Below are 60948 nucleotides of genomic sequence, written 5' to 3' on the forward strand. Positions count from 1 at the left end.
GGCACAACATGGTAAGTGCAGAAAAAATGTTTTCACTTGCTGGAGGTTCAAGAACCAGTGGACACAGTCTCAAAATAAGAAATCAGCCATTTAGGACAGAGATGAATATGAATTTCGTCATTCAGAGAATGACAAATATTTGAAAATTCCTGCCTCAGAAGACTCACTTATTAAGTATGTTCAATCCAGAAATTAATAGATTTTTGCAGATTAAGAACATCTAGGGCTATGGGGATAGAGAGGAAAATGATATTGAATTGAACAGCTATGATCTTATTGTATGAGGAATGATTCTGTAAACTAGGAGAAGGTGAGGACTGCAGATGCTGGTGATCAGAGCTGAAAAATGTGTTGCAGGTCAGGCAGCATCCAAGGAGCAGGAGATTCGACGTCTCGGGCATAAGCCCTTCTTCAGGAATCTGTAAACCAGCTTATGTTGCTAGTGGAGTTTTACATTGATTTCTTCAGAGATTTTACTCCTCAGCTTACTCACATCATCTACACTTTTGATCATCTGCAAAGACTTGTTATTTATCCTATCGACATATCACTCACACCATTTGTAATATCCTTTCATCTCTCTGCCTATAAATTCTGTGCCTATGTGCTTCCCTCCACTTTATCTGACAAAGGAACAGCACTCTGAGAGCATGTGATTTCAAATAAACCTATTAGCCTCTAACCTGATGTCATGTGACTTCTGACTTTGTCCTCAAGCTTAGAGATGAATCAATCATTGTTCAAGAATTTTCAGTGTTAATTCTGATCTTGCAAGACGCAGGCTCCCTTTTATGTGTAATGAGCCCAGGCTAGCATGAATTGAATTTGCATTGGTGTTGTTTTTAGTAGAGTTTCAATCAGGTAGTTCCATTTTTCTACAGTTAGCACTTTAATCTTGAAAAGCAAAGGTGATATTCTGAAGAATGTGAATTATGAAATTGACATTTTCAACACACTGAAGGCAGCTTTAAGAAAAACACCAACTTTAAACTCACATGCTCTTAATCTGTGGTTCAAAAACTTTTTCCAAATGTGACTACATTTCCAGAAATGGAAATTGATATGGCCTTCAGTGAAACCTGGGGAAACGAGATGGGATAAAGGACTTGTGAAGGTGAAGGTCTGTGTATTCGATTGGGAGAACAGCTGTTTTCCAACTGAGTCTAAACTCCATGGTTGTCATTGATGCCACAGAGCTCACAAACCCAAAATGTCAGCATGTGACCACCCCCTTGAGGTCTTGACTTCCCCGTCTGTGAAATCTTAATCTTGATGACAGGATGCTCATGTGAAGCTGTAGTGTTTGATCAGCGAGGACACTGAAATGGATTCAACATCAGCTTGGGAATTTAATCAGAAATGTATTTAATTCAAAATGTATTCAAATAATGGCATATTCCCAGTGGAAGGACAAGAACATTTCTTGTGAATTTGTGCACTGAGCCCATTATAATGACAAGAAGAAATTACAAACTCATGCAATGAAAAATGATGAGCTTTCATAATTATAAAACCCTTGCATCCTTTTCACCTTGAATGGTAAAATAATGCCTACATTTAGAAGGCATATTCTTTAACTATTGATCCAGTAGCTCATCTTTCATATGCTAAATTGGATGAACTGTACACTGATGTATTGTCAATCAGAATGGTAATGGAATGCTATATTTTAAATTTCACTCAAATTATGGGAGTGAGAAGGAGGCGATGGTCTGGCAGACTGTTAATCAAGAGACCCAGATAATACTCAGTGGACTATGAGATTCAAATCCCACTGCAGCAGATGGTGGAATTTGAATTAAATATTAAATTGTAATTAAGAGTCTAAGGATGGTCATGAATACATTGCTGATTATTGGGGAAAACCCACCTGGTTCACCAATGTCCTTTAAGGAAGGAAACTGCCATCCTTACCTGGCTAGTCTACATGTGACTCCAGACCCATAGCCATGTGGTTAACCCCTAACTGCTGGCCCAGCCAGTGATGCCCACAGGCCATGAATGAATAAAAAAAGGAAGAAGTTGACACCAAACAGATAAATTTAGGAAGTTCTTATTTGTAGAAAGTGTGATTCTTGAATGTATTTTAAGGCAGTGTCATAGTAGAAATAAAGACCCTGGCATCATTAGGAAATAATTAACAAAGAAGGTCTTTCCAGTGAATGGCGATGGATGAAGGCTGTGGTGTGGGTGTAGGAAGGCTGTGGTGTGGGTGTAGGAAGGCTGTGGTGTGGGTGTAGGAAGGCTGTGGTGGATGAAGGCTGCGGTGTGGGTGTAGGAAGGCTGTGGTGTGGGTGTAGGAAGGCTGTGGTGTGGGTGTAGGAAGGCTGTGGTGGATGAAGGCTGTGGTGTGGGTGTAGGAAGGCTGTGGTGTGGGTGTAGGAAGGCTGTGGTGTGGGTGTAGGACTTTCAGACAGTATTGACACAGTGCCACGTGGCAGGTTGATTAAGAAATTAGAAATGTTTGGGATTGCTGGGACCTTGGCAGCGTGTATTAGAATTTGGCTAAAAGATAGGAAACAGCTGGTGGGAATAGATGGGCATTTCTCAGATTGGAGACAAGTAGAAAGTGGTGTTCCCCAGGGATCAATGTTGGGACCCTTGTTTTTTCTGATTTATACAAACATTTGGAGATGGGTGTTGAGGACAAAATCTCTAAACTTGCAGATGATACTAAGCTAGGGGGACCTGTGAATTGTGTGGATGGTGCTGAACAACTTCAGAGGGACATTGACAAGTTGGTGTAATGGGCAGAGACCTGGCAGATGAATCTCAATGCAAAGAAATATGAGGGAATGCATTTTGGTCAAAGGAACATGGAGAGACAATACAGGCCTCAATGACACAACCTTGAGAGGAGTACAGGAACAGAGGGTCCTCAGGGTTCATAGGATTTCCTGAAGGTGGCCACGCAAGTTGAAACAATTGGGTTTATAAATAGAGGTATACAATATAAAAGCAAGCAAGTGATGCTCCCCCTCTACGAATCATCGGTCAGACCACAGCTGGAGTATTGTATCTGGGCATTTCACTTGTGGAAGGATGTGAAAACTCTAGAAAAAGTGCAAAGGAAATTTACTAGAATGATCTCAGGAATGAGGGATTTTAGATACAAAGCATGATTAGAGAGATTGGGTTTACTCTCCTTGAAGCAGAGAAGATGAAGAGGTGATCTTATTGAGGTGTTCAAAATTATGAACAATTCTGACAGGGTAAAGAGGGATATTCTATTTCTATCGATTGGTAAGTCTGTCCCTCGGGGTCACAATTTCAACATTGTCAACAAGAGAGCTTGGAGCCAAATGAGGAGAAAATTGTTTCCTCAGAGAGTAGTTAGGATTTGGAAAGCGCTGCCTGGGAGAGCAGTGGAGGCAGTTTCTGTCGGTGGTTTTAAATCAGAGCTGCATATGTATTTAAAGGGTTTGGGAGATAGGGCTGGAGAATGGGACTATCTGGGTTTCTCTATTAGGAGCAGGTACAGACAGGTGGCCTCCTCCTGTACTGTAACATTGATTCCATGATTCTAAATTGATTTCCTGCCTAAAAACTTCGAGTAAAAAGTGAGGTCTGCAGATGCTGGCGATCAGAGCTGGAAATGTGTTACTGGTTAAAGCACACCATCCAAGGAATGCTGCTGGACCTGCTGCGCTTTAACCAGCAACACATTTTCAGCTCTGATTTCCTGCCTAACCAAACCTCATGTAAATCAACATTGCTTTTCTATATTAATCTATATTTATAGAAAGTTAAGAAAATGTAAAAGTATTTGAAGTGCAAGTTTTTAATATAATTTTATTTGGGTCCATCTGCTGGAGGGAGCATACCACAGTTACAAACCAAATACCCTCTGAATCTGCAGAAAGTCGGCAAGTCTGGTGGAACTTGTGGAGAGAGAAATCAGAGTTAACTTTCCCGGTTCAATGCCCCTTTCTCAGAACTGACGCCTCACTGGACCCGAGACATGAACTCTGCTTTCTCTCCACAGAGAGACTGGCAGACGTGCTGGGTTTCTCCGGCACTTGGTGATTTTATTGCGGATTTTCAGCACCCACAGTTCTTTTATGTTTCTCCTCCTTCCCAGCCCACCCCCCCCCCCCCGTTCAGATTGAAAAGGGATTGAGCTTCGAGAGCTGTCTCTGTGGCGCTGTGAGCGGCTAAAGTTCACAGCATTGGCTGAGTCCGAGCCACGACCTCCTTTGTCCCCTCTGAAAGGACTTTATCCCTTTCACAGCTGCTCTCTCTCTCTCTCTCTGCCTGACCGGCTGGAGCCGTCCATAAAGTGAATCTACAAACTTTGGCAGTGGATCCGGGCAGATCGAAGGGAAGCTGTACCGACGCCCAGTTGCTGCTGAGCCCTCCTGCTGTTCCGGACAAATTGCCCCCAATGGCAGCGCTGAATGTGTGGATCGTGGGCACATTGGTAGCTCTCTCTCTCGGCTTGTTCTTGCTGCTAAAAATCAGGAGAAGGCAAGTGCACATTTCCCTTACTGTCTCTGCGATCTTCACAATCTTGTACCGTCAGAAACACAACTCCCTTTGTAAATCCTGGAATAATAGAATTTCACCTTTCAATCAGTACTAAAGAGACAGGCGATCCTTTCTGAAAATACTATTCATCTATTCTCATTCCCATACCCTTTGCTCAGTATTTTCTTCTGCACATCTTCATCCACATTACTTTTATAAGATAGAATGCATTCTGTTTTTTTTAACAGTGTTACAGGATAATTATCTTGTCCAGAATGCCCTGTTTATGCCAGTCTAGAGGATGGTGAAGACATAGAATAAAAGCTGGCAATGTGGGCTTTTAGGGGCCAGGTTCATTAGCAGGAGGCAGCTCTTGGGCCAGTTGCTATGGCCGGAAGCCCAGCAGTTTGTGTGTAACCTTATCCAGTTAATGTTGGGAAAACCTTTCTGTACAAGCTGTGAGCACACTTACTGCTGGATGGAGTTCTTTCACAAGGGAAGAAAGAAACTTTTTCATAAAACAGTAAAGTTTTACTTTTTCCCTGATCTTTTCTTATTAGATGAGATTACTTACAGTGTGGAAACAGGCCCTTCGGCCCAACAAGTCCACACCGACCCTCCGAAGCGCACCCACCCAGACCCATTCCCCTACACCTAACACTGCACGCAATTTAGCACGATCAATTCACCTAACCTGCTCCTTTTTGGACTGTGGGAGGAACCCGGAGCACCTGGAGGAAACCCGCACAGATACGGGGAGAATGTGTAAACTCCACACAGTCAGTCACCTGAGGCAGGTATTGAACCCGGGTCTCTGGCGCTGTGAGGCAGCAGTGCTAACCACTGTGCCACCGTGCCGCCCACTAATGGGATTTGTCATTTTGAAATAAAGTTAGGAGAGGTGAGCAGTTCTGTTTGTTAAATCTGAGAGTTCAGTAATTCAGTGAGAAATGATTGTGATACACCGATCAAAATGCAGAATCAGTTTGGATGAAAATAAGAAGGCACAAGGGAAAGAAGGCCTTGCTGAGAAAGGTCGGTGGGCTTCCTAACCTGGCCACCATACAGGACTGAGTGTAAATCAAGAAATAGCATGATGCTTACAGGAAAGGTACTGCAGTAAATGTGGGAGATTTTAATCTTCATGTGAAACAGGAGCAGATGTGGGGCCGTTAGTCTTCTCGCCTGCACAATCAGTATAGATTAGATGACTCAAAGTAGCAAAAGTGAACCTGAAAGATGCATTTATAGAGAATATTCAGGACAGTTTCTCAGAATAGTACATTTTAGAACCAGTCAGAGAGAGGGTATTTTTAATCTGATAATGTGTACTGAAACAGGATTGGTTAATCCTGGAAAGGATCTTCTTGGTATAAGCGAATACAAAATGTAGAATTTCACATTCAGTCTCAGAGTGTACCTGAAACTACAGTTTTAAACTTAAGCAAAGGCAGTCACTGGGACATGAACACAGCGTTGCCTGGCTGAACAGATTCAAAAATATGGTAGAGAAATAGTGATAAACATTTAAGGAGATATTTCAGAATTCTGAACAATATTGACAGAGAATGCATCATCCATAACTAGCTAAAGAAGTGAAGGAAAGTATCCAATTGAAATAAAAGATGTCATTTGCTGCAAAGATTAGTGGTAGTCAGTGATAAGATAATGATCAGATGATCTGTTTTCTAATGTCAGTTAAGGGCTTAATATTGACCAGGATATCAGAGGGAACTCAGCCATTCTTATCTGAAACATTGCTGTAGGCTCCATTACTTTTGAAAGTGTACAGGGTTTCAGTTTAATGTCTGAGCTAAAAGGAAGCACTTTCTCAATATTGATCGAGATTTCACTGGGACTTGGAGACATAGCTGTCATAGTCAGACTCAAGGCTGCCAACAACTCAACCCAGCTAACGGCCCATTGGGATAAAATGCACTAACTATGAGATCCAGAGAAATCTGGACAAAGTAACAGAATAGATAAAGAGAGAAAGAGCAAAGGATGGCTATTGATATCCAAAGATAAATCTATCAGCTTCAAGATAAACAGTTGAAGGGTTTCCAAGAAAGCTGCCAACCCAAGAGCAACGTTTTCATCTACTTTTATTAAAAGGGGACAATTTGTCTGAAAGTGTCTTTAAGAATTACCCATGTGTTGCAGTATATTCACAGACTCATGGGAATTTACAGCACAGAAAGTGGCTGTTCAGTTTGTCATATATTGGTCTTTGGAAAGAACAAGAATGCTCAATCCCGCATCAATTTTGTTTTAATCCATAACTCCGTATGTTCCTTATAACCTGCCCAAATTCAAAAATTATTTATGGAATAAGCTTCTGCCATCTTCTCAGGCACATTGTTCCAAAAGTGGAATAAAATATCCTCTCACTCCTACCCCACCATCATTCCCAATGATATTAAATCTGTTCCTGACTCACTTACCAGAGGGGCTAACCTTTTTCCACCTACTCATAAAATGCTTCAACATCTTGAAAAAATCTACATTTGGTCACTTTTTAATTTTCTTTCACAGAACATCATGGAATCCCTACAGTGTGGAAAAAGGCCATTTGGCCCAACAAGTCCACACTGACCCTCTGAAGAGTAACCTGCCCAGACCCATTACTCAACTTTAAACTCCTGACTAATGCATTAACCTACACACCCCTGAACATTATGAGTAATTTAGCATCTCCAATTCACCTAACCTGCACACTTTTGGACTGTGGGAGGAAACTGGAACACCCAGAAACCCATGCAGACACAGGGAGAACATGCAAACTCCACACAAGCAGTCACCTGAGGCTGGAATTGAACCCAGGTCCTGGTGCTGTCAGGCAGCAGTGTTAACCACTGAGCCACTGTGCTGCCCCATTGTTCCAAATTAAGTAGTCCTCCATTTTAAAAAAAATCTTCTCTCTTCCTTTTTAAACTATTTACATCTCTCCTGAAACATGTTGCTGAGAATTCACAGCAACACTCCAGCTGAAGGTCTGCCAGTGACTTGCAGAATTGTAGCATAATTTTTTTCCTGTTATCTTGACCTATGGATAGAGGCACACATTTAACCAATATGTTTATTTTTGTAACCACCTTATCAATGTGCCATGTCACCTTTCAGGCTTTGAGCACTAAGGTGGACACTCACCTACACATTCCGAAATAGTATCACTTTCCATGTCAATTCTCCCAAAGTCAATTCAAAATTGATTTTATTTTATTCATTCATGGGATGAGGGCATCATTGGCTGGGCCAGCATTTATTGCCTATCCCTAATTACCCAGGGGCAGTTAAGAGTGAATCACATTGCTATCGGTCTGAAGTCTCACGTCGGCCAGACCAGGTAAGGATGGCAGTTTCCTTTCCTAAAGGACATTAGTGACCCAGATGGATTGTTCCAACAATCAACAAAATGGTCACCATTAGGCTCTTAGAACAAATTTGCTGTGGCAGGATTTGAACCAGAACCCCTTATGTCTCTGCATTAATCCCACAAAGAGAAAGTGAGGACTGCAAATGCTGGAAATCTGAGTCAAAATTTGTGGTGCTGGAAAAGCACAGTGGGTCAGGTAGCAACTGAGGAGTAGAGACTTGACGCTTTGGGCATAAGCCTTCATCAGAAATGTGGGTGGGTGGGTGGGTTGGGGAATGGGTGATGAGAGATAAATAGGGGAGGGGATGGGGCTAGGAGGAAGGTAGCTTGGAAGATGATAGTTGGGTGCAGGTGGGGAGTGATAGTGATCGGTCAGAACAAAGGCTGAAGTGGATAGATGAGAAGGAAGATGGACAGGTAGGACAATTCAAGAGGGCAGTGCCGAGTTGAATCTGTGATGAGGTGGGGGTGGAGAGATGAGGAAGCTGGTGAAATCAATGTTGAGGCCATGTGGTTGGAGGGTCTCTAGATGGGAGTGTAAGTCATTTAATCTGGAATAGAGAACTGAAATATTTTGCAATAATGTTTACAAATTCAAGGGAACTGAAGTAGCAAAAGGAAGATAACTAGAAACCAATAAAATCACTAGGGAAGGTATAAAAGGGCAAGTAGGGGTGTACTGATAATATCACTGCACTAGCAGTCCAGACCCTTAGACCAATTATCCAGGGGACCTGGGGTTTGAATCCCACTATGGGAAGGGGTAAATGGTAACATTTAAATTAAAAGAAAAGAATCTGAAATAAAAAGCCCACCTAAAGGTGACCATGTCACCACTGTCAATTGTAAAAACCCACCTGGTTCACTCATGCTGTGCCTACCTGGTATCTGGCCTACACATGACTCCAGACCCAGAGCAGTGTGGGTGACTCTGAACTGTCATTTGGGAAAGTAGGAGCAGGTAATAAATGTGGCCCTAGACTTTGACATTCACTTCCCATGATCAAATACAAAGAAGCTCCATGTAACAAAAACTCAAAACTCTCATACTTTATCAGTGTATAAAAAAATTCAAAGATGTTTAAATGTTTAAGGAGAGAAACAGAAATAATCCAGGTAATTACAGGTTAGTGAGGCTGACATCAGTGCTGGAGAAGATACTGAGAGACAGGATTTGTTCACATTTGGAAATGAATGGGCTTGTTAGTGATAGGCAACATGGGTGTTTTTGGGCAAGGTCATGTCTAACCAACTTGATTGAGGTTTTTGGGTAGGTGACAAGAATGATTGATGAGGGAAGAGCGTTTGATCTTGTCTACTTGGGGTAAGGCATTTGATAAGGTATTTTATTGCAGGCTGGTACAAAAGGTAGAGTTTCAAGGGGTTTGAGGTGTACTGGACAAATGGATACAAAACTGGCTAGGTCATAGAAGACAGAGAGTAGTGGTGGAAGGGTGCTTTTCAGAATGGAGATTAGTAACTTGTGGTATCCCGCAAGGTTCAGTGCTGGGATCTTCATTGTTTGTAATATATATAAATAAGGTGGAGGAAAATGTAGGTGGGTCTGGTTAGTAAGTCTGTAGGTGACACCAAAATTGATGGAATTGCAGATACTGAGGAGTATTGTCAAAAGGTATTGTAGGAGATTGATTGCAGATTTGGACAGAGAAATAGCAAATAGAGTTTAATCTGGACAGATGCAAAATGATGCATTTTGGAAGATCAAGTTCACGTGAGAGTTATACAATAAATGGCAGAACGCTTAGCAGCATTGACGTATAGAGGGATCTGGGTGTACAGGTTCACAGATCCCTGAAAGTTGCATCACAGGGTGGTCAAGAAAGCACACATGTCTTAATCACCTGGGGCACTGAATATAAAAGTTGGCAAGTTATGTTATAGCTGTATAAAACATTAGTTAGGCCAATTTGGAATATTGCATACATTTCTGAAGGATGTGGATGCTTTAGAGATGGTGCAGAAAAGGTTCACCAGGATGTTGCCTGGTCTGGAGGGTTTTAGTTATGAGGAGAGATTGGATAAACTTGAATTGTGTTCACTTGAAAGACGGAGGCTGAAGGGTGACAACAGAGGCCTACAAAATAATGAGAAGCATAGATAGACTGGATAGTCAGAGGGTATTTTCTGGAGTGGAACGGTTAACTACAAAAGAGCACAGGTTCAAAGTGAGAGGGAGAAAGTTTAGTGGAGAAGATCAGGGAAATTTTTCACACAGAGGTTAGTGGGTGTCTAGAACGCACTGCCAGTGGAGGTGGTGGAAGCAGGTAAGTTAGCAACTTTTAAGATGTAACTTGATAGACACATGAACGGGAGGCAAACAGAGACATAGAAACTGCATGGGCAATAAGAAACAGGTCTACGTAAGGGTTAGAATCAACATGAAACTGGATGGATTGCATTTTTCTCTAGTATCTTTCCTCAATACTATTGGGGTGAATTTTGTTGGAGGGATGTGATTCTTGCTCATCTACTATATTTAAATGACGTGCAGGGAATATTCATTTCCATTGATTTATTTCAATACTTTTCTTTCCACAGAAGAGAGGGGGAGCCTCCCATAGAAAATGGTTGGATTCCATACATTGGTTGTGCTCTAGAATTTGGTGCTAATCCTCTGAAGTTTCTGCAAATTCGCCAGAAGAAATATGGAGATGCTTTTACATGTAAAATAGCTGGGAACTTCATCACTTTCATCACTGACCCCTTCTCATACAGCTCTGTAATTCGACATGGAAAAAATCTGGATTTTCAGACCATTGCATTAAAAATTTCAAGACGGGTGAGAATCCTACTTGTTTTCTGAAGTATTGGTTCTTTAGTAACAGTGCAAAATCGTGAACGGAATAAGTTACTAATTTTATTCATCATATTGTATTACTTTCTGTGATTTAACTGATCTATCATATTTCTCAAGAAGTCTAACTAATGGCAAATTGTCTTGCAATTACAGTGTAATGAAAATTATACAACTGTCATGTAAATGATAATGTGTAACAATCAGTCACTCATTAGGGATTGATGAACTCTGTGAGCTAGTTTATTTTAATAAGTACAACATAATACAGTACATCACAGGAACAGCCTTCAGCTCACTAAGCCTGCGCCAATTCTAGTCCCAATTTAGAACAACTACTTATTGCCCATGCGTGGTTTCTATCCCACTGTTCATGCGACTATCTAGACACAACTTAAACACTGCCAACATACCTACTTCCGCAACCTCCAGTAGCAGTGAGGTCCAGGCACCCACCACCCTCTGAGTGAAACATTTTCCCTGCACATCTCCCTTAAATATTCCCCCTCTCACCTTGAACATTTGCATTCTTGTAGTTGACCTTTTCTGGGAAAAAGGCTCTGACTAACCACCCTATCTATGCTTCTCATAGTTTAGTAGACCTCAATCAGGTCGCCCCTTGGCCTCTGTCTTTCCAAGGAAAGCAATCAGAGTTTATCCAACCTCTCCTCAGAACTAAAACCCTCCAGACCAGGCAACATCCTGGTGAACCTTCTCTGCACCATCTCTAAAGCATCCACGTCCTTCGGGTAGCGTGGTGACCAGAACGGCATGCAATATTCTCAATGTGGCCTAACTAAAGTTTTATACAGTTGTGATGTAACTTGCCAACTTTTATATTCAATACCCTGGCCGATGCCCACCTTATCCACCTGTGTTGTCACATTCAGGGATCTGTGGATCTGTATGCCCAGATCCCTCTATGCATCAATTCTGCTAAGGGTTCGGCCATTTATTGTATAACTCCTCCAAAATTCATCACCTCAAATCTGTCCAGATTAAACTCTATTTGCCATTTCTCTGCTCAAACCTGCAATCTATCATTATCTCCTGTTGTATCCTTTAACAATACTCCTCACTATCTGCAATTCCATCAATTTTGACTTACATGTCAGACCACCTACATTATCTTCCAGATTATTTATATACATTACAAACAGCAAAGATCCCAGCACTGATCCTTGCAGGACACCATGAGTTACTGATCTCCATTCTGAAAAATGCCCTTTCACCACTATTGACTGTCTTCTATGACCAAGCCAGTTTTGCATCATCCAGCCAGTGCACCTCAAATCCCTGGAGACTCTACCTTTTGTACCAGCCTGCAATGAAGTACCTTATTAAATATCCTACTAAAGTCCATTGTAGACAAAACCTACTGCCCTTCTGTCATCAATCGTTCTTGTCACCTACTCAAAAAACTCAATCAAATTGGTTAGATATGACCTTCCCCTACAGACACCCATGGTGCCTATCACTAACAAGTCCATTTACTTCCAAATGTGAATAAATTCCATCTCTCAGTATCTTCTCCAACAGCTTCCCCACCACTGATATCAGGCTCACTGGCCTTTAATTATCTGGATTATCTCTGTTTCTCTTCTTAAACAAAGGAGCACCACTGGCCATTCTCCGGTCCCCTGGAACCTCACCTGAAGTCAAAAAGGATGCAAAGTATCTGTTAAGGCCCCAGCTATTTCCTCCCATAGTATCCTTGGGTAGATCCCACTGGCCTTGGGGATTTGTCTAACTTAATGTATTTCAAGATACCTAACACTTCCTCCTTTGTTATGTTGACCTGCCCGCAAATATTCACACACCTTTCCCTGACCTCAGCATCCTTCACGTTCCTCCCTTTGGTGAATACTGATGTAAAGTGCTCATTAAAGATCTCACCCATCACCTGTGGCTCCACACATAACCTCCCTCCTTTATTGTTGAGTGGACATTATCTTTTCCTAGCAACCTTCTTGTTCCTAATATATGTATAAAATGCCTTGGGATTCTCCATAACCCTGCTGACCATGGAGTTTTCATAGCCTCTTTAATCCTCCTAGTTTCCCATTTGAGTTCCTTCCGACTTTCCCTATGTTCTTCGAGGACTTTGTCTGTTTTTAGTTGCCTAGAACTTAGATTTGCTTTATTTTCTTTTGACAAAGCTGATAATTTCCCTTGTCAATCATAGTTCCCGAATCCTGCCATTCCTGCCCTTCATTTTTACAGGCTAGTCTTTAAAACCCTCCCACATACCAGATATGGATTTAACCTCACGCAGCCGCCTCAAATTTACATTCTCCAATTCTTGCTGAAGGCGGTTATAGTTAGCCTTGCCCCAATTTCACACCTTCATCCAAGATCCACTCTTGTCCTTAACCGTAAGCATCTAAGAACGTAAGGAATTATGGTCACTAATTCCAAAATGCTCCCCTACTAAAACATTGATCACCTGGTCAGGTTCAGTTTCCCAACACAAAGTCCAATTTGGGCCCCTCCCTTGTTGGACTATCCACATACTGTTTCAAAAAACCCTCCTGGACACAACTAACAAATTTCTCCACATCCACACCCCTGGCACTAAAGGAGTCCCGGTCAATAAGGAGGAATAAAATCACTCACCACAATAACTCTGTTATTTTCCCATCTTTCCGGAATCTGATTACAAATTCTGCAGGTGCTGTTGATTACCACATTCCTCAGTGATATTCTCCATCTTTCCTGTATGTGTTTCCAAGTTTTCATTTCACAGATTGCCTCTGTTGTTCTAGAATTTACAGATTCTGAAGCATCACATCCATCGTTTGTTCTAGTTTAACTGCTGAGAGGTTTCATTCCTCAAATTATTTCAAAGGGTTCAAAACCTCTTAGCACTTACTGGTTTGTTACTGAAGAGCTTCCTGCTCATTTAGTAGGTTTTATATCCTGGTATAGTGCTAGTAATAAGTTCAGCCAGGTGCACCTCACAGAATAAGAGTTCCCTGACTGGGACTGTTAGGCTGGTCCAAACAGGGAGCCCTGGCTGACAGATATAAACATGCGTGTTAGAGGCTCTGTTCACTCCAGCAGCTGGATCAGTGTCAAGGATTCTCCATGTGTAAATAAAGGTGATGGTGATCCCATGGTGATGGGATACCAGTCTCTGTGGAGTTATTTCACCTGGATCTTTCTAATAATATCAAAGCTTAAGCCTTCTGTTCATCCAGTATGTTTTCTTTTTCTATGCTGTCCCAACAACTGTCCTGACTCTGAAATTCCTTTTGTTTTGTCTTATTGGAGGCCTGAATCTATTTCATATGCTGCTTCCTTTATGTCCTGCTTCAGTCCTTTCACTAGCTAAATGCCTGAGGATGATTAATTCACAATGTCCTTTCTCCAGGAAAGCGATGCAGGGCTCCCACTAGTTCTCCATTGGTCAGGGAATCCCGATCACAGAGCCAAATTTCCACCTATTTTAGATCCCTCTTCACAGCTCCAACCTCATTTTACTCTCTGTACTCTGTAGCCTTCTGGATTCAATATTGAGCAACTTTAGGTAATAACCTCTGTCATCTTGGCCTATATGTTTTTGGGGTATTATATTTTGCTGGCTTCTATTTTTTGTTATCCCTCCCTATTGCGCTGAGACAGCTGTTATATAGCTAATCTTACCTTCTCTGTCACAATACTACTCTCATTGGCTTTTGCATAGTTGATTTTTTCATGAGTTAATCTCTTTGCCCTCCACCTTAGTACAATCTTTCCTTTTTTGTTCTTTCTGCTGCACCCCTCTTCTGTTTGCCTCCCCTCTTCCATGGTTCTGATGAAAGGTCATTGGCCTGAAAAAGGAACTCCATTGCTGTCTTCACAGATGCTCTTGACCTGCTGAGTAGTCTCTGTAGTCTTTGTTTTTCTTATAAATCAGGGTGATAATGATTTAAATCCTTCTTACCAAAATCATGGAAGTGAAGCTAAACATAGATGCAGGAGAAACCATTTTGTTTTGAGTATCCAATTTGACATAATTAATACCATCAAAGAATAACTATTAATGTTATAGAACACTACAGGCCCTTCAGCTCTTGATGTTCTGCTGACCTTTTATCCTCTTCTAAGATCAATTAACCTTCATACCCTTCATTATACTATCACCCATGGGCCTATCCAAGAGTTGTTTAAATATCCTGAATGTATCTGACTCTACTTAGGACCTACCTCTGACATCTTCCCTAAACCTTCCTCCAAACACCTTAAAATTATGGTCCCTCATGGTAGACATTTTCATAATGGGAAAAAATTCTCTGGCTATTCACTCTATCTATGCCACTCAACATGGTGTACACCTCTATCAAGTCGCCTCTCACCTTCTTCACTCCAGTGAGAAAAGCCCCAGCTTCCTCAACCTTTATTCATACGACATGCCCTCTAGTCTAGGCAGCATCCTGGTAAATGTCCTCTGAACCCTCTCTAAAGCTTCCTCATCCTTCCTATAATGAGGCAACCCGAACTGAACACAGTATTCCAAGTGTGGTCTAACCAGGGGAGAAAGTGAGGTCTGCAGATGCTGGAGATTAGAGCTGACAATGTGTTGCTGGAAAAGCGCAGCAGGTCAGGCAGCATCCAAGGAGCAGGAGAATCGAAGTTTCGGGCATAAGCCTTCCTGAAGAAGGGCTTATGCCCGAAACGTCGAATCTCCTGTTCCTTGGATGCTGGTCTAACCAGGGCTCTATAGAACTGCAGCATAACCTCACAGCTTTTAAACTCAAATCTCCGCTAATGAAACCAAACACATCATGTTCCTTCTTAAGAACACCATCAACTTAGGTGGCAATATTAGGGGATCGATGGATATGGACCCCAAGATCTCTCTGTTCCTCTACAATGTTAAGAATCCTACCCTTAACCCTGTATTCTGCATTCAAGTTAGACTTTCCAAAATTAATTTCCAGGTTGAACTCCATCTGCCATTTATCAGCCCAGTTCTGCACCTTGTGAGTGCCCTGTTGCAAACTATAACAGCCCTCCACACTATCCACTACTCCACCAACCTTCCTGTCATCCACAAACTTACTAACCCACCCTTCCGCTTCCTCATCCAAGTCATTTATAAAAACCACAAAGAGCAGAGGTCCCAGAACAGATCCTTGTGGAACACCACCGGTCACTCACTGAGCTCCAGGCTGAATGCTTTCCATCTATTACCACCCTCTGTCTTCTATGGGCCAGCCAATTCTGTGTCCAGACAACCAAATTTCCCTGTATCCCATGCCTCCTTACTTTCTGAATGAGCCTACCATGGAGAACCTTATCAAACAGCTTGCTAAATCCATGTACACCACATCCACTGCTCCACCTTCATCAATGTGTTTTATCACATCCTCAAAGAATTCAATAAAGTTTGTGAGGCATGACTCTCCCTTCACAAGTCCATGCTGACTATCGCTCATCAAACAACGATTTTCCAAGAAATCATTAATTGTGTCTCTCAGAATCCTCTCTGATAATTTGCCCACCACCAATGTAAGACTGACTGGTCTGTAATTCCCAGGGTTATCCCTATTCCCTTTATTGAACTAGAGAATAAAATTGCCACCCTCCAATCATCTGGCAGTACTTCAGTGGACTGTGAGAATGCAAAGATCATCGCCCAAAGGTGCAGCAATCTCTTCCCTCGCGTCCTGCAGTAACTTTGGGTATATCCTGTTTAGCGCAAGGGACTTGTCTATTCTGCATAGTTTCCATCTTAACATCAACCTGTTGGAGTGAATCAGCCTGTCTCACGCTGTCCTCACAAACAATAGACAATAGACAATAGGTGCAGGAGTAGGCCATTCTGCCCTTTGAGCTTGCACCACCATTCAATATGATCATGGCTGATCATCCTTAATCACTATCCTGTTCCTGCCTTATCTCCATAACCTTTGATTCCACTATCCTTGAGAGCTCTATCCAACTCTTTCTTAAATGAATCCAGAGACTGGGCCTCCACTGCCCTCTGGGGCAGAGCATTCCACACAGCCACCACTCTCTGGGTGAAGAAGTTTCTCCTCATCTCTGTCCTAAATGGTCTACCCTGTATTTTTAAGCTATGTCAATGTCGCTTTTTAGTGAATACTAAAGCATTCATTAAGAACCTCCCCTACCCCCTCCAACACTAGTCACAAGTTCCCTCCACTATCCCTGATCAGCCCTACCCTCACTCTGACCATCCACTTGTTCCTCACATAAGTGCAGAATGCCTCAGTGTTTTCCTTAATCCTACTCGCTAAAACTTTTAAATGCCCCCTTCTAGCTCTCCTAATGGGCATCTAATTTAGAAATGAACACATTGAGGACATTTTAATGGAAGTTGTTGAGCAACAGTATATGAATTGGTGGATTCAGAAATATAATTTAATTGTATTGCAATGACTTAGTCATAACTCTTTTCTGTCTTCATTACAATAGTCTGAGCTTGTCACATGGCTTAGCAAGGTTAATATTACTGATCATAATCAAGTCAGTGACATGTGAACAACTTTGGACATGTAGGATATTCTTATTTTGCGGGGTAAGCAATACCTGATCCGTCAGCTAAATCAAGAGGGCGGCATGGTGTCTCAGTGGCAAGCACTGCTGCCTCACAGCACCAGGGACCCAGGTTCAGTTCCCACCTCGGGCAACTGCCTGTGTGGAGTTTGCATGTTCTCTCCGTGTATGCATGGGTTTCTGCCCACAGTGCAAAGATGTGCAGGTTAGGTGAATTGACCATGTTAAATTGCCCATAGTGTTAGGTGCATTAGTTGGAGTAAAAAAAGGCGTAGGGTAAGGGAATGGGTCTGGGTGGGTTGCTCTTCGGAGGGTTGGTGAGGACTTGTTGGGCCGAAGGGCCTGTTTCCACACTGTAGGGAATCTAATCTAAGCAACTTCACGTTCTTGTTTGTTCAAGTTGCTTTTGGAAGCACATAATCAATCACTGTTTGTAGTTGTTTTCTTTGTTCTTCAGTTATTTTAACCTCATCCCAGCCTAGCTAACTTTGCATAAACATGTTTTTTCTGTACTGATGTACCACACATAAGCACTCACACTGTGCTCAGCATCACAAGTAATTAAATTGTGACATTACAATTTACATGTTTACTCATTTCAGTTAAGCACTTGGAGGTGAATTTCTACATTGCTAATTATTGATTATAACTTGGGGGAAGAAGGACAAAAGCACTGAGGAAAATATCTCAAAGCCCTAGGAATGTTCCCTCTTACCCTACTCCACATGACTTTTCATAACCGTATAGCATGCATTATTAACTCCTGAGTGTGTTTCAGTTTTGTGAATATTGTAAAATCTACTGTGCTTCTTTTTCTCAGTCTCCTCATCTCAAGTCTCTGCCTCCTTGACTGTTTGGTTTTTTGCCTTCTACTGGTCATCTACAAACTTAGAAAGACATGCACAACTGTTGATTTTAAACTTAATTAAATGATACACATTTTTAGGATTAAATTTCAATTTTTAAAAAAAAAGCTTAATTACACAACGAGACACTTCTAAAGTGTTAGCCAATTGTGATAGTCAAAAGCTGATCCATTTTGCACCTCTAAGCCTGTTTGATAAACAAAAACAAAAATGCTGCAAATATTTGCTTTCATGGATGTGGCCTTCCCCAGCAAGGACGATATTTGTTACCCACCCCGAGTTACCCTTGAAGTGAATGGCTTGTTTGGCCAGTTCAGACTGTAACTAAGACTCAACTACATTGCTGTGGGTCTAGGCCAGGAAAGGCTGGCAGATTTCCTTGTCAAAAAGAGTCTGTCGAAGAAATGTAATGTTTTACAACAATCAATGATAGTTGTCATTGTAACCATTATAGTCCAGATATATGAGAACAAAACAAACAACAAAGAACAATATAGGACAGGAACAGGCTCTCTGACCTTTCAAGTCTGCGCCGACACATTTTGCCCTTCCAGACTAAAGCTATCTTCACTTACAGGATCCGTATCCCTCTATTCCCTTTGTGTTCATATTCGTACAGGTGCTTCTAGGATACTGTGATTGTGTTTGTTTCCACTAACGTTTCTCACAACACATTCCAGGCACTCACCATCCATTGTGTGAAAAACTTGTCTCACACATCTCTTTTAAACATCCCCGCTGCCCTGGCACCTTGAACCTGTGTCCCCAAGCAATTGACCGCTCCACCCTAGGAAAAAGCCTCACACTTCCCATTCTATCCAGGCCATTCACAATCTTATAAACTTTTATCAGGCTGCCCCTCAAACTCCTGTTAACCAGTCTATCCAATCTTTCTTCATGGCTAAAATCCCCCAGACCAGGCAACATGCTGATAAACCTTTTCTGTACCCTCGCCAAGGCATCCACATCCTTCTGGTAGTGCGGTGACCAGAACGGTACGCAATACTCCAAGTGGGGCTGAATGAAAGTTCTAGAAAGCTGCAGCATAACTTGTCTATCCTGATACTCAATGCCCTTTCCAATAAAGGCAAGCATGTCATTACCGTATCTACCTGCATTGCCACCTTCAGTGACCTGTGGACCTGCACACCCAGATCCCTCTGTATATCAATACTCCTAAGGGTTACAAAACATAAACCTTGGACAATACAAGGCAGAACAGGCCCTTCGGCCCTCAATGTTGCACCGACTGTAAACTATTCACAGCTCGTCCCCCTACATTATCCCGTCATCATCCATGTGCTTATCCAAGGATTGTTTAAATCTCCCTAATGTGGCTGAGTTAACTACATTGGCAGGTAGGGCATTCCATGCCCTTACCACTCTCTGAGTAAAGAACTTGCTTCTGACATCTGTCTTAAATCAATCACCCCTCAATTTGTAGTTATGCCCCCTTGTTCACGCTGACGTCATCATCTTAGGGAAGACTTTCACTGTCTACCCTATCTAATTCTCTGGTCATCTTGAATGTCTCTATCAAATCCCCTCTTATCTTCTTCTTTCCAATGAGAACAGACCCAAGTCTCTCAGCTTTTCCGCATAAGATCTTCCCTCCAGACCAGGCAACACCCTGGTAAATCTCCTCTGCATCTTTTCCAATACTTCCACATCCTTCCCGAAATATGGGGACCAGAACTGTACACAATATTCCGAGTGTGGCCGCACTAACATTTTGTATAGTTGCAGCATGATATTGTGGCTCCGGAACTCAATCCCTCTACCAATGAAACCTAACACACCGTATGTCTTCTTAACAGCACTATCCACCTGGGTGGCAACTTTCAGGGATCTATGAATATGGACTCCAAGATCCCTCTGCACATCCACACTACCAAGAATCTTTCCATTGACCCAGTACTCTGCCTTCCTGTTATTGTTCCCACCTCACATTTAACTGTATTGAACTCCATATGCCACCTGTCAGCCCAATTCTGCAGTTTATCCAAGTCCCCCTGCAACCTGTAACATTCTTCCACACTGTCCACTACTCCACCGACTTTAGTGTCATCTGCAAATTTACTAATCCATCCACCTATGCCTGCGTCTAAGTCATTTATAAAAATGACAAACAGCAGTGGTCCCAAAACAGATTCTTGTAGCACACGACTAGTAACCAGACTCCAGGCTGAATATTTTCCAACAACACTCACTTGCTGCCTTCTTTCAGAAAGCTAGTTTCTAATCCAAACTGCTAAATCACCCTCAATCCCATGCCTCTGCACTTTCTCCAACAGCCTACCATGTGGAACCTTATCAAAGGATTTACTGAAGTCCATGTATACCACATCAACTGCCCTACCCTCATCTATATAAACGATGAACAGCGCAGGTCCCAGGGTCCTGTGGAACATCACTAGTCACAGCTCTCCATTCTGAAAAGCATCCTTCCAGCGCTACTCTCTGTCTCCTATGACTAAGCCAGTTCTGCAACCATCTTGCAGTTCACCCCTGATACCATGTGACTTCACCTTTTGTACCAGTCTGCCAGGAGGGACCTTGTCAAAGGCTTTACTGAGTCCATTTGGATAGCATCAACCATCTTCGTCACCTCCTCAGAAAACTTGATCAAGTTAGTGAGGCACCATCTCCCCCACACAAAACCATGCTGTTCATTGCTATTCAGTCCATTTGCTTTTAAATTTGTATAAAATTTGTTCTTGAGAATCTTTTCCCAATAATTTCCTTACTACCAATATGAGACTCACATGCCTGTAATTTCCAGGATTAGCCCTGCTACTCTTCTTATACAATGGGACAACATTGACTATTCTCCAGCCCTCTGGGATCTCACCTGTGGCCAAAGAGGATACAAAGATGTCTGTCAATGCTCCAGCAATTTGTTCTCTTGCCTCCCTCAACATTCTGAGATAGATTCCCTCAGGACCTGAGGACTTATCTACCTTAATACTTTTTAAGCTGCACAACACCTCTTCCTTTTTAATAGCAACTTGGCTTAGAAACTCGACACTCCCTTCCCTGAGATCATCCTTCACCACTTCCTTCTCTTTGGTGAATATCGACACAAAGTATTCATTAGGACCTCACCTCCCTCTTCTGGCTCCACACGGAGATTCCCTCCTTTGTGTGTGAGTAAGCTGACCCTCTCCCAGGCTACCCTCTTGCTTTTTATATATGTATAAAAAGTCTTAGGATTCTCCTTAATCCTGTTTGCTTTTTGTGATTCCTTTTAACCGTTCTAATTCCTTGTTTAAGTTCTTTCCTACTGTCCTTATATACCTCAAGGGCTTCATCAGTCCAATGTAGATTTATCCTCAAACAGTCGTCTTCAATCAACCTTCCAGCTCAGCACCGTCCCCATGACTTGTATTACCTGCATATCTTCCTTTCCACCTCTCCACTCCACCCTCCTCTCTGATCTATCACCTTCATTCCCACCCCCATTCATCCATTGTACTCTTTGCTATCTTCCCCCACCCTCCTCTATCACCAACATCCCCTCCCCCACTCACCTATTGTACTCTATGCTACTGTCTCCGCACCCCCACCCCTCTCTCATTTATCTCTCCACCCTGGAGGCTCCCTGCCTCTATTCCTGATGAAGGGCTTTTGCCCAAAACGTTGATTTTCCTGCTCCTCGGATGCTGCCTGACCTGCTGTGCTTTTCCAGCAACACTCTAATCGTCAACAGGTCTGGGAGCATCTGCACCTCTGGATTGTTGTTCAGTGTCATTACCACTATACCAACATCTTCCTGCAGCACCAGCATCTGTGGAAACCAAATAAAGTTAATTTTCTATTAGCAAGACCAGGCCACTACATCAGCCCATGCAGAGCTAAAATGCAGGAATGGGCTTTTGTATTTAAATCAGATGGTCATTGAATGTGAGTTGAAAGGAGCATGGGTGACATTGGATCACCCCTACCTTCTCAAGGGCAATTTGTAAAGGGGCAATAAATACTGGCCTCACCTCTGATGTCCACCCAAATCCTGTGAGTGAATAAAATAAATTCTCAGTGTCCATCCTCAGTATCAGGCAGTAGATATCCGAGCGTTTGCAAAATAACACGTCGAATATTGCAGCAGTACCACAGAATGGTTGCCATTTTGAAGTGACATTAGATCTGCAGATGATAACTCTCCTCAAAGTGGCACTTGTTATTCAAAACAGGCAAAAATACCGGATTAGACATAACTAATCTATAGGGCATGAAGAGCTCGTCATATAAGGAGCGGTTGAGGGCTCTGGGTGTGTACCCAAGGGAGTTTAGAGGGATGGGGGGGATCTGATTAATACTTATATTATACAGAGATAAAGTGGATAAAGTGGACATGGAGAAGATGTTTCCATTACAACGAGAGACTAGGACCTGCCGGCATGACCTCAGAGTGAAAGGATGATCTTTAGACTGAAATAGGAGGAATTTCTTCTTTCTTCTGGAGAGTAGTTAATCTGTGGAACTCATTGCTATTGAAGGCTGCATTGACTAAGTCATTGAGTATATTGAAGACAGAGATATATCGGTTCTTGATGAATAAAGAGATGAAGGGCTATGGGGAGAATGTAGGAGGATGGGGTTGAGAAACATATCAGCCATGACTGAATGGCAGAGCAGTCTTGATGGGCCAAAGGGTCTGATTGTGTTCCTAAATCTTATGATCTTAAGAACTCAGATCCCCTGCAGGGTACTCTGCAATCATCTCCCTCCAAAACAGGGACACTGTTTTAGATTCTGTTGGGGTAGATGGCTCACCAGGGGAGGGCAGCAGTTGCCAGGATCATGGCACCGTGGCGGGCACTGCTGTTCAGAAGGGTTGGATCATAATCATAAGGGATTCTATTGTAAAGGGAGTAGAGAGGTGGTTCTGTGGCCAAAAACGAGAATCCCAGATGGCATGTGGCCTCCCAGGTGCTTGGATCAGAGATGTCACCGATCGGCTGCAGAGCATTCTAAAGGGGGGCGATGTACAGCCAGTTGTCGTGGTGCACATTGGCACCAATGATGTAAATAAAAAAATGAGATGAGATCCTGGAAGCAGAATTCAGGGAGCTAGGAGAAAACTTGAAGAGGAGGACCTCAAAGGTAGTGATCTCAGGATTGCTACCAGTGCCACGTGCTATCCAGGGTAGAAATGAAAGAATCCACAGGATGAACATGTGGCTTGAGGGATGGTGTAGGAGGGAGGGGTTCAGATTTGTGGGACATTTGGATCGGTTCTGGGGAAGATGGGACTGTTACAAATTGAATGGTCTATACCTGAACCAGACTGGAACTTATGTGCTTGGGGGAGGTTTTGCTACTGCTGTCGGGGAGGTTGTAACTAATGTGGCCGAGAGCTGGGAATCAGAAGAGAAGACAAGTAGACAGTGAGGTGGAAACTAGAGACTGTAAGGATCATGAAATTAACATTACCAAGGGGAAGAGTAGGCCAAGAGCAGATGAACGCAAAAGAACTGGTGGCCTGAAGTGCATATACTTTAATGCAAGGAGTATAGTGGATAGGGCAGATGAACTTAGGGCTTGGATTGGTGCCTGGGAGTATGACATTACTGTGATCACAGAGACTTGGTTGAAGGAAGGGCATGATTGGCAACTAAATGTTCCAGGAAATTGATGCTTCAGACAGGACAGGGGGGGGGAAGTAAAAGGGGGGAAGGAGTTACATCGCTGGTCAGGGATGATATCACAGCGGTGCTAAAGGAGAACACTATGGATAGTCTTGAGCAGTGAGGCATTCTGGGTAGAGCTGAGAAATAAAAGGGTGCAGTTACATTGTTAGGGCTGTATTACAGGCCTCCCAACAGTGAATGTGAGGTAGAAGAACAAATAGGTAATCAGATTATGGAAAGATATAGAGGCAACAGGGTGGTGGTAATGGGAGATAGATGCCATAGAGTCATAGAGATGTACAGCATGGAAACAGATCTTTCGGTCGAACCTGTCCATGCCGACCAGATATCCCAACCCAATCTAGTCCCACCTGCCAGCTCCCAGCCCATATCCCTCCAAATCCTTCCTATTCATATATCCATCCAAATGCCTCTTAAAAGATGCAATTGTACCAGCCTCCACCACTTCCTCTGGAATTCACTATTTGTCAATTTTCCCGGATGCACTCTGATGTCCAGCGACACATGAATTCAAAAACAGCAAAGGCAGTAACTGTGCAGGTTTTCTCTCTCTCTCTCTCTCTCTCTCTCTCTCTCTCTCCTGCACTGCCCTCACCATGTGCTTCCTTTGTCTGCTCTTCTCCTTTTTAAAACTGCTGTTGTTTTGACTTTTTTTTCTAAAGTTCCAAAACAATGTAACAGCATATAAAACAGGAATGCTGCTCCTGGAATTCGAGGAAATCACCTCCAACACCTAAAATTCCTCAAAAAAAAGAGCAGCTCTTCACTTAGTGTCAGAGGTCTGAATGTGGCAGAATTTATAAGGAGCATTCAGGAGAGTTTTCCAGAGCAGTTTGTCAATAGTCCGATGAGGGAAGGGGCCATATTGGACCTGGTACTGGGGAATGAGCCAGGCCAGGTGGGAGAAGTTGCAGTGGGAGATTTCTTTCAGAATAGTGACCACAATTCTGTACATTTTAGAATAATCATAGACAAAGATGAAAGTGGTCCTAAGGGAAGAGTACAAAACTGGACCAAGGCTAATTATATCAAAGTTTAGCAGGAGCTGGAAAATATGGGTTGGGAGCAGCTATTTGGAGGGAAGTCCACATTTGACATGTGGCTTTCAAAGATAGGTTAAAGATAGTGCAGGATAGGCATGCCCCATTGAAAACAAGGGATAGGAAAGGTAATATTCATGAATCGTGGATGACAGGAGAAATCATGCGACTAGCCAAGAGGAAAAGGGAAGGTAAGAACAGAACAGGCATATTGAGAGAGTAGGACCAATCTTAAACAAGGATTCAAGCGGCTAAAAGGGGTCATGAAATAACTTTAGCGAGTAGAATTAAGGAGAATCCCAAGGCCTTTTATTCATATATAAGAAGCAAGAGGGTAACTAAAGAAAGGGTTGGTCCACTAAAGGATAAGGAAGGAAGGTTGTATATCGAATCTGAGGAAATGGGTGAGATTCTCAATGATTACCTTGCTACAGTGTTCACTGAGGAGAGGGACATGATCAATGTTGAGATTAGAGATAGAAGTTTGTTTAATCTGGATCATGTTGACATAAGGAGAGAAGATGTGTTGGCTAGGCTAAAGGATATTAAGGTGGACAAATCCCCAGGACCAGATGGGATCTATCCCAGGTTGATGAGGGAGGCAACAGAGGAAATAGCTGGAACCCTGACAGATGTCATTACAGCATCCTTAAACATAGATGAAGTTCCGGAGGACTGAAGGGTTGCTAATTTTATCCCCCTGTACAAAAAGGGTAGTAAGAATATTCCAGGTAACGACAGACCAATAAGCATGATGTCAGTGGTGGAAAAGTTGCTGGAGAAGGTATTGAGGGATAAAATCTATTTATATTTGGAATGGAATGGGCATATCAGTGATAGGCAACATGGTTTTGTACAAGGAGATCGTGCCTTACCAACTTAATAGAATTCTTTGAGGAAGTGACCAAGTTGATAGATGAAGGAAGGGCTGTTGATGTCATATACATGGACTTTAGTAAGGCATTTGATAAGGTTCCCCATGGTAGACTAATGGAGAAAGTGAAGTCACATGGTGTGCAGGGTGTTCTAGCTGGGTGGATAAAGAACTGGTTGAGCAACAGGAGACAGGGAGTAGTAGTTGAAGGGAGTTTCTCGAAATGGAGAAAGGTGACCAGTTGTGTTCCACAGGGATCAGTGCTGGGGCCACTGTGTTTGTGATCTGGAAGAGGACCCTGTTGGTATGATCAGTAAGTTTGCAGATGACACCAAGATTGGTGGAGTAACAGAAAGCATAAGGGACTGTCAAAGAATACAGGAGAATCTAGATAGACTGGAGAGTTGGGTGGAGAAGTGGCAGATGGAGTTCAATCCAGGCAAATGTGAGGTGATGCATTTTGGGAAGTCTAATTCTCGAGTGAACTATACTGTAAAGGGAAGCGCCTTGGGGAAAAGTTGATGAGCAGAGAGATCTGGGAGTGCAGGTCCATTGTACCCTGAAGGTGGCTGCACAGGTGGATAGAGTGGTCAAGAAGGCATATAGTATGCTTGCCTTCATTGGACAGGGTATTGAGTATAAGAGCTGGCAGGTCATGTTAAAATTGTACAAGACATTGGTTCGGCTGCATTTAGAATACTGTGTACAGTTCTGGTCGCCACATTACCAAAAGGATGTGGACACTTTGGAGAGGGTGAAGAGAAGGTTTACGAGGATGTTGCCTGGTATGGAAGGTGAGTTGAAGAGAGGTTGAGTAGGTTAGGATTGTTTTCATTAGAATAAAGGAGATTGAGGGGGGATCTGATGAAGTCTACAAAATCATGAAGGGTATAGACAGGGTGGATAGAAATAAGCTTTTTCCCAAGGTGAAGGATTCAATAATGAGAGGTCACACGTTCAAGATGAGAGGAGAGAGGTTTAAGGGGGATACACGCGGAAAGTACTTTGGACAGAGGGTGGTCGGAGCCTGGAATGCCAGCAGAGATAGTAGAGGCAGGCATGGTAGATTCATTTAAGGTGCGTCTGGACAGATACATGAGTAGGTGGGGAGCAGAGGGATACAGATGCTTAGGAATTGGGTGATAGGTTGAGACAGTGGATTTGGATCAGCACAGACATGGAGGGCTGAAGGGCCTGCTCTTGGGCTGTAAATTTGTTTTGTACTACTAATTCTATCTCAACAAGAGTACAACCCAATTAGATATGAAAATTGTCTTGTTTTCAGAAAATATTATTATAGCAATGATAAATATGTACAAAAGGAGGTGGTGGAACAAATTACAAACAACAAAGAACATTACAGCACAAGAACAGGTCCTTCGGCCCTCCAAGCCTGCATCGATTCAGATCCTCTATCTAAACCTGCCTCCTATTTTCTAAGGATCTGTATCCCTTTGCTCCAGCTCCATTCGTGTATCTATCTAGATACATCTTAAATGAAGATATTGTTCGTACTCCTACCACCTCCGCTGGCAACATGTTCCAGACACTCACCATCCATGTATGTCTCCCCTTAAACTATTCCCCTCTCACTTTGAACACATGACCCCCAGTAATTGAGTCCCCACTCTGGGAAAAAGTTTCTTGCTATCCACCCTGTCTACACACCTCATGATTTTGCAGACCTCAATCAGGTCCCCCCTCAACTGCCTTCTTTCCAATGAAAATAACCCTAATCTACTCAACCTTTCCTCATAGCTTGCTCCATCCATACCAGGCAACATCCTAGTGAACCTCCTCTGCGCCCTCTCCAAAGCATCCACATCCTTTTGGTAATGTGGCGACCAGAACGTTACATAGTATTGCAAATGTGGCCAAACCAAACTCCTATATAACTGTAACATGACCTGCCAATTTTTGTACTCAATATCCCATCCGATGAAGGAAAGCATGCTGTATGCCTCCTTGACCACTCTATCGACCTGCGTTGCCACCTTCAGGGTACAATGGGCCTTAACATCCAGATCTCCCTGTATATCAATTTTCTCCAGAGCTTTTCCAATTACTGTATAGTTCACTCTGGAATTGTATCTTCCAAAATGCATCAACTTGCATTTGTCTGGATTAAACTCCATTGGCCATTTCTCTGCCCAACTCTCCAATCTATCTATATTCTGCAGTATTCTCTGACCGTCCCATTTACTACCTGCTACTCCACCAATCTTAGTGTCATCTGAAAACTTGCTAATAAGGCAACCTACACCTTCCTCCAAATCATTTATGTATATCACAAGCAGCAGTGATCCCAGCACGGATCCCTGTGGGACACCACTGGTTACAGGTCTCCATTTTGAGAAACTCCCTTCCACGACTACTCTCTGTCTCCTATTGCCCAACCAGTTCTCTATCCATTTAGCTAGAACACCCTGGACCCCATGGGGCTTCACCTTCTTCATCAGCCTACCATGGGGAACTTTATCAAACATCTTACTAAAGTCCACGAATATGACATCTACATCCCTTGCCCCATCAATCAATGTTGTCACCTCTTCAAGCAATTCTATTAGGTTTGTAAGACATGACCTTCCCTGCACTAAACCATGCTGCCTATCACTGCTAAACCCATTTTCTTCCAAATGGGTATATATCCTATTCCTTAGTATCTTCTCCAGTAGCTTCCCTATCAATGATGTCAGGCTCACAGGTCTGTAATTACCTGGATTATCCCTGTTGCCCTTCTTAAACAAGGGGACAACATTAGCAATTCTCCAGTCCTCTGGGACCTCCCCCATTTTCAAGGATGCTGCAAAGATATCTGATAAGGCCACACCTATTTCCTCTCTCACTTCCCTCAGTAACCTGGGATAGATCCCATCTGGTCTTGCGGATTTGTCCACCTTAATGCCTTTTAGAATACCCAACACTTACTCACTCCTTATGCTGACTTGACTTAGAGCAATCAATATCTATCCCTAACCTCAACATCCACCATCTCCCTCTCCTCGGTGAATACCAATGCAAAGTACTCATTAAGAATCTCACCCGTTTTTTTCTGACTCCATGCATATCTTTCCTCCTTTGTCCTTGGCTGGGCCAGCCCTTTCCCTCATTGCCCTCTTGTTCCTTCGATATGAATAAAAGGCTTTGGGATTTTCCTGGGATGGGCGGCACGGTGGCACAGTGGTTAGCACTGCTGTCTCACAGCGCCAGGGACCTGGGTTCAATTCCCGCCTCAGGCGACTGACTGTGTGGAGTTTGCACGTTCTCCCCGTGTCTGCGTGGGTTTCCTCCGGGTGCTCTGGTTTCCTCCCACAGTCCAAAGATGTGCGGGTCAGGTGAATTGGCCGTGCTATATTGCCCGTAGTGTTAGGTAAGGGGTATATGTAGGGGTATGGGTGTGTTGTCGCTTCGGCGGGTCGGTGTGAACTTGTTGGGCCGAAGGGCCTGTTTCCACACTGTAAGTAATCTAATCTAATCTAGTAATCTTAACCCTGTTTGCTAAGGATATCTCATGACCCCTCTTAGCCTGCTTAATTCCTCGTTTCAGATTGATCCTACATTCCCGATATTCTTCCAAAGCTTCGTCCTTCTTCAGTCGCCTAGACCTTATGTACGCATCTTTTTTTCTTTTAGCTAGTCTCACAATTTCACCTGTCATCCTTGGTTCCCTAATCTTGTCACTTATATCCCTCATTTTTGCAGAAGCATACTTCTCCTGAACTCTAATCAATCTCTCATTAAAAGCCTCCCACATATTGAATGTGGATTTACCCTCAAACAGCTGCTCCCAATCCACATTCCCCAGCCCCTGTCGAATTTTGAAATAGTTGGTCTTCCCCCAATTTAGAACTCTTCCAGATATTGACTGGGAAAGCTGTAGCTCGAGTACATTAGATGGGTCGGTGTTTGTCCAATGTGTGCAGGAGGGTTTCCTGACACAATATGTAGACAGGCCAACAAGAGGTGAGGCCATACTGGATTTGGTTCTGGGTAACGAACCAGGCCAGGTGTTAGCATTGGAGGTAGGTGAGCACTTTGGGGACAGTGACCACAATTCGGTGACTTTTACTCTAGGGATGGAGAGGGATAAGTGTGCACTGCAGGGCAAGAGTTATAGCTGGGGGCAGGGAAATTATGATGCGGTGAGGCATGACTTAGGATGCGTGGTTTGGAAAAGTAGGCTTCAAGGGAAGGGTGCAATCGATACGTGGAGCTTGTTCAAGGAGCAACTATTGAGTGTCCTTGATAAGTATGTACCTGTCAGGCAGGGAGGAAAGTGTCGCGTGAGGGAGCAGTGGTTTAATAAGGAATTGGAATCCCTTGTTAAAGGGAAGAGGGCAGCCAATGTAAAGATGAGGCATGAAGGTTCAATTGGGGCGATTGAGAGTTATAAGGTAGCCAGGAAGGATCTAAAGAGAGAGCTAAGAGCAGCAAGGAGGGAACATGAAAAGTCCTTGGTTGGTAGGATTAGGGAAAACCCAAAGGCTTTCTATAGGTATGTCAGGAATAAAAGAATGACTAGGGTAGGAATAGGTCCAGTCAAGGATAGTAGTGGGAAGTTGCATGTGGAGGCTGAAAAAATTGGGGAGACACTGAATGAATACTTTTTGTCAGTATTCACTCAGGAACAGGACATTGTTGCCGATGTGAATATTGAGTCACAATTAATTAGAATGGATGGCTTTGAGGTATGTAGGGAAGAGGTGTTGGAAATTCTGGAAAGGGTGAAAATAGATAAGTCCCCTGGGCCTGATGGCATTTATCCTGGGATTCTCTGGGAAGCAAGGGAGGAGATTGCAGAGACATTGGCCTTGATTTTTATGTCCTCATTGTCTACAGGAATAGTGCCAGATGACTGGAGGATAGCAAATGTGGTTCCCTTGTTCAAGAAGGGGAGTTGGGATAACTCTCGTAACTATAGGCCAGTGAGTCTCACTTCTGTTGTGGGCAAAATCTTAGAGAGAATTGTAAGGGATAGGATTTATGAACATCTGGATAAGAATAATGTGATCAAGGATAGTCAGCATGGTTTTGTGAAGGGCAGGTCGTGCCTCACAAACCTTATTGAATTCTTTGAGAAGGTGACTAAGGAGGTGGACAAGGGTAAAGCAGTAGATGTGGTGTATATGGATTTTAGCAAGGTGTTTGATAAGGTTCCCCATGGTAGGCTACTGCAAAAAATACGGAGGTACGCATTAGAGGTTTGGATTAGGAATTGGCTGGCTGGAAGAAGACATAGGGTAGTAGTTGATGGTAAAGGTTCATCTTGGAGTGCAGTTACTAGTGGTGTTCCACAAGGATCTGTTTTGGGATCATTGCTGTTTGTCATTTTTATAAGTGACCTGGAGGAGGGGCTAGAAGGTTGGGTGAGCAAGTTTGTGGATGATACGAAAGTCGGTGGAGTTGTTGACAGTGAGGAAGGATGTGGCAGGTTACAGCGGGATATAGGTAAGCTGCAGAGCTGGGCAGAAAGGTGGCAAATGGAGTTCAATGTAGGTAAGTGTGAAGTGATTCACTTTGGTAAGAGTAACAAGAAGATGGATTACTGGGCTAATGGTCGGATACTTGGTAGTGTGGATGAGCAGAGGGATCTTGGTGTCCATGTACACAGATCTCTGAAAGTTGCCACCCAGGTAAATAGTGCTGTGAAGAAGGCATATGGCGTACTGGGCTTTATTGGTAGAGGAATTGAGTTCCGGAGTCCTGAGGTCATGTTGCAGTTGTATAAGACTCTGGTGTGGCCGCATCTGGAGTATTGTGTGCAGTTTTGGTCGCCATACTATAGGAAGGATGTGGAGGCACTGGAACGGGTGCAGAGGAGGTTTACCAGGATGTTGCCTGGTATGGTAGGAAGATCGTATGAGGAAAGGCTGAGGCACTTGGGGTTGTTTTCATTGGAGAAAAGAAGGTTTAGGGGTGACTTGATAGAGGTGTACAAGATGAGTAGGGGTTTAGATAGGGTTGACAATGAGAATCTTTTTCCACATAATAGTCAGTTATTACGAGGGGGCATAGCTTTAAATTAAGGGGTGGTAGGTATAGGACAGATGTTAGGGGTAGATTCTTTACTCAGCGAGTCGTGAGTTCATGGAATGCCCTGCCAGTAGCAGTGGTGAACTCTCCCTCTTTATGGGCATTTAAACGGGCATTGGAGAGGCATATGGAGGATAGTGGGCTAGTGTAGGTTAGGGGGGCAACATCGAGGGCCAAAGGGCCTGTACTGCGCTGTATTTTTCTATGTTCTATGTTCTTCCTTTAGACCACACTCATCTTTGTCCATGAGTATCCTAAGACATATGGAATTGTGATCACTGTTCCCAAAGTAATCCCACACTGAAACTTCAACCACCTGGCTGGGCTCATTCCCCAACACCAGGTCCAGTGTGGACCCTTCCTGAGTTGGATTGTTTACATACTGATCTAGAAAACCCTCCTGGGTGCTCCTTATAAATTCTGCTCCATCCAATCCTCTAACATGAAGTGAATCCCAGACAATGTTGGGAAAATTAAAATTTCCTATCACCACCACCCTGTTGTTCCTACATCATTCCATCATCTGTTTACATATTTGTACCTCCATCTCATGCTCGCTGTCGGGAGGCCAGTAGTACAGCCCCAACATTTTTACCGCATCCTTCCTATTTCCGAGCTCTGCCCACATTGCTTCAGTGCTCGAGACCTCCATAGTGCCCTCCTTCAGCAAGGCCGTGGATATCCTCTCTGACGAGAAATGCAACTCCTCCACCCCTTTTTCCTCCCTCTCTATCCCACCTGAAACATTGATATCCTGGGACATTTCGTTGCCAATCATGCTCTTCCCTCAACCAAGTCTCAGTAATAGCAATAACATCATACTCCCACATACTAAACCAGGCCCTAAGCTCAACTGCCTTGCCTATTATATTTCTTGTGTCAAAAGAAGTGCACATCAGAACACCAGTCCTTCTGTGTTCATCCGCCACTCCTGCCTCCTCTTCCCCTTAGTCACGATTAGAGTGGTGCTGGAAAAGCACAGCAGGTCAGGCGACATCCGAGGAGCAGGAAAATCGTGTTTCGGGCAAAAGCCCTTCATCAGGAATGAATGGGCATTCCTGATGAAGGGCCTTTGCCCAAAACATTGATTTTCCTGCTCCTCAGATGCTGCCTGACCTGCTGTGCTTTTCCAGCACCACTCTAATCGTGACTCTGATCTCCAGCATCTGCAGTCCTCACTTTCGCCTAGTTGATTTTTTCCCTTAGTCACACTGACTTCATTAACTAGTTCCTTACAGGCTTTCATTACTACCTCCTTCCTGTCCATTAACCTCTTCATTTGATTCCCATCTCTCTGCCACATTAGTTTAAACCCTCCCCAACAACGTTAGCAAAAACACCCCCAAGGACATTGGTTCCAGTCCCACCCAGGTGTAGATCGTCCAATTTGTAATCCTCCCACCACCCCCAGAACCAGTCCCAATGTCCCAAAAATCTGAACCCCTCCCTCCTGCACCATCTCTCAAGCTACGCATTCCTCCTGAATATTCTATCATTTCTCCTGTGACTTGCACGCAGCACTGATAGCAATCCTGAGATTACTACCTCTGAGCTTCTACTTTTTAACTTGGTTTAAGGAAAGAAATGGCTTGAGGCAGAATTTTCTTGCTTCAGTTTGTTCTGAAAAATTACATGATCCATAACAGAAACATTAATTCCACACATTGCCCCAATGTTGAGCTGTAACTTTCTCCTCGAAAAGTTATTGGGATAAAATTGAATGATTCTCTGAAAGTAATTTTCCACATCAGCAGCAGTGATAATGTAATGGAATCAGATCAGCCATCTGTTGGACATGATGCATGAGTTTTCTCTTCGTTAACTTTGTCAGCTTTTTAACCTTCACTGAATTTGCAGATTGACTAAATTAGTTATTCTGATAGATTCAGAAGGCCAGAAACAATGTGGGGTATATAGAGTCACAGAGATGTACAGCATGGAAACAGACCCTCCGGTCCAACTCGTCCATGCCGACCAGATATCCCAACCCAATCTAGTCCCACCTGCTAGCACCCGGCCCATATCCCTCCAAACCCTTCCTATTCATGTACCCATCCAAATGCCTTTTAAATGTTGCAATTGTACCAGCCTCCACCACATCCTCTGGCAGCTCATTCCATACACGTACCACCCTCTGTGTGAAAAAGTTGCCCCTTAGGTCTCTTTTATATCTTTCCCCTCTCACCCTAAACCTATGCCGTCTAGTTCTGGACTCCCCGACCCCAGGGAAAAGACTTTGCCTATTTATCCTATCCATGCCCCTCATAATTTTGTGAACCTCTATAAGGTCACCCCTCAGCCTCCGATGCTCCAGGGAAAACAACCCCAGCCTGTTCAGTGTCTCCCTGTAGCTCAGATCCTCCAACCTTGGCAACATCCTTGTAAATCTTTTCTGAACCCTTTCAAGTTTCACAACATCTTTCCGATAGGAAGGAGACCAGAATTGCACACCTTGTAGATTGTGCCTAAGCATACCAAAGGTATCACCCATTTCCTCTGTCAATATCTTGGTCAACTGAAAATGGAACCATGTTTTATGAACTTCTTCCTTTTTCTAGTCTGCAGTATCCTATCAACTAGCACGAGGAGTGATAAAGATAATAAAACTGTTATTATATTGAGGGGTGAGATGAAAATAATCCAGAGGGAGAAGACAATAATACTGGTGAATGAGACACACTGGTCTGGATTGTCTTGTACAGTTAATCAGTACTAAGTTTCAGTTTTTTAAACTAATTTTTCCCCAAAAGGCTAGGCATGAGGGAAAGTGTAGAAAGGATGATGAAAAATTACATTACTTGTATCTGTTTCAAGGCATTAAATGCCAAAGATGTCAGAAAATGTAGGTTGTTTCAAACAGAAGACACTGGAATGGGAGCACAGACTATCTACTTATCAGATCATCCCTCCATGTCGACATTGAGATAGAGAGGTTCAAACTGCAAAGGCAAAGAGAAAAATGGATAAGAACTTTATTGTGTAATTTATATGTTGATTTATATGTGGTTTTAACCATGTGGGCACTTGTCCTTGTAACTGAGAAAAGTAGTGCTGGAAAAGATTGAATTTAGAAGACATGAATCAGAAAGGCTGACTGGGGAGGATGTGTTATGCTTAGCCAAGTAATCCAAAGGAGGTCAGTGCACTGCTATGAAAGACAGCAAAACAGGTGAATTCTGGATCACCTTTGCCAACATTCATTCAAATTTACAACAGGAACAGCCCTGCAAGCAAGTACGAGTTTGTTGAAGTTCTGTGGAACTAATTTCTAAAATCAGTGCTGGATAGACTTCTGCCATGAAATGAATGAGTCAAATGAAGAGGAGACATTCGTCCAGTTAGATTACCACTCAGAAAACAAAGATGAAAATCTCTCCTCTTTCAGACAATTGATAGTAAGATATTTATCTTTGCTGCACTTTATCTCAGTGCATTTCTCCATTCATTTCTCCTAACCAGGCTCTCAATTTCTCTGATGCTGGATTACTACCCGTTTTCGTTTCTTTCACTATCAATGACCAATCTTTGAATCAATTTGTAACTACCTCTAAGGCTTTCTTTGAAACAAAAATGCTTTGGCTTGCTAAGTTCCTTCTGTTTCACAAGCTTTCAACAATTCCATATCTTAAGCATTTTGTTTGTCTTCTATTGCTGAAAAATGACCCTTTTTCCTACAAGGAACCATCTTTTCATTTTGCAAATTGATTGCAGATTAGATTACTTACAGTGTGGAAACAGGCCCGTCGGGCCAACAAGTCCACACCGACCCTCAACCCACCCATACCCCCTACATTTACCCCTTACCTAACACTACGGGCAATTTAGCATGGCCAATTCACCTGGCCCGCACATCTTTGTGACTGTGGGAGGAAACCGGAGCACCCGGAGGAAACCCACGCAGACACGGGGAGAACGTGCAAACTCCACACAGTCAGTCGCCTGAGTTGGGAATTGAACCCGGGTCTCAGGCGCTGTGAGGCAGCAGTGCTAACCACTGTGCCACTGTGCCGCCCATTGTTCTCCTAAATGAAAGAATGCTGTTTCTGAGTATATTTTTCCTTTAGTCAGTGGACTCCTGAGATCTCCATCCTTGTAGGTATTGAACCACATTGCTCTCAGTTAGTGAACTTGTCATCAGAAGAAAAGCAGTTCAAATTTTGTGGCATGAGGTAATATTATGAGCCAAGCCAATGAAGAAGGTCAGTGGAGAGACATTATCTATTCTTTCCTGAACACCTGCAGCACAAAATAATAATTATCTGTGGATAAAAGACAGCTTTCATTTATAAATTGCGGTTTAGAAAGTAACTAATCTGCATTTAATATCTGCAAAATGTTTTTCTTTATCTTATGATAAGTGCAATTCTTTATCATAAAAAGAATACAAAAATGAAGTATTGCTTTCATTTAATTTTCTTGTACTATAATGAATACAATATTTCATTTTGCCTTCGACAGGTGTTTGGACATGCAGATTTTACAGATGCTAAATATGGGATAAGCTACGACGAGATTCATCAAATCTTCAACAAGACTCTGCAGGGAATCTCTCTGGGCCCTCTGGCCTCAAGCATGATGGAAAACCTCCAGTTTGTGATGTTACAAGACAAGAAAATATCAGATTCTAGAAACTGGACCACTGAAAGTCTTTATGAATTCTCATACAAGATAATGTTTGAAGCTGGGTATTTAACACTATTTGGAAAAAATGAACAAGTGATGAAACACAATAAGACTGAAAAGATAAAGACTCAGCACGCTGCCATTCAGTCTGTCATGGAGAACTTTAAGGTGTTTGACAATGCATTTCCTCTTTTAGCTGCTGGTATTCCAATTTTATTTTTGAAAGTTGCCAAGCAATCCAGAATGGCGCTCGCAGAAGCATTGCTGCACAAAAACCTAAAACAAAATGACAATAGATCGAGCCTCATAGAGGAAAGAATGGCACTTTTTGATCGTTCCCCTGAACTTGATGAACTTGGCAAAGGGAAGACTCATACCACAATGCTATGGGCCTCACAGGCAAATACACTTCCTGCTGCCTTCTGGAGTGTTTATTATTTACTAAGGTAATGTTATTATTTACAATTTTATCTTACAGGTTTGATCAGATTGAAATGATTCTAAACCTGAACACTCTAAACACTATGCCGTCAGTTCTTGTTCCATAACCATTTGTACTTCTTTCCTCCAACCAGCTTTCTAATCTATTCACCCCGCCATGGGAGTGAGGATTTTTATCTCTGTCTGATACGTCTAGTGAGGGGGTTGGGACTGAGAACATCAGGCTGAATGGTGGGGGGATGCTGGAAGGGAAACAGGAGAATGACAGTGAAGACTGTGGGGGGAGGGGGCAGGACTGTGACCTGAAAAGAAAACACTCCCACTTTCCCCCAGCACTCTGCCAGGTTTTGTCTGTGGAGCTTGAGATTTAGCAACAGCCTCACTGGCTCTCTCTCTCTGGGCTCCATCTCCTCCTATCATTTACTCCTTTCCCATCCCTTTCTCCAGTGGATACACCAACATTTTCTGAGCTACAATGGTTCTGAAGAATGGGACACTGAACCCAAAACGTTAACTCTACTTTCTCTCCACAGATGCTGCCTGACCTGCTGAGATTCAGCAGCATTTTCTGTTTTCCAGCACCCATATTTCTTTAGGTTTTTTCCTTCAGGTTCTGATCTCTACACTACCCTGACAGTTACAGGCTGCTAATCCCAAAATATTCTCTTTTATCCCTACTGTTCTCCTGCTCAGTTAAGATTGTCTACCAGCCCTACTAAAGGATCTACTCGACTGACCAATCCTGCACTAAAGGACCGACTCCACTGACCAATCCTGCACTAAAGGACCGACTCCACTGACCAACCCGGGACCAAAGGACCGACTCCACTGACCAAGTCGGAGCTAAAGGACCGACTCCACTGACCAAGTCGGAGCTAAAGGACTGACTTGACTGATCAACTTGGCACTAAAGGATTCGAAGGACACTGGTGGGGACGTCAGGAGAGGAAGAAACGGAGGGCTTGGAGGCCCTGGTCATGGCAGATGGAGGTGTGTAGGGACTGGATGTCCATGATGAAGATGAGACTTTGGTGTCGGGGAAACAGAAGTCTTGGAGGAGGTGGAGGGTGTGGGTGGTGTCCCGAACATATTGGGGAGTTCCTGGACTGAGGAGATAGGACAGTATCAAGGTATGTGGAGATGAATTCGATGGGGCTAGACTTCCATTGACACTCTTATTCCTTTGGCTGAACTAGTCCTCACCTTCAACATTTCTCATTCAAATCCTCCCATTTCCTCCAGATGAAAGGAGTAGCATGGGCACCCGCATGGGCCCCAGCTTTGCATGTCTCTTTGGCCGCTACGTGGAACAGTCCATCTTCCACAATTACACCAGCACTACTCACCACTTTTTCCTCTCGACAATGATGACAGCATCGGTCCCACCTCATCCTCCCATGAGAAAGTTGAGCAGTTCATCAACTTCACCAACACAATCCAGCCGACCTTAAATCCACCTGGACCATCTCTGACACCTCTTTCCCCTTCCTCGAACTCTCCATCTCCACCACCAGTGACCAACTCGACACTGACATTTCCTAGAAACCCACCGACTCACACAGCTACCTGGATTACACCTCCTCCCACCCTGCCTTCTGCAAAAATGCAATCTCTTATTCCCAATTAATCCGTCTCCACAGCATCTGTTCCCAGGAGGACCATTTTCAACGCAGAACACACCAGATGGCCTCCTTCTTTAAACACCGCATTTTCCCTTTCCCAGTGGTTGATGATGTCCTCCAGCACATCTTATCCACGCCCCGCACCTCTGCCCTCGAACCCTACTCATCCAACTGCAACAAGGACAGAACCCCCTTGGTCCTCATCTTCTACCCCACCAACCTCCACATACGTCACATCATCCTCCGCCATTTCAGCCACCTACAAATGGACCCCACCACCAGAGATATATTTCCTCCCCACCCCTATCAGCTTTCCAAAAAGACCGTTCCATCCATGACTACCTCGTCAGGTCCACACCCCCATAAACCCACCCTCCCAGCACCTTCCTCTGCCACTGTAGGAATTGCAAAACCTGCACCCACATCTCCCCCCTCATCTCTGTCCAAGAAAATTGTTGAGGGTGAGGACCAGTTCAGCCAAAGGAGCCTTCCACATCCATCGAGTTTCACATTCACTTCCATACGTGCCATTTACTGTATCCGTTGCTCTCGATGCGGTCTCCTCTACACTGGGAAGATAGGACACCTTTTCACAGAGCGCTTCAGAGGACATCTCCAGGACACCCGCACCAATCAACTCCACCACCCCGTGGCCGAACACTTTAACTCTCTCTCCCACTCTGCCAAGGACATGCAGATCCTGGGCCTCCTCCATTGCCACTCCCTCACCACACAATACTGGAGGAAGAACGCCTCATCTTCCACGTTGGGACCCTCCAACACCATGACATTAATGTAGATTTCACCAGTTTCCTCATTTCCCCTCCCCTCACCTTACCTAGTTCCAAACTTCTAGCTCAGCCCCATCCTCATGACCTGTCCCGCCTGTCATCTTCCTTCCCACCTATTCGCTCCACCCTCCCCTCCAACCTATCACTTTACCCCCTTCAAAGTTTGTGCGATGATTTGTAGCTCGGGTGCTTGTTGTAGTGGTTCTATTCGCCGAGCTGGAAGTTTTTGTTGCAAATGTTTCGTCCCCCTGGCTAGGAGACATCATCAGTGCTCTGGAGCCTCCTGCGAAGCGCTTCTTTGATGTTTCTTCCGGCATTTATAGTGGTCTGTCCTTGCCGCTTCCGGGTGTCAGTTTCAGCTGTCCGCTGTAGTGATTGGTATATTGGGTCCAGGTCGATGTGTCTGTTGATGGAGTTTGTGGATGAATGCCATGCCTCTAGGAATTCCCTGGCTGTTCTCTGTCTGGCTTGCCCTATGATAGTAGTGTTTTCCCAGTCGAATTCATGTTGCTTGTTGTCTGAGTGTGTGGCTACTAGGGATAGCTGGTCGTGTCGTTTCATGGCTAGTTGGTGTTCATGTATGTGGATTGTTAGCTGTCTTCCTGTTTGTCCTATATAGTGTGTTGTGCAGTCCTTGCATGGTATTTTATAAACTATGTTAGTTTATAAAATACCATGCAAGGACTGCACAAAACACTATATAGGACAAACAGGAAGACAGCTAACAATCCGCACCCATGAACACCAACTAGCCATGAAACGACACGACCAGCTATCCCTAGTAGCCACACAGACAACAAGCAACATGAATTCGACTGGGAAAACACTCCTATCATAGGGCAAGCCAGACAGAGAACAGCCAGGGAATTCCTAGAGGCATGGCATTCATCCACAAATTCCATCAACAGACACATCGACCTGGACCCAATATACCAATCACTACAGCGGACAGCTGAAACTGACACCCGGAAGCGGCAAGGACAGACCACTATAAATGCCGGAAGAAACATCAAAGAAGCGCTTCGCAGGAGGCTCCAGAGCACTGATGATGTCTCCTAGCCAGGGGGACGAAACATTTGCAACAAAAACTTCCAGCTCGGTGAACAGAACCACTACAACTTTACCCCCTTCTTCATCCACCTATTATACTCTCAGCTACCTTCCCCTCCCCGCAGCAATACCACCCCCCAGCTCTCCCACTTATTTCTCCACCCCTGAGGCTCCCACTCTCAATCCTGATGAAAGGCTTTTGCCTGAAATGTTGATTTTCCTGCTCCCTGGATGTTGCCAGACCTGCTGTGCTTTTCCAGCACCACACTCTTGATTCTACTCGACTGACCAACCTGGCACTAAAGGACCGACCCCACTGACCAACACAGCACTAAAGGACTGACCCCACTGACCAGCCCGGCACTAAAGGACTGACCCCACTGACCAGCCCGGCACTAAAGGACCGACCCACTGACCAACCCGGCACTAAAGGACCGACCCCACTGACCAGCCCGGCACTAAAGGACCGACCCACTGACCAACCCGGCACCAAAGGACCGACCCCACTGACCAACCCGGCACTAAAGGACCGACCCTACTGACCAGCCCGGCACTAAAGGACTGACCCTACTGACCAGCCCGGCACTAAAGGACCGACCCACTGACCAACCCGGCACTAAAGGACCGACCCCACTGACCAACCCGGCACTAAAGGACCGCCCCCACTGACCAACCCGGCACTAAAGGACTGACCCCACTGACCAGCCCGGCACTAAAGGACCGACCCTACTGACCAACCCGGCACTAAAGGACCGCCCCCACTGACCAACCCGGCACTAAAGGACCGCCCCCACTGACCAGCCCGGCACTAAAGGACCGCCCCCACTGACCAACCCGGCACTAAAGGACCGACCCTACTGACCAAGCCGGCACTAAAGGACTGACCCCACTGACCAACCCGGCATTAAAGGACTGACCCCACTGACCAATCTGGCACTAAAGGACTGACCCCACTGACCAACCCAGCATTAAGGAACTGACTGCACTGACCAACGCGGCATTAAAGGACCAACCCCACTGAGAGTTAAGAATTGAATGGGACACATCAAGAACAGAGAAATAGAGAGCATACATTGGGAGGGGCATTTTGAAGACCATCTTAACCAAAACTCAATCCACAGCATGCATGCCCTCAACCACATCCAATAGCCCTTCACCATCTCAGCCCTACATGAGTTTGAAAAGGCCATTCTACAGCTGAGAACGACTAAGCTGCAGGTGCAGATGGAACCCGTGCTGAAACACTAAAATATCAGGACAATCACTCTGGGTCTGAATCCATGACCTCAACTCCCTCAGCTGAAACAGGGAGAGCATGCCGGATGTTCTGTATGATGGTTTTTAATTGTCACCTTCAAGAAAGGAGATTTGACTGATTACAGTAATGAGAGAAGGGTATTCTGCTGATGGCAATGTGATGGTTCTTGCAAATAAATCCTCCTCAATCATTTCTGTCCATTGGCCGAAGACCTCCTACCAGAGTCACAATGTGGATCCTTTCGATCAAGAGACACAGTGGACATGGTCTTCATGACAAGACCCATCTTAGGAAAGTGCAAAGAGCAGCAGTAACCTCTGTACATAGCCTTCTTTGACTTCATAATATCCTTCAACTCTGTCAACTTCGAGAGGGATTATTGATGATGAAATTCAAGATTACCTCCCATGTGCCAGTGCAGTTGTTTGCTGTCAGAATAACAGAGTGTTTCATGACAAATTTCTCAAACTCAACACCTAACTCATAGTCAATAGAACAGCTGTGATATCTCCCCTTCTGTATACATTGGAGACACGGACAATGAACAGCACACATCTCAAATCGCTTGAGAAATAGCATAATGATGCTTGGCATTAGTCATTGGCAAGATAGTTACTCCAATATCAATGTCCTCTCTCAGCCAACACCCCTCATCTTGAGGCATGGCTTCCAGTCAAGTCGGTGAATTGAATAGATACACAGTTTCCTCATGAGTCAGAAAATGGGGTAAACCATTTAGGACTGAAATGATGAGACGTTCCTTTACTCAGAGGGTGGTGAATCGATGGGACTCTCTACCACAGAAGACAGTGGAGGCTAAATCACTGAATATATTTAAGAAAGAACTCAACTGAAGCAGAGTGGTATAAGGAGAAAGTGAGAGTATTGCATTAAGATAAACTCTGGTTGAAGATTTGTAGCTCGGGTGTCCGTTGTCGTGGTTCTGTTCGCCGAGCTGGAAGTTTTTGCTGCAAACATTTCGTTCCCTGGCTAGGGAACATCATCAGTGCTATTGGAGGCTCCTGTGAAGCGCTGCTTTGATGTTTCTTCCGGTATTTATAGTGGTTTGTTCTTGCCGCTTCCGGGTGTCAGTTTCAGCTGTAGTAGTTTGTATGTGGGGTCCAGGTCGATGTGTCTGTTGATGGATGTTCTTGCCGTTTCCGGGTGTCAGTTTCAGCTGTAGTGGTTTGTATATGGGGTCCAGGTCCATGTGTCTGTTAATGGAGTTTGTGGATGAATGCCATGCCTCTAGGAATTCCCTGGCTGTTCTCTGTCTGGCTTGTCCTATGATGGTAGTGTTTTCCCAGTCAAATTCATGTTCCTGGTTGTCTGAGTGTATGGCTACTAGGGATAGCTGGTCGTGTCGTTTTGTGGCTAGCTGATGTTCATGGATGCGTTGGCTGAGAGAGGAAAAGGATAGCCAACTCCCATTCCTAGACGTGTTAGTAGAGAGAACACCCAACAGAGAATTCACCACAAGGGTACACAGGAAACCAACACACACAGACCAAGTCCTAAACTATGAAAGTAACCACCCCAACACACACAAACGAAGCTGCATCAGGACACTATTCAAAAGAGCCACAACACACTGCAGTACACCAGAACTACGAAAAGAGGAAGAGGAACATCTATACAAGGTATTCGCCAAAAACGGATACCCACGCAACTTTATCACCAGATGCCTAAGAGATAGACCACGGAACGAGGACATGCCACAACCAAAAGGACTAGCCACACTACCAGACGTCAGGAGCGTCTCAGAACTGACAGCCAGACTACTGCGACCCTTAGGACTCATAACAGCACACAAGCCAACTTCCACACTCAGACAACAACTCACTAGAACAAAGGACCCAATAGCCAGCACGAGCCAAACTAACGTAGTTTACAAAATACCATGCAAGGACTGCACAAAACACTATATAGGACAAACAGGAAGACAGCTAACAATCTGCATCCATGAACATCAGCTAGCCACAAAACGACACGACCAGCTATTCCTAGTAGCCATACCCTCAGACAACCAGGAACATGAATTTGACTGGGAAAACACTACCATCATAGGACAACCAGACAGAGAACAGCCAGGGAATTCCTAGAGGCATGGCATTCATCCACAAACTCCATTAACAGACACATGGACCTGGACCCCATATACAAACCACTACAGCTGAAACTGACACCCGGAAATGGCAAGAACATCCATCAACAGACACATCGACCTGGACCCCACATACAAACTACTACAGCTGAAACTGACACCCGGAAGCGGCAAGAACAAACCACTATAAATACCAGAAGAAACATCAAAGCAGCGCTTCACAGGAGGCTCCAATAGCACTGATGATGTTCCCTAGCCAGGGAACGAAATGTTTGCAGCAAAAACTTCCAGCTCGGCGAACAGAACCACGACGATTAAGATAAACGATCTTGTTGAACGGTAGGGCAGGCTTGATGGACTGAATGGCCTACATCTGCTCCCATTTCCTATGTTTCTATGACAACATTCAAAATGAGCTCTCTACCTTGAGCTCTGTCACAAGTAATTACCAGGAGGGCAGAGAAAATGTTTCAAGGACTTCCTCAAAACCTGGGAAATAAAATATAATGTCCCCAAAAGTTCACTAGCCCAAGGCCACCCATGAAGGAGCCACATCTCTAATAGGCCCAGATGGAGGCCAAGTGCAGACTGCAGCCTCCCAGTTCAGCACGTATCCCCTGTCCAGGTATCGGACTGGGTATTGGACTGTTCAATCACCTCAGGACCAACAACATCCTTAATCCCAAGGCCATGGTCTATCCATTAACCAATTCTTAATCCATATTAATTTATATACTGTAATTTCCTGAGTAGTCTTTTGTATTTATCCTTATCAATGTTTTCTGATTTTCTAAATGCTACATTACTAAGTTCTTCACAATAGATTTTACAATTTTGTCTAGTACTGATGTTAGGCAAACTGGCCTGAAGTCTCCTGTATCCTGTCTTGCTTCTTTCTGAAATAGAGAGGTAGCATTTGTTACTTTTCAGTCTTTGGGAGCTGTTCTAATGTCTATGGAATTCTGAAATATTACAACTTACTGTTTTAAATCCAGCATACGCCAGCAGCCTGGCAAACACACATGTAAATCACCCAAATGGCCATGTCTCCAAGTGAAAGGAAGTCAACTCAAGAACGATTGCTGCCAGTCAGGGACCCTGATCAGACAGTCAGAGACAGTCCCTGATCAGTCCAAAGATTTGGATACAGTTAGCCATCCACTTGGGCCGAATGGGTCAGGGTGGCTATCTTACTGCAGTCCAGGAGTGGGCCACAGTCGGTCCTGCAGGCCCAATGTAACCAAACAGGGGATGAGTGTATCGTTAATCAGGGAAAGGCACCAAAATCAGTCAGGGGTCTGGTCTGTCATTATTCGGGGCTGTCCTTCCAAGTCAATCGGGAGGTTAAGTATAGTCAGTCCTAGAGGTCAACACCTAGAGGTGAAAGTCAGGAATGGGTAACTGGGAACACTGTTGCAGTAGGGATGTGGGAGGAGTCAAACCTGGGGATTGGACCAGCCCTGGGATGTTAGGGGACAAGGGCGGTGGGGGTGTGAAATATTCAATATGTAATGGGGAGCTAATGGTGCAAGGAAGGATGCAGGACACTGTGAGAAGGCTGTGTGATAGGTAGTAACCACCACGGTGCGCTTGACCAGGAACGTGTGCAGCACAATGGTAGGCATCACTAAACTGTAGTGACAGGGCTCAGAGAGTTGGAGTCATGGTTCAAGGTGATGGTTGACAATGTGAGGTATCAGTAGAGATGAGCTGTCCACGGAGCACTAGACAGAAAGGGGTTTGTTGGGGGATGTGCAGACCTGACAATCAAGATGGTATTCTCAGTATCAAATGTAATCTGCTTTGCCTTTCATGACCTGTCAGTGATAAATGTGACCTACGAATGAAGGATGACTGCAATTACATCCAGTGTGAGGGGCTCAGTTTTTTTTATGCGATGATGCAAATCGTGAGCTCCACTTCTGAGGTGATAGGAAGTCCTTCAAGGGGCAGTTGCACCAATCATTAACTTGCAGAGTGTGGGTAGAAATCATTTGCAGTCATATATGAAATATGAAATGCATGTCTTGTACAACTATATGGTTTCAAATCCTGGTCACAAGCAATGATGACCATATCATTGACCCTTGCAAACTGAAAACAGATTTTTCTGTGAAGCAGAAGTAATCACAAGTGATATTAAAAGATGTACCTATAGACACAATGCCCCCAGCTAATGCATGATCTCCTGGGGAGTACGGAACTGATTCCTTCTTCTCGTGAACTCGAAGCTTAATGTCAGACTCTCTTTCCTGCAGCGATTCCTTTCATGAGGCGATGTGACATTGAGAGATTTCTTTGTCACATGACTTCTAGTACCTTGTTGGAATAATGTCAAAAGTTAAAGTGCCAAGACGAATCAGCCCATGTCCAAGTGGTCTATGTCCCAGTCTATGTAAAATGTAATTTATACATGATGCAAATGTTGATTGCTTCTGTTGACAAGGACCAGTCTGTTTCTTCTGCTCCTCATACAGTTCACCTCAAATGTGACTGAAGGCTCCAGCCACAGGAAGTGTTATCATTGCTGTTGCTATGATCCAAAGGTACAAAGAAGTGGGAGAGGAAGAGATGCAAATCCAAAAGCAACTTCCAACAGAATCTGAACAACCACCACAAAAAGAGGATGAAGTTGAACCACCCCTCAGTTTGTGCAGGAAAAACAAGGATCCTTTGTCCTCAACACCATTTTTTCGGATGATAAAGGTGCAGTATTGTTGCAAGGTGAAGATGTCCCAGGACACTGTCACAGAACTATGCCAATTGCTAGACTACTGCCTATGTCCATGAAGGTGACAACTGCATTGAACCTTTAAGCGACTGACACCTTCCAAGGAGCCGCTGGGGACCCATGTAGGATCTCTCAATCATCAATCCACAAATGCATCGAGACGGTGACCAATGCAATTTGTGCCAAATCACACTGCTTCTTCTCATTTCCCTGTGACAAAGTCAGTGCTGTAGCCTGAACAGCTGGATTCAGCAATGGAGCTCATATCCCTCAGGTGCAGGGTGTGATGTCGCATTGAGAGTCCAACCTTTTCTCCATAATGCAGCTGAGTTCATCAATACAAAAGGGTTCCATTCTATCAATGTGCAGACGGTCAGTGATCACGTGTTCCACCTCTTAGAGATCTGCACCAACACCTTGTCATGATGTCTACATTCTCGAGAACACCAATGCTCCTGTTGCTTGTAGGGTCCAGCTGCTTTATAAAGCTGATCACTGGGAGACAGAGACTGCCACTGTCAACATGGCTGATGACTCTGCCATTCAAGCTCCTGACTGAAGTGGACCAGAGATACAATGCAGCCTCTTCATGATTAGGGCCATGGTGGAGCAGATGATATGCCTGCTGAAGGAGAGCTTCCACTGCTCAGATTGGTCTGAGTTAGCCTTTTTTACATACAACATAGAATGTGCTGCTTAATCCTAGCATGCTTTGCTCTAAGCAGGCAAACAGGAAATGTGAGGGATGCTGATGAACCAGGATACTGGGAACAATTTACTGAAGCAAATGAGGACATCAACAGGATGAACATCATCTTCAACATGACAGAGCACAGCAGTGTAAAATGCTATGAGCCAGTCAGGATTAATTAATACCCACTTCCAGTAGATGAGAGCTGGGTACCGTGGTAATTAATTGAGTAAATTTGTTGGTGCTCAACATGTAAACAGTTGTTTCTGTTCAGATTGTTTGATTTCTATTTGCTTTTGTTGTTTGAACTTAAAAGTGAATTTATTAAGGCAACTGAAGACTTCCCTATGTGAGGTGGACCCACAATGAACAATAGTAAGATGCTGGGCTAGAGTGGGCAGTGGGGGAAAAGGTAGCAGTGACCTAAAAAGGTGTATAAGGTAAGGACAGGTATATAAACATGATAGGTGAAGGAATGTGCAAGGAAGCATTAGCCATGCCAACTGTGCCTTGAGATGTATTGGTTTGAGGCGGCTGTGCCACTAGGTTAATAGTGAAGGGATTCTGGAGTAGAGTGGTGCTGGAAAAGCACAGCAGTTCAGGCAGCATCCAAAGAGCAGGAAAATCGACATTTCGGACAAAAGCCCTTCATCAGGAATAGAGGCAGAGTGCCTGCAGGATGAAGAGATAAATGAGAGGAGGGTGGGGGTGGGGAGAAAGTAACATAAAGTACAATAAGTGAATGGGGGTGGGGATGAAGGTGATAGGTCAGAGAGGAGGGTGGAGTGGATAGGTGGAAAAGGAGATAGGCAGGTAGGACAAGTCATGGGGACAGTGCTGAGCTAGAAATTTGGAACTGGGGTGAGGTGGGGGGAAGGGGAAAACTGGTGAAGTCCACATTGATGCCCTGGGGTTGAAGTGGCAGAAGATGAAGCATTCTTCCTCCAGGTGTCAGGTGGTGAGGGAGCAGCAGTTACCTATTACCTAGTTAATAGTGAAGGGCAAATCTAGACTACCAATCCTTTATGGGTACACAATGGGGTTCCAAGACGGTGTCCACACTAGGGATCCTAGAATCCCAGCAGTAGTAAGTACTTCAATCTACAGTGAGTGGGAAAATAGGCCTGACAGCAGGTGAGAGGGGTGCCATGGGTCATGGGAGGTATTTAATAAGGTGAGTTTGGGACCAGAGCATATTGCTATGAAGCATCTTTGAGATTGAATGCTGCTCTGCACTGATAGTTTACAAAAGCAGTCTCAGAGTATGCTGGAAAATTGAAAATATGTAACATTTGGCTGTGAAATAAGTTGGTTATTGTTTTGACGATTTGAATTTAACCAATCAGTTTAAGTTATGTCCCAGGATACTAAAACCTAATCAAGTTTGAATTTATTGTTTTGTCGACATCAAACCTATGAGACAATCGATGTTGGGGATATAAAAAAGGCAGGCATTTTGAAAATCAGATGGAGTAACTGCCATTGAACGAGACCCAAGACATTGAAACACTCTCTATCAAAGGTACTTTCTCATATGAAACATCTTCACAGTAAAAAAAAAAGAACACAACCCAGGGAGACCTTCAGCCGGAAAAAGAAAGATACCAAAGACGACAGTCGCTGTATGGGTTTGAAATTAAGTTGATGTAATTTTAATAAATGTTTTATTGGAACAGTATATTGTTGAAGAATTGGAGGCAGGTAATAAGCAATTAATAGAAAGGGAGGTGAGTTTTGAGAAGATTTGTAACTCAGGTTGAGGTTCTGGATGTAAGTTTGCTCACTGAGCTGGATGGTTAGTCACCCTGCTAAGTAACATCTTCAGTGGGCCTCGGGATGAAACACTTTACATGATTCCTGCTTTCTATTTATATGTTTGGGTTTCTTTGGGTTTGTGATGTCATTTCCTGTGACGATGTCATTTCCTGTTCTTTTCCTGAGGGGAGTGGTAGATGGGGTCTAACTTGATGTGTCTGTTGATAAAGTTTTGGTTGGAATGTCATGTTTCTAACAATTCTCATGCATGTCTCTGTTTGGATTGTCCTAGGATGGCTGTGTTGTCCCAGTAGAAGTGGTGTCTTCCTTATCTGTATGTGAGGATACTAGTGAGAGATGGCCATGTCGTTTTGTGGCTGGTTGATGTTCATGTATCCTGGTGGCTAGTTTTCTGCCTGTGTGTCCAATGTAGTGTTTGTTACAGTTCTCGCACAGTATTTTGTAAATTACATTAGTTTTGCTTCTTGTCAGTATAGGGTCCTTCAAGTTCGTTAGCTGCTGTTTTAGTGTGTTGGTGGGTTTGTGGGTTACCATGATGCTAAGGGGTCTGAGTAGTCTGGCAGTCATCTCACTAGTATCCTTATATACAGATAAGGAAGACACCACTTGCTCAGAGTTGTGAATAGTTGTTCTTTAATGTTCACTTTTAGAGTTAAAGAATAAATTGATGTTATTTTCTTTAAATAGTGGAATTTGGGAGTTCTTTGTCGCTCATATTTTAACAGATTATGAGGCGAGATGACATTTTCTGGGTGATTAGTTTAACTAACAGAGGGTTCACTGCCGTGCTGTAATAATATGAAAACTAACCAGTCCTTGCAGAGAGAAACCCTCCATGAAACTCAGCAAAAATGACACTTTTCCAAACTATGGTAAGATTCAGCCCTCCATATTTTCAGAACTATATGTAACTTCTACTGTTAAGGCAGACAGAAAAGGTAAAATTTTCCCAGTCTGATAAAGGTAAATTCCAGTATTTTCCAGGTGGAAAAGTTCAACAAAATGACATTTGATCAGGATCCTGATGTTGACTTGCCCAATTCTGGCTCTTCTCAGGGCAGATTTGATGACTAGCAGGATCTTCCCTTGGGTAAGCCATTTCGGAAGTGGCTCATGAAATTAAAAAAGGAAGTGAAGACCTGCTTTCATCCTGAATTCCAGTTTTCCCAAATAGAGAGACTGTTTCTTCACGGTCAGCAAAGTGAGTACACAGTGAGTACACACTTTCAGTGAAAGTGACAAGCTGGGAAGCCTTTGATCAGTTGCATTGAGGAGTTACAATTACGGCTATTGAGAGACCGTAGTTTAAAGCACTTCTCTCAGGAAGTGTATATCCTTGATTATAAGAACTGAGAAATAAACAAACAAGAGACTAAGAAGTATTATGAATTAGAGTAGATGATTTTGGTGTCAAAATCAGGTATTTAAAGAGAAATAAAGAGAGGAAATTAATGATTATGTTGAGAGCTAAAAAGAAGTAGAAAAGAAAACTAAGATAACTAGTTTCAATTATTTTAACTCTCCAAAGGAAAGCCACAATCATTACATGAGAAATGAGAATCTGCACTGTCAATTGCTAAGCTAAGGAGATCTACTGGCAGTTATTAATTATTATCAGAAACATAAACAGAAATTATTGAAGAAACACAGCAGGTCTGGCAGTATCTGTGGAATGAAAGCAAAGTTAATATTTTGGATCCAGAGACCTTTCTCCAATCAATTGATTGTAGAAAGATCTCTGGACCCAAAATATTAACTTTGCTTTCACTCCACAAATGTCGACAGATCTGCTGAGTTTCTCCAGCCATTTCTGTTTTTGTTTCTGATTTCCAGCGTCCACAGTTCTTAGGGCTTTTTAAAATTATTGTTATACTGTTAAAGAGGGATGATATTTATGTTGTAAATTTCTAAAATTACTTCTTGTGTTGTCAATTAATGCACAGATGCAGCACCATAATAAAAATAACAGTATGATGCCAAGCTAATAATAGAGCAGTGCGAATCATCCAACAATTTGTGGACATTTGCAATTCAGTGGGTATCTCTTCTTTTACCATAAATCGCTGGTCAATTTGCACATTAATAATAGTTATTTATTATTCATTATTTTATCAGTAAATTCTGGGCCACTAAGTTTTGAGAACATGAAATCCATATAGAGCTATGATTTTCCATATCTAGATGGAAAGCTGTCATATTTGCTGTCTGTGACATTCAGTTCACACCATCTATTATTTGGTTTTACATAATCTACAGGTCTCAAGAAGCACTGAAAGCAGTGAAAAATGAAATTGAAAACTTGCTTTGTGTGACAAATCAGAAGCCTGGTGACATTAATAATCCGATTATCTTCACAAGAGAACAATTAGATAGCATGACAGCTATGGGTAAGAACATGATAATGTTTATCATTTGGATCATATATATCTTTGTAATACCGATTAACATGACTGAATACTAATTCACAACTAGTGGTCAACACTAACAATTATGCAAGTAGCCTGGCATGGACAGTGGATTTCATTAATTTCTCTTACATAAAACAGTCAAAAAATAGTTTGAACACAGTTTTCAGAAAATAGGAATAGCACCATTCACCAGACCATAACTCCATCCACCTGCCAGAGTTCCATAAAGCAGATTGAAATTTTCAGAGCTGAAAATGTGTTGCTGGAAAAGCGCAGCAGGTCAGGCAGCATCCAAGGAGCAGGAGATTCGACGTTTCAGGCATGAGCCCTTCTTCAGGAATCCAACACCTTCCACGCCGACCTCAAAACACTTTCTGCATTGAAATTTTCAGTCAAGATCAGATTACCTACAGTGTGGAAACAGGCCCTTAGACCCAACAAGTCCACACTGACCCTCCAAAAAGAAACCCACCCCCCCCTATATTTAACCCCTGACTAATCCACCTAACACCACAGGCAATTTAGCATGGCCAATTCACTTAACCTGCACATCTTTGGACTGTGGGAGAAAACCGGAGCACCCGGATGAAATCCGCACAGACACAGGGAGAATGTGCAAACTCCACACAGACAGTTGCCCAAGGCAGGTATTGAACCTGGGTCCCTGGTGCTGTGAGGCCACAGTGCTAACCACTGAGCCACCGTGCCGCCCTTATAGTATGGTGCTGGAAAAACACAGCAGGTTAGGCAGCATCCGAGGAGCAGAAAAATCGACGTTTCCGGCAAAAGCCCTTCTCATCAGGAATGAAACTTTCAGTTGACCGAGAAAGTTCCAGGAAGTGCTTTATTACATCACCTCGGAATGCCTGGTGTTAATTTTAAGAACATACTCCTCTTGTTCTGGAATTTCCTCATGGGAAAACGCTTTCTTCAGATGTACCCTTCAATTATCTTAAACACCTCATTTAGATTACTCCTTAATCTTTAATATTCAATACCTAACTGATGTAACACATCCTCAAAAGTTAATCCTTTTAATACTGACAATAATCTAGTAAACCTGCACTGTATCTGCTTCATAGTTAACAAACAGTGCAGTGCCCAGAGTGAACACTACTTTAAATATGGTATAACCAGAACTCTGTACAGCTCTAACATTGTACTCCAACCCTCTTGAGATAGAGGACAAAATTGCATTAATATCTTTAGTTATATTTAGAATATAACGATTAAGTGGGAATGATTTTGCAATCTGAGCTTCAAATCTTTTTAACTTATCTTTCTTAAGTCTGAAATGAATGGCCTAATACTTTCCCATTTTGAACCCTATCTGCTACAGTTAAGTCCACTTACTTCATCTATCAAAATGCTTATGCAACTCTCTACACCTGTACTATTACTGAGCACCTAAGTTAATGTCATCAGTAAACAAGTCACTTAATAGAGCAAATCAAACTTGTGCTTCTATGACATTGATAATACACCTTGACTTTGTTATAGTTCACAATGCTATTGGAACCACTGGATGGTAGTTTCTTGCAGTGAATTTTCTGATGGTGGGATCAAACACTGGAAAGTGAATTGATATTCCACTCGGTGATGGGACAGCTAGTCACCTGCAATCACATAATGACCAGCCAATTATCTTGGCGTAGCTGAGGACTGTGTGCATGGGCAAGCAGGGAGTTGCAGATCCGGCTGTTACTGCATGGATTTCTATGCCAGGATATATTAAAATGACATTCACTGTCTGAAAGCCGGCAACATCATTAGGCCGGTCTGAGAGAATATAGAACATAGAACACTACAGCGCAGGACAGACCCTTCGGCCTTCAATGTTGCGCCACCCTGAGGAACCAATCTGAAGTCTATTTATCTGACACTATTCCATTTTCATCCATATGCCTATCAATGACATGTTAAATGCCCTTAAAGTTGGCGAATCTACCACTGTTGCAGGCAGTACATTCTACGCCCCTGCTACTCTCTGAGTAAAGAAACCACTCTGACATCTGTCCTATATCTATCACCCCTCAATTTAAAGATATGCCCCCTCATTCTAGCCATTACCATCTGTCCACCCTATCTAGCCCTCTAATTATCTCATATGTCTCAATTAAGTCACCTCTCAGTCTACTTCTCTCCAATGAAGACAGCCTCAAATCCCTCAGCCATTCCTCAAAAAACATTCCCTCCATACCAGGCAACATCCCAGCAAATCTCCTCTCCATTCTTCCAGAGCTTCCACATCCTTCCTATAATGTGGTGACCAGAACTGTATGCAATACTCAAATGTGGCCCCACCAGAGTTTTGTACAGCTGCAGCATGACCTTGTGGCTCTGAAACTCAATCCCTCTACCAATAAAAGTTAACACACCATAATACTTCTTAACAACCCGAACAACCTGGGTGGCAACTTCCAGGTATCTGTGTACATGGACACTAAGATCTCTCTGCTCATCTGCATTACCAAGACTCTTACCATTTGCCTCCTCTCAGCCCAGCTCTGCAGCTTATCTATGTCCCTCTGGAATCTGCAACATCCTTTAGCACTATCCACAACTCCACCGACCTTAGTGTCATCCACAAATTTACTAACCCATCCTCTACGCCCTCATCTAGGTCACTTATAAAAATAACAAACAGCAGTGGCCCCACTCAAAACAGATCCTTGCGGTACACCGCTAGTAACTGAACTCCAGGATGAACATTTCCCATCAATCACCACTCTCTGTCTTCTTTCAGCTAGTCAATTTCTGATCCAAACCGCTAATTTTCCTTCAATCCTATGCCTCTGTATTTTGTGCAATAGCCTACCATGGGGAACTTTATCAAACGCCTTACTGAAATCCATATACACCACATCTACCGCTTTACCCTCATCCACCTGTTTGGTCACCTTCTCAAAGAACTCAATAAGGTTTGTGTGGCACAACATACCCTTCACAAAACCATGTTGACTATTCCTAATCAACTTATTCCCCTCTAGATGATTACAAATCCTATTTCTTATAACCTTTACCCACAACCAAAGTAAAGCTCACTAATCTCCAATTACCAGGATTGTCTCTACTCCCCTTCTTGAACAAGGGGACAATATCTGCTATCTTCCAGTCTTCTGGCACTATTCCTGTAGACAATGACGACATGAAAATCAAAGCCAAAGGGTCTGCAATCTCCTCTCTGGCTTTCCAGAGAATCCGAGGATAAATCCCATCTGACCCCGGGAACTTGTCTATTTTCACACTTTCCAGAATTGCTAACACTTCCTCCTTGTGAACCTCAATCCCATCTAATCTAATACTGTTAACTGGAACAACCGTCACCCCATCCTCACCTGTCACATGTGGATCTTCAGAGCAACTGCCAATCTCCTTCAGATGTCCATTCACTGATCTCCCTGGACAACCACCATCATTGTAATAGTTCAGATCTCTCTTCCCAGTCAAATAAAGCAGCTTCAACTCACACTAAATCTGCCAGGACAAATATCTCACCTGCTACACACCACCTTTAAACAATCATCTTTCAGAAGGCATTTATTTCTCATTTGCTGTTGACTTAAATGGCAACATGCTACTTTAATGAACATCCAGAACATGCCAATATATTAAAAATAGATGCTTGCGTTTGAAAAACACAACCCATCTTCAATCCCGCACCAAGTTACTTTAAAACATTAATTCCATAATCGGGAAGCTGACATTTCACCTTGCAAACATTGAGGAGTCCCCACCCACCTTGTCTCCCGGATTCTGCCCATTAAGTTGAATTATTCATTTATACCTTATAGTCGAATATCTACCATTCTTTATCATTGTGGTTAATTTCAGAAATAAACTTCTGCATTTGTTTTACTATGTATTAAGGGGTGTGGGCATTACTAGGTGGGCAAGAGTCTATTTCCCTAAAAAATATGGTGGTAAGTTGTGTTCCTTGAACTGCAGTAATCCATTTGCTGTCGGTTCACTCCCAATTCTGTAAGGGAGGGAATTCCAGGACTCTGGCCTTTTCCAAGTCAGAATACTGGGTGGCTTGGATGTGTACTTGCATTCATGTTTTAAAATTTCTTGATAATAATCCTTTAAATAAACAATTTTTGGCATTGTATGTATTATGCATTTTTTGTGAATGTTTACTAAATGATCTTCCGAAATAAACTGAACAGGTAGTCTAATAAATGAAAGTCTACGCTTATCAAGTGCATCAATAATGCTGCGTGTTGCTACTGAGGACTTTTTCCTAACTCTGGATGGTGGTGCAAAGCTGGCTATTCGAAAAGGAGACCAAATTGGTTTATATCCTCAACAACTACATTTTGATCCAGACATTTATGAGGATCCCTTGGTAGGTAAAATATTAGCATTGCACACATTAAATTCTAAAGTGAATAATTTAAAGATTCCTGTGTATTATATTTCCAAAATGTACACCAGTGAAATATTATAATGAATCTTTATTTCAACTTTGAAAAGTGGACAAGAGACTGTGTAAAAGCCTCTCTCCATCTTGTGGTTCCACATTGGGACATGGATTTGAAGAGCCCAGCTCCTGATAGTTGGATAGGAAGTGAAAGCTTCTCCTCCACATGTGGTGGGAGCCCCAGTGCATGGAAACACAATGCAGGTTTAAAGTGCATGCACTGGACATGTGTCCCACATGCAAACACAACAAGGCATATTTTTCAGCAAATTACCTCCTCACTAGCTGCTGATGTCAGTGCTCACATAAGAAAAGTAAGATGTATTAAAGACACAATGGTGGCATGGTTGCTGACACATGATTGTATGTAAATCTCAAAAAGCATGGCAAGTCAGGCAACATCCGAGGAGCAGGAGAATCAACGTTTCGGGCATAAGTCCTTTAGCCTGATGAAGGGCTTATGCCTGAAACGTCAATTCTCCTGCTCTTCGGATGCTGCCTGACCTGCTGTGCTTTTCCAGTACCACACTCTCAACTCTGACCTCCAGCATCTGCTGTCCTCACTTTCTCCTTGTATGTAAATTTACATAGTGTTTTGATCGCTGTTAATACTATTACTGGACAAGTCAGACCTCAGTTTTAAACCTGGTTTGTTAGATTGTAGTTCTTATGATTTGAACAAAGTGATATTTCACTGAAACACAAACATGTAATCCTGAAAATGCAGTTTTAACAATAAAACTGAGGTTTATTGCATAAAAGACATGAAGAAAAAGTAGAATGAACTAAACTATTTGCTTATAATATGAATTTAAAGATTTTGAAACACATGGTAAGATCCAATCCCATTAATCCCAGCATTCCTTTACCAGCCTCACACCAGGGAGAATTTCCTGCTGTATCTGTGGCTTCAATTCCCTGACTTGAGAATCTGATAGCCTCTTCACTGAATCTTTATACAATTGAGGCAGCATCATATAATACATTCAGAGTTTTAACCAAACAGTACTGATATGGATCTTTAATGCATTCTTAATAGTTCTAAACTACCTCAAATCTTTAATGTAGGAACAACTACTTTTCACATCCAGTTTCAGTCAATACTTCTCCAGATCTGCTCAAACCATGTTTTTTTTTAAAGCTATGGGTATTTCCTTTCAGCCATATACAATTTTTGGACCTGCTAAATGCACAAGTCTAGTGCATAACTTTTTGCTTTGTTCTCCCAGACCCATTCAATAAAAACAAAAGTCCATTTCCCTCCAGGAAGTCTTCCTTTTATATTGTGTTTTAAAAGAAATCACCATGACTACAGAAATATTTCCAACCTTATCATTATTCCTCTTCACACACAGACAACCCACATGCCACTGGTTCAAAATCCAAAACAAACACTATTAAAATAGATAGAAATCATACACATTATAGTAGAAATATACTAGAATATATTTTGTTCACATGAGTAATGTAGTCATTTTGTATATCCATTGCTTCCTTTAGAGGAGTCATTTCAATTAGTATTCCTTCTCCCCTTTGCAATGACAAATGATACAATATGATGTGCACAGTCATGCTTCATGTTTGGCAGTTGTTGCTGAATGAAAGGCAGAGAGGTGCATCTCACCTTGTAGGCAACAATGTGGTGATGTGTTAGAGCTCAGTCTTTATTGAATGGTAATGTGTGGAGTGGTTTGTATTCCCAAGGCAATGTGATATGGCTGCACATGTAGCATCTGTTAGTCCATCACAAATAACTCATCAAGTGGCCAAGATCCCAGAAACGTACATGCTGTTTGTGCAAGATGGATTTTACAATGTCAGGGAGATGGCTCATGATATTAAAGTCAGTGTGAAGTCTATATCTTTGGGGTGCAATCATCTCTATTCATTATCCAATGTGAGATTGTTTCATTTTGTGGGTGAGTAGGGGAGAGGACATCTGTAGTGATATCATCCTGAATTGAGGCTGACAAACATTAACAGTAGGGCAAACAAAGGGAATGACTGTTAGACATGATTTTCAATATTCATGGTCAAGGTTGTCTCTGAGAGAGCAGGCAGGCATGATGTCAGCAACTGGGAGGGCTGTCATGAGATTTTTCTTCTTCTCCTCATACTCCTCTCCATCATCCCCAGCTGTGAATATTAGCAGCTCCTTAATATACTCAATTTGCATTTCTTTTTGCAATGCCACATGCATGGCACAATGATAACAAACGTTTATTATTCCCCCATGGAGCTTTGGGTATAATGTGCTGGTTCAATCAGCCACATTTTGATGGGATAACTCTTGTCATCCAGGATCCAACGATACACACGATCAAGGGCCTTAAATAACTGCTGCAGCTGAGAGCTCCTTGGGGTGCAATTATCATGAGAGCTGCCTAGAAAACGAGCACATTCCTGAATAGTTCTTTTCTGTTGGTAACAGACATTTTGAATATTAAGGGAGTGAATGTCTTTCTCATTTGCAAACCCAGTTGGCTGTTTCCAGGAAGCCCTAATGGCCAGGCGTATGCAGTGAACTGTACCCATAGTTGTGGGAACAATCCCGGAAATCATCTGCTGAGAAGATGCTGATGTATTTGTTGCCCTTTCTCAACAGGGAACTTATCATTTTCAGTGAGCACCTCTGCCCAAAGCCCTGGGCATTCTTCCTGCACTGCTGGATATTCCTCCATACCATGGAGACTGCACTGACCCAAGTCTCAGACTTGGACCAGGCTGGCAGGATCTGGTGATGTGACCTCCTCTGCTGGTCCTTGGGGAAGAGGATGCCCCTCCTCTGCACCCCCCTATCCATCGTGACATCTGTGGTCCCTGCCCACAAAACAGGAAGCCAGTGCACCCTTCTCAGCTATGTCGAGGTGAATGTCTGCAAACATGTGGAACAATTACAGACTAACAGTGCCTGCCTGGGTGCACAATGGCCTTGTAAATATGGCACTGACACTGGGGATATTGGTATATCTCAGGATATCCTGACAGCAAGGAGTACGTCTGTTATGGCAAATGAAAGAATCAGCTAATATCAGATGAAAGGAATGTCATATAGATGTGGTAGGTAGTAGTAGAGATGGTTTGGGATGAGAGCATAAGAAAACTTACTAGGCCTTGCAAAATGAAATCATCTATGAAACTCACTAAAACTGACATTACCAAAATATGCCAAAGTTCAGTAGACAGACTTATCCAACAGAAAATACAGATTTACTGAAAAGATTTACCTAAAAGTGATTTTAAACTATTCCAAAAAGCTTATTTTTCATTTGATAGTTTAATCAATGCACTAAAACAAAGCATTATTCTTTACCATGCAGGTATTTAAATATGACAGATTTATGGATGAAAATGGAAGAGAGAAGACCACATTCTACAAAAATGGTAGAAAGCTGAAATATTACCTCATGCCTTTTGGTTCTGGAACCAGTATGTGTCCTGGTCGCTATTTTGCAATCAATGAGATCAAACAGTTTCTGGCTTTGTTGCTGTGTTATTATGACATGGAGCTGCCTGATGCCTCAGCACCTATCCCACAGCTTGACAACTCCAGGGTTGGATTTGGAATTCTGCAACCATCACATGATATTCAGTTTTGTTATCGTATGAAATAATAATGGTACAGTGACTCCACAGAAGGCTGAAATTTAACATGTCTCATAGAAACACAGCTTTTCCCTATTAATACCTAAATGAAAATAACAACTCAAAATAAAAAAAAATTAAGGCACAAAGGAGACCAAAAAATAATAATCTCACCTAATCCCAGTTTTTAATTCTTGGTTTGCAGCTCTGTCAAGTACGGCACATTGTAGCCAGATATCCTTCCAACACAATGTGAGTTTCTGCCTTTAACACACTTTCAGGCAATGACATCCAAGCTCCCACCATCCTCTGGATGAAAGTATTTTTCCTCAGTGCCCTGTGAATCCTACCTCCAATGACCTTAAAGCTGGTTATTGATCTCTCTGCTAAGAGATGTAAATTATTCAGATCCATTCTAGCTGGGGCCTTAATAATTTCATACACCTGAATGTCATCTTCCCTCACCTTCTTTTCCTCCAAAGAACATGACTCCAGCCTATTAGTTAAAAATCACCATTCCTAGCAAACATTATTGTGAATGCCCTGTGTATCCTCTCTGGTGATAATAGCTGTGTGCAGTATTCTAACTGTGGCTCAACTACAACTTTATATTGTTCTAGCATAACCTCCTTGCTTTTATGCTTTATGTCTTAGTTAATAAAGGGAGGTCTTCCATGTACAAACATACAAAACCAGATTAAAGTCCAACTGGTTTATTTGGAAGTACAAGCTTTCAGACCATTGCTCCTTTGTCAGGTAACTTGTATTTCCAGATAAACCTTTTGGACTATAACTTGGTGTTGTGTGATTTGTAACTTTATCCACCTCAGTCCAACACCGGGACCTCAATATCATGTACAAACATATACAATCTATGTTTTCATAACCAGCTTATCCACTTATTCAATTCTCTTTAAGAATCTGTGGACATGCACTCCAAGATCCATTTGTTTTGCTAATTTTTCAGTACCATGTTGCAGTACCCTGTCTTTGCTGAGTAATTATTTTCCTCATTTGCTCTCCCCACAATTGCAATGCCATACATTTCTCCAGATTAATTTCCATTTGCTAATTTTCTGTCTTACTTAACAGTCCATTGATATCTTCCTGCAGATATTTTTCTTCCCCACTATGAGTATGTAATCAAGTTTTATATTACCTCAAACTTCTTCATCATTCCCCTAACTTTAAGTCTAAACTGGTAACATATACCATGAAGTACAGGGGACCAGGTCCTGAGCCCTATGTGATAGAGAGTCGAGGAATAGGGAGAGAGAGCAGTTAAATGCGTGGCTACAGGGATGGTGCAGGAGGGAGGGATTCCGGTTTCTGGACAACTGGGGTTCTTTGTGGGGAAGGTGGGACCTCTATAAAAAGGATGGTCTACACCTGAACCTGAGGGGCACCAGTATCCTTGGGGGGAGGTTTGCTAGTGCTCTTTGGGAGGGTTTAAACTAACTCTGCCGGGGCATGGGAACCTGGACTGTAGCTTTAGGGTACAGGACGTTGAGTGTAGGGAGGTTATGAATAATGCAGCGATCTCGAAGGAGGGTGCCTGTAAACAGAAAGGTGGCTTGAAGTGTGTATACTTCAATGCCAGAAGTATAAGGAATAAGGTAGGTGAACTTGCAGCGTGGGTTGGTACCTGGGACTTCGATGTTGTGGCCATTACAGAGATGTGGGTAGAACAGGGACAAGAATGGCTGTTGCAGGTTCCAGGGTTTAAATGTTTTAGTAGGATCAGACATGGGGGTAAAAAAGGGGGAGGTGTGGCATTACTTGTCAAAGATAGTATTACGGCAGTGGAATGGACGATGGAAGA

The 60948-nt window shown here is 43.1% G+C and overlaps 1 protein-coding gene across 1 annotated transcript; it reads left to right on the plus strand.

The window, feature by feature from the left end:
- The first annotated feature begins 4384 nt into the window (after positions 1 to 4384).
- On the plus strand, positions 4385 to 59155 carry LOC132815264 (cytochrome P450 7A1-like). Its single transcript, XM_060824079.1, has 6 exons — positions 4385 to 4467; positions 10403 to 10643; positions 36082 to 36692; positions 50967 to 51097; positions 55288 to 55466; positions 58862 to 59155. The coding sequence occupies exons 1-6, from the start codon at positions 4385 to 4387 to the stop codon at positions 59153 to 59155; spliced, it is 1539 nt and encodes a 512-aa protein (XP_060680062.1).
- Positions 59156 to 60948: the final 1793 nt, after the last annotated feature.

Source organism: Hemiscyllium ocellatum, chromosome 4 (genome assembly GCF_020745735.1).
Source record: "Hemiscyllium ocellatum isolate sHemOce1 chromosome 4, sHemOce1.pat.X.cur, whole genome shotgun sequence".
Lineage (NCBI taxonomy): Eukaryota > Metazoa > Chordata > Chondrichthyes > Orectolobiformes > Hemiscylliidae > Hemiscyllium > Hemiscyllium ocellatum.

Excerpts from the sequence above, each read along its gene's own strand:
- LOC132815264 (XM_060824079.1), top strand. The coding sequence starts at position 4,385 with ATGGCAGCGCTGAATGTGTGGATCGTGGGCACATTGGTAGCTCTCTCT. Across the intron at positions 10,644-36,081 it reads CATTAAAAATTTCAAGACGG|GTGTTTGGACATGCAGATTT; the intron begins GTGAGAATCCTA and ends TGCCTTCGACAG. Across the intron at positions 36,693-50,966 it reads AGTGTTTATTATTTACTAAG|GTCTCAAGAAGCACTGAAAG; the intron begins GTAATGTTATTA and ends CATAATCTACAG.